General features: G+C 42.7%; 1 protein-coding gene and 14 non-coding genes across 15 annotated transcripts; 11 read left to right on the plus strand and 4 right to left on the minus strand.

Moving 5' to 3' along the window:
• Nucleotides 1-4,356: 4,356 nt before the first annotated feature.
• On the minus strand, nucleotides 4,357-58,673 carry LOC133017921 (contactin-associated protein-like 4). The gene is made up of 23 exons (XM_061084176.1): nucleotides 58,559-58,673; nucleotides 51,452-51,645; nucleotides 49,159-49,306; nucleotides 46,974-47,177; nucleotides 41,830-42,005; nucleotides 41,605-41,751; nucleotides 38,262-38,529; nucleotides 36,258-36,407; nucleotides 34,915-35,089; nucleotides 28,991-29,097; nucleotides 26,496-26,615; nucleotides 25,854-26,054; nucleotides 22,978-23,140; nucleotides 21,044-21,171; nucleotides 20,273-20,443; nucleotides 17,559-17,777; nucleotides 12,960-13,199; nucleotides 11,261-11,485; nucleotides 9,873-10,006; nucleotides 8,912-8,999; nucleotides 6,067-6,282; nucleotides 5,229-5,300; nucleotides 4,357-4,553 (listed from the first exon to the last, which is right to left on the minus strand). The coding sequence occupies exons 2-23, from the start codon at nucleotides 51,506-51,508 to the stop codon at nucleotides 4,357-4,359; spliced, it is 3,606 nt and encodes a 1,201-aa protein (XP_060940159.1). The 5' UTR covers nucleotides 51,509-51,645; nucleotides 58,559-58,673.
• On the plus strand, nucleotides 26,943-27,025 carry trnal-uaa (transfer RNA leucine (anticodon UAA)). The gene has a single exon. It is a non-coding gene; the product is annotated as a tRNA-Leu (tRNA).
• Nucleotides 31,660-31,742, plus strand: trnal-uaa (transfer RNA leucine (anticodon UAA)). Its single transcript has one exon. It is a non-coding gene; the product is annotated as a tRNA-Leu (tRNA).
• On the plus strand, nucleotides 32,005-32,087 carry trnal-uaa (transfer RNA leucine (anticodon UAA)). The gene has a single exon. It is a non-coding gene; the product is annotated as a tRNA-Leu (tRNA).
• Nucleotides 32,344-32,426, plus strand: trnal-uaa (transfer RNA leucine (anticodon UAA)). The gene has a single exon. It is a non-coding gene; the product is annotated as a tRNA-Leu (tRNA).
• Nucleotides 33,903-33,985, plus strand: trnal-caa (transfer RNA leucine (anticodon CAA)). Its single transcript has one exon. It is a non-coding gene; the product is annotated as a tRNA-Leu (tRNA).
• trnal-uaa (transfer RNA leucine (anticodon UAA)) lies at nucleotides 34,305-34,387 on the plus strand. Its single transcript has one exon. It is a non-coding gene; the product is annotated as a tRNA-Leu (tRNA).
• Nucleotides 34,633-34,715, plus strand: trnal-uaa (transfer RNA leucine (anticodon UAA)). Its single transcript has one exon. It is a non-coding gene; the product is annotated as a tRNA-Leu (tRNA).
• trnal-uaa (transfer RNA leucine (anticodon UAA)) lies at nucleotides 36,662-36,744 on the plus strand. Its single transcript has one exon. It is a non-coding gene; the product is annotated as a tRNA-Leu (tRNA).
• trnal-uaa (transfer RNA leucine (anticodon UAA)) lies at nucleotides 36,995-37,077 on the plus strand. The gene has a single exon. It is a non-coding gene; the product is annotated as a tRNA-Leu (tRNA).
• trnal-uaa (transfer RNA leucine (anticodon UAA)) lies at nucleotides 37,338-37,420 on the plus strand. The gene has a single exon. It is a non-coding gene; the product is annotated as a tRNA-Leu (tRNA).
• trnal-uaa (transfer RNA leucine (anticodon UAA)) lies at nucleotides 37,660-37,742 on the plus strand. Its single transcript has one exon. It is a non-coding gene; the product is annotated as a tRNA-Leu (tRNA).
• On the minus strand, nucleotides 39,616-39,698 carry trnal-caa (transfer RNA leucine (anticodon CAA)). The gene has a single exon. It is a non-coding gene; the product is annotated as a tRNA-Leu (tRNA).
• On the minus strand, nucleotides 40,071-40,153 carry trnal-caa (transfer RNA leucine (anticodon CAA)). The gene has a single exon. It is a non-coding gene; the product is annotated as a tRNA-Leu (tRNA).
• On the minus strand, nucleotides 40,522-40,604 carry trnal-caa (transfer RNA leucine (anticodon CAA)). Its single transcript has one exon. It is a non-coding gene; the product is annotated as a tRNA-Leu (tRNA).
• Nucleotides 58,674-71,673: the final 13,000 nt, after the last annotated feature.

The raw sequence follows: 71,673 nt of genomic DNA on the forward strand, positions 1-71,673 counted from the left end.
AATCAGATAGAGGATTTTTTTGTATTTTGTGAATAAAGTCTGAATAACAATACAAAGTCAAAATGTCTAAAACAAAGTAAAACTTGGAGTTTTGTACTTAAAGTAAAATTAAATCAGAGTTGTTTTTTCATATATAGGGAATAAAGTCAGAAGAAGAGGGAAGTCAAATAGTTGAGAACAAAATCAAACAGACTTTTTGTGTTTTGTGAAATAAAAGGACTTGAAGTTGTTTGAGCTTCCAATGCTTCCATCTTTCTGAGCTCCTGTGGTTTCTCTCTGGTCTTTAAACTGTTTATCCAGTAAAAGAGAAATTATTCGTTACTAAAACTGATTCTGAAGAACAAATTCTAGTAGAAGCCGTCACTTTAACATCAGGAGTTAGACTTGTTCTTATAAGTTAAACTTTAAATCACAAATTTATTCTTGATATTCAGACTCTGGATGGTGGGAGGAAGACGTGTCGTCCATCTTTATTTAAAGTCTGTGTCACGTCCCAAATGCAGGAGCTTTATTAGAGTTTTAGTTTGGTCTTAGTATCATTTTTTCCACCATATTTTGTACATTGTTCTTATTGGAGCGAAGGGATCTTTTATCTTTAACTTTATAGATGAGGCTGAATCTTTCATCACATCCAAATTCTACTTGATCCCTGTAATTCTGGTGTTTGAGATTTAACTGAATCCCACAGGGGTCACTGATCTGAAGCGGTCGAATCCTCTCGTGACCTCGGGCGTTTTAAAAGGCAGAAGGGACCAAGTGGCACTTTGCAGAGAATCACTGCACTGTGGTGTGCGGCCTGTTAACAGCAGAGGTGTCAGCGGTGAAGGATGTGTATCCGCCCACGCCGCGGTTTGAAAGAGCAAATATAAAAGATGTAAATGTATGTAAATTGTTCTGGTAGTCGAGGGGGAGTCTCCTTCACGTGTCAGCTTCATTTACCGTAAACAAAGAAGCTAAAGAGCTCAGAGCTTTTTCATTTCTCTTCCTTCAACACATGTTCTTTGATTTTTGTTTGGAGACGGATCGGAGTTCTGACACGGAAACAGATTTACAAACTCCAGAAGTGACTCTGAACTGAGGATTCGTCTTTTAAGTGGAAACAAAAAAACTCTGACGATGAAAAACAGGATCTTTAAGTAAAAAAAAAATCATTTATTTTCTTACAGCATTTCGTTGATAGTCAAACAACCAGCGTATGAATCAAATCTGTATATTTCTACATGGCAGCTCTCATACACACACGTCACTGCACCAACACAACGGTTACACACTTCACCTCTAAACCAATGAATCGTCAGAGAGAAACGACGAATTCTTACTCCTGTCGGAAAACAAGGCTGATGTGGATCCAGGTTTTTCTTCCTGTCAGTTAATTCAAAATAAAACAATGTGTTAAATATCTGACATGTCTAACTTGCCTGGAGCCTCAGTCGAAAGCACATGTAGAAAATATTTAGAAGCAGGTCGGGAATGTAAAGTTTTTTGTTAAATTAACTGAGCAGAAAAAAGACAAAACTCAAATAGCAGGAGTTATGGATTTGTTGGGGTCTATTTTTAACTGTGGTCTTGAGCGTCTACCTTTTCCAAACTTCTCTGTGTTAGCGTCTCTTAAAGTGCGGAGTAGTGTGGACGCCAGAAAGATCTGTAGCAGAGTACATGCTTCTTCAAACCAAAACGTATTTGTGTGGATGCAGCCACATTCTCAGTAGTTTTATATCGATCTGTCTTCTCAGCAGCTGAGCTCAGACTGAAAGTTGAGTTCCTCTCTGCAGGACGGACGACACTTCAGAGAATCAAGTCTCTGGATGAGGCAAAGTCAACGCTGAGATTAACTAAAAAACAACAAAAACAAAGGGGATGAATAATGCACTTTAAAAGTTTTAGCAACTTTTCTCATTAAAACCCCATCAGTGCTCGGGGGGCCTGGCAGAGAGTCGACGGTGTGTATTTGTTTAACAGCTGCTGTCGATCCTCTTTCTGCTTCTCAGCTTCCCCTCCGTCAGCAGCTCCTCTTTACACACCAGCTGAATTCACACACTGCTAATATCACGACGTGTGTTTTTCATTCCATGTCTGCCTGACGCCTCCTGGATTATCTCAGCTCCTCATCCTGATCAGCTCGCTGCTTCTCCATCGAGTCACAGTCCACCTGTCAGAAGCAGATTAGCGTTTGAAAACACATGTCTGTGCAGAGAAGGAGGTGACAGACAGGCCCAGTGTTACAGAGCCTTGTGCTGCTCTCACTGTTAAAAGCTTTGCTGGGGGGGGGGGGAAGAAGGTTCCAGCAGGGAGGAGGAGAGAGAAGAATCACTAAAAAGCCTCCACACAACAGGAAACTGAATAAGCTAAATGCTCGAAGATGTATTTTTGTTCGCTTGCTTTTCTTGTGCTTTCATGTTCCGAACGGGGAGAATTCACCAGAGAGGAGAAAGAACGGCAGCGAGAGGAAGGAGAAAAGAGGTAGAAATGGAAATGAAGTGGAAAAATCAATCCCTGCTTTATTAGAAAGTCTCCGAGTCTCTCGACCGGCAGCAGGCGGCGGCGTGCCGCTCGTCAAACGGAACAAACGCACAATGCGCTCGTGGCGACCGGAGTGAGTGAGACTGTGTCGACTTTGAAGAGGCCGTTTGTTAACAGCACAATTCAGTGGGAGCTAAAATGTTGCTGGAAGAAAAATGGCTTGTGAGGATTGTGTAATTCAGAAGATCTCGATGTAACGTGGACGTACGACGGCCGCAGGGACAATTCTTGCAAAATGAAAATTGCTAAAAATTAGGGCTGTCAGTTTAACGCGTTATTAACGGCGTTAACGCAAACCCATTTTAACGCCGTCAATTTTTTTAACTCGAGTTAAAGCAGAGCTGCAGCTGCAGCTTCAGTATCTGTGTTCGCCTCCAGTCTGACCTGCTCTCGCTTTTTGTTTTAATATTTCGCCACCTAAAATGTATATTTTAAAGCTACTGTAGCGTCCCACAGGACACGGAACTTCTTCGTGGTTTAGTAACTGGTATTTTCCTCTACACGAACATATGCACCTCTCGCTCTTACTCCGTCACTCGCAGACATCAACACTTCACTTCCTCATTGATCCCCGATCCCCCCATGCTATTGGTCCAAACAGTCACATGTCCCACCCAGACCCCTTCACTGACCGTCAGACATCAGAGCGCTCCTTCAACAGTGTTTTACTGAGCATACGTCAAAACCAAACATAAACATAAACCCAGTCCGTTACACTATTAGGCTGCAGCTATATGTTTTTATTTATTTAAAAATAGGGTACTTCTTATTTCATACATTTTCCACAAATAAGGGGAGGACTCAAATAGCCCTACAAAGTTCTGTGTTTCATTTATTTCAAAGTAGGCCGACACCTGCCTGTGTATTTTGTTTGTTTGTTATTTGTTGCTTGTCTGTTTGAGTAGCTGGCTGAAAGCAAAGAAGTAGTAGGCTTACCTTTTATTGGTAACCTAACTGTTACGGTTCATTGTTTCTGAAATAAGAGGCCTGACTGCTATGTTCACAGCAAACTTGAAAAAAAGAAAATATTAAGCCATGGTTTAACTGCACTATAGGCTGAGTCCTTGTTTACCTGAAATGTGCACTTTATAATTTTATTTTGTACCGCCCTGTACAACAATGTTGTTTTTCAATAATATAAAACATTTGCATAAAGCAAGCCAATCCACTTTTCCATGTTGATAAGAGCATTAAAACGAAAGTAAAATTATGGAAAAATGATAAATGAAGGAACATTCAGAATAGATACAAATTTGCGATTAATTGCGATTAATCGCGAGTTAACTATGACAAAATGAGATTAATCGCGATTAAATATTTTAATCGTTTGACAGCTCTACTAAAAATGTGTACGAGCACACACAGTCCTCGTAGAAAAGTGCATCAGCCAAATGAAATAAGGTTGTGTTTGAATATTCTAAAAAAGAGACGGGAGCTGAAACAATGTGTGTTTTTCGACAGAGGCTGAACAGAGGAGCAGCAGCGATGGACAGTCTGAGGACAGTGTTTTCTGAAAATGAGGAGAACCAGAATATGAACATTGATATGTCTCCTTTAAAACGTCCCAACACGACACTGATGTTAGCTAAAGATTGTCGTGGACACGATGCCGACATTTACATTTTGTTTTCAATATTTACAGTCTGTGAAACCAGGAAATCAAACTCCTCAGAAGTCCGGTTTGGATCCGTATGTACACAATATACAGGGAACTGTTTGAATTGTTCTGGTTTTTTTTGCTCTACGTGTTCTTGCGTCTCCCGGTGAAGTCTCCCAGCGGCTCTGAGTTCAGTGAGAGGTTCTGAGGCGTCTCCAGTTCACCGGGCTCGTCTCCGGCTAAATGAAATACTCCTTTCGGTTTTCACCGCAGACGTTCTGGGAGTCGCTCTGGCTGGTGAAGGGGAAATCGGGGCTGTCCTCCCGTTTGACTCCCTTCACCTCCTGGTTCCGATACGTCTCTTTCCTGCGGTAGAGGAATCGGCCCGTTACCGCCAGGACGGCCACGACCACGAAGATCACCACCGCTATCACACCTGCAAGGCAGAGCACATCTTCATCTGAGACACGTTCTTGTTGTTCAGCCAAGAGGAACTCAACAAACATGTCAAATAACTCAACAACATCCGTCAACACATGATTCAGCACATGTGACACTTAGACGTCTGCTCGCTCTGCAGAATCCGGATCCCTGTGGTTTCATGACTGACACGCTGACTCTGCAAAGTGAATCTACCACAGTGGACTTTGGTCACAGAGCTTTGTGATGTCTGTCCGTCCCCCCCCACCCCCCCGAGGTCTGGACGTCTCCTCCTAATCTCATTCAACACAGCGAACAGGATTTCACACGTTTGGACTCTGTGCTGCACAAAGATTTAGTCGGTTTAGTCTAATTGGAATTTACAGAATATAGAGAAGAAATTTAATTTCGCACTATATTACTTTCTTTTTTGATAAGGAAAAGTTTCTCCATCAGCGAGAGGTTTGATTAGCTCAGCTTTGTGAGTCTGAGACACAACGTCACAGAGATTCAATGGAGGGTTTTAAAAAGACGTCTTCCATCTTCACCTTTACACTGAAGGAGCCGTTCAATCTAACTCTGAATCAATCTGACCAGAGGAGACACATCACCTCTGCTGCTTTTCACAGGTTATCTCTCATCAATGGAATAAATGTAACAGACACAAGGAGACGGTGAAGCTGCTCAGTACCTCCGATCAGAGCCGAGTCCGTCCTGATGGCATTGACCAGAGGTTGACCTGAACCCACTGAGCCAGACTGGTCTACAGCAGAGGCAGGAGAAAAAGGCAGAAGAGAAGAAAAGAAGGGAGAGATAGAGGATTAAAATTGCGAAATTTAGACAAGATAAAATAGAGTAAATAAAAGGCTCGGAGAAGACGAATCAATGAGAGAAAAGGACAAACAGCAGGAGAGAGAGATGTTCAGACGCAGTCACAGAATCGTCATTCGGAGAGTTCAGGGACGGAAACATGAAGCTGGAAGGAAACAGTTCTACAGGGAAGAAATGTGACAGGAAATTCAAACCCTCGATGATCCAAATTAATTATCTCATCCGGCACATTGTCGGGAACGTCCTCGACAGGGTGTACATACGTAATGAGCCACACAGAGAGAGAGAGAGAGAGCGAGAGAGGAGAGAGAACAAGATATAACATATGGCTCATGTTCTTATTCTGAATATTTCAATATGTTTGGGTTCCCTTCCTAAATCTCGCCTCCTCGTCTTTAGAAGATCAGAACGAGGACGCCAGGCTTTAAGATTTTTGCTTTTTAGGTCACATATAAAAACACCTAACATTTAAGTGTTTTTCCAATGTGCTGCTTATCCCAGCTAGGTATGTACATCTTATTATTTATTATCTTATTATTATCTTATTATGTCCCTTCTCTCTGTAACTCACCAGTAGATAAGTATGTAATATCACCTCCTCACAGGTTACAGGGTCACAAACTGTAAATGCTTCACAAAATCAAGAACCCAAAACAAAGCTCCTCTCCAACTTCAAACCTTTCTAGAATTCCTCTTACCTGACAGGTGGTGTTTGTTCTCCGCTGCGTAGGGATTGGCCGAAGCCGAGGAGCCGCAGCTGGACCGGAGCAGAGGTCCACTGATGGAGACCGGGCTGGTGTCCGGGTGGAGCAGAGCGGCTTTCAGAGGACTGATGGAGTTGAAGCTGAGCACTGAGAGACAGCCGGAGAAACCCAGAGACGCCAACGTGGACACGTCCGGGTCCAGATCAGAGTCTGAGGAGGAGGAGAGGAGCAAAGTAAATCAATATAATACAGTTTTGTACAGGATCAAAACCATTTCATCTAAACTCCAGACGTTCTCTCGTGCTACATTAAAACAGTTTGAGTATCTCAACTGTAAACAACTTTATTTATGTTGTGAAAACTAAAGGAGGCAAGTGTAACCCATATTAATATCTCCCATATTATAAAGGTAATAATATAGATATACTTGAAATATATAAATATGCATTGCAATGTATACTAAATAAATAAATAGTCCACATTAAATATCAATCATTAAAAAGTTATAATATAGATAAATGTGAAATAAATAAATATAAAAATGTATTGTAAGTGTATGAATATGTAAATAGTTCATTAAATAAATAGATAAGTGAAACTGGTTAAAGTCAGTTAAAACCCATGTTAAAGATAATTTAATGGAGAAATATTAAAAGTCTTCTGACTAAAAACGCTTTCCCTTTAAGAGATTTTCCCTCTGCGGAGGTGACAGGAAGGGGAGGCACATGATAGAGTATAAAAGGAAAGCGATGGTCGATTCAGCCCTTACGACCGGAGTCCGCCGATCTTCTTGCTCGCCATCTTGTCTCGGTTGCATGTGTATATGTTTATTAAGTTTATTATGTTTATAATATATACTTTATTCATTGTGTTTTTTTTGTTAAGTGTGTTTAGTAAAGTACCCGGTCTCTGCCTTATTATTTATGCTTTCACCCCACGTCTTAAAACCCAGAACCTAGAACTAGTCCAGTATTTGGCCCATTAGAGGTAAATGCTACACAAGTGAGCAATTGAATATTTGTAGGAAATGTGAAGAAATCCCCTGAAGCCGAACATACATACACATAAACCCAACATGTGCCTCCAGACTCTAGCATATTCCTGGAGGCATAAAAATGAAGCTTGATTTATCGGCTCTGTAACTTAAACATTTATTTAGAGGCTGCACTCAACCGGTGGGACGATTTGTCCAAATCATGTCAAACACTGACAGGTTCATTGACTCCGCTGCACATTATCCTGCAGAGGACGACAATGGAGGCAGCACATTGATTCTGATGATCTCACACACACACACAGACACACACAGACACACACAGACACACACTGTGACTTTCACCAGGACGTGTTCATGTTGATGAGCAGCAGGAAACATGACGGCAGCCTGTACACTCGGCTCTCAGCTCCTTCCCTCCTCCCTCCATCACCCTCTCTCTCTCTCTGTTCCATTAGTCCGGCTGATGGATGATCGCTTTGTCAGGAAACGACACAAAATCCACTTTCCTGCTGCTTCGCGTTCTGATCCTGATCCGACTCGTCGCTGCTGGTTTGACGGAGGAGACGAGCGGTCGCACGCCGACATGACGGGAGTTCAAAAACACTGAGCTTCACTCACTGAGACTTTACATCCAGTAAAAGACTTAAGGTATTAAGATAATTACTATTAATTACGCCATAAATTAGACGTGTGCAGCCAGGACTAAGATATTGTGTTATAATAAGATTCGTTTTGATTTAACAACCACTAACCAAGATTTTTTAATTAAGCTGACAATAACAATTATGTTCTAAAACAACTTTTACGCAAATCAATTAAATTAAACTGAAGTAATTAACATTTTTCAGCTCTATCTTCATAGAAAGTTCGAAATTTAAATTGACTTGTGGAACCAAATCAAACTCTAACAAAAACTGAAATGATTAAATAAATGTTTGGAAAAATGTAATTTAGAACGACACATGACAAGATGGACGATTACATTGATCGCCCCCTGGTGGCTGGCTGCAGTATAGATCAGAACCCATCCATGTTAGTGGATGGGACATGGATATTTCTTCAATCCATTTGTCAGTGGGACTTCAATCCACCGCTCAGCAGGACGTCAGTGATATCTATACTGCAGCTTCCTCTCTGTGAAGCAGGAGGAGGCGGAGTCTCGTTCAGCTCGTCATGTGACAGCTGCTTCACCGACTCGTGTTTCACAGCCGGTTTGTTTCCTGTTAAACTCTCGCTGTGACTCTCCCTCTTATCAGAAAGCCGTGGCCGCCTCGCAGCCCCTCGTGTTATTAACAGCTTATACCTCCGTCTCTGATGGAGCCGCTCGGAGGGAACATGAATAAGTCATGACAGAGACAATTACTGTCCCTGTCCCGCTGTGATACAGGTCCCTGTCCAGGACTCAGGAACAGCAGCTCCATGACGCCGTGGAATACTTTTCTCCACTCGAGGAACATCCTCCCGGTTTTACTCTAACCGATGCTAAACATATTCATACTCCACCTGAGGCTTTTCAAAGCTGCCAAACATATTTTCTGTTTTTCAATCTCTTGGTTATGCTAGAAAAGCGAAAAGGGGCAAAACACGATGTTCACAGCAACTCATCAATTATGCATCAAGTCCGTCTCGATTTGTTCTGACACGGAACCTGAAAGCAGCGACATCAGAAACACAACATCCACACTGGGGAGGGAGGAAATCAGCATAACTCAAAAAGTCTGATTTAATCTCTGTTTTGTATTATTTGTTTGTGGTTTTCATTTGTGATGTTTGCAGTCACTACAAAAAGGCAGATAAGAATAATGAGGATAATGTCCTGAGACCTTATCCCTGTTCACTGACCTTGAACTCGGCCCAACACCAGAGACTTGATGGCGTTGAATTCTCCGTCAGACGTCAGGTTGAAGTCCTCTCTGGCGTTCTGGTTAATCTGAAAAGAAGAGAATCATTTCCTGCCTTCAATTCCATCAATTTTAGTTTTCCAATATCAAAACCCAAATTTAAAATGTCCCTTAAACTTTGCAGACTCTTTGGGGAAACAGATCCAGTTTAATGTAAATCTCTTATAAAAGTTTGGTGAGATATCTTTGTCCAGAGTTCACCTCACGTCTTCACAACATTCTGCTAAAGATAAGAGGATTTAAAACGAAGTGAAGAAGGATAAGATGAGATGCAGCTCATACTTCAGCTCGGCTCAGTGAACCAGGACGAGGTCACCTTGTTATTTATCTCACCACGTTGATAACCATATGGACATTCAGGCTGCCGGGGCCCTGGTTGGGTGAAGTTCACCTCATGCATCACCTGAGGCTGTTGTTAACAAGATAAGAGTTTCAGTAGATCCACGTCTGATTAGGAGACTTCATGTTTCACGTGGAGATGCATGAATGTGGAGTTTGTCCAGCTGCTGCTGCAGGAGGAGCTGAGAGGAAAGTGCTGACCGAGCTTTAATATCACAATACTGCTCCACAGTAAATAGATGGAAGTGCCTGTGTGTGCATCTCTATGTGTGACCTTGACTTTACCCTTGAGAAAAGTGACTTATATATAAAACATGGGAAAAAAAATTCGCACAAAGCAGTTTTACAGCTGCTTTGGTTCTACACTGAACTTAAATAGGATTCTCATGTTACTCTCATGGATCTTTTCATTAGACACAACAATTTGTTAAACAGATGCTTTATATGAGTCTTTGTCCCCCAGTGGACAAAAACTGCTGAATGCCTCTTAACAGAGTACAGGTTTAGGTGGTAAGGTATTACACAAGTGTGTGTGTGTGTGTGTGTGTGTTGTGTGTTGTTACCTGCACGGACACAGAGTCGCTCAGTCTCCTGACAGTAACTGTGTGTAATTGTCCGTTGGCCAAACTCTTCACTCTGCTCCTCAGAACGTCTGCTTCTCTGCTGCTGTCCAGCTTGTACCTCACCTCCAGCTCATCTGCACACACACACACACACACACACAGACACACACACACACACACAGACACACACACACAGAGTTACATTCAAAGCTGCATTTGCAAACAACAGATGCAGGTCAGCTGTCTAGAAAGTTCTCCGCCTTCCATCCCAACATCAGCTGGTCTCTTTCCAGCCCCGTGCGACCCTCAAAGTGTTAGAGTGGACTGATATGAAATATGAAAGCTTGTGATTACAACTCTATTTTTTCTACAGTTGTACAAAGAGCGACCTGCAGACTCCAGCTGCTCCTCTGGTAACACGTCTCTTCCTGAATGAGTAAAATTTGGTTTTGGAGGCTGAACTGGTAAAAGTGCAGTTGAAGGGTAAAAAAAATTATATATAAATTGGACGCTTCATGTTTAACACCATTTACCTGACAACTCCAGCGTCAACAGAAAAACCTTAATGCTCTGCTGTCCATCAGCTGTGAGTCATTAACAGCAGAGAAATCCATTTACAGCTAATCTAGCAGCAAAGTGCTGTTTTATTAGACTCCTGGAAGCAGAAAATGTGATTTATAAATTCAAAGTGCCTCCTTCTCTTAAAAGCCAAACTCACTCACAACATCATCATCCAGGTCCAAAGTTTATAAAACACTTCAGTGAGTTTTCTGCTGTTTCATTCTGCAGCACACTGACCTGTCGCCCATTAGAAGCTGCAGCAACCCCCCCCCCCCCCCCTCAGCATCACCCATCAGCTCCCACTGATAAAACCACTGAACTCTTTCTGTCCTCTTCCAGCCAGTCCACCCAGCTGGACAGATTAAAAGCCAGCAGAGGCTGACGGGTTGAATCCAGAGAAGAAGAAAGATCGGACAGATCCTGATAGATCTGGGAAAGCTGCGGAGCGAAGGATGAGGAGGAGGAAGGAAAAGGGGGAGGAGATGTGAGGAGAGGAAAGTAATTGGAAAACCTTGGGGGAGGAAAAAGAGGTGTGGCGGAAAAGTAAAGATGGAGAGACTCGTAATTTGATCTTTGAAACCTGAAGATGAAAAGGAAGGAGAGACCAAACACGGGAGAAGAGAGAGAAAATGAAAGAAGGCAAAAAGAAGAGATTAGAGGTAAGAGGACAAGGACGAAAGGATGAGAGGAAAATTGTAAAGCAGGAGGAGAAAGGAGGAGGAGGAGGGATGAGCAGGAAAAAGGAAAGAATCAATCCACTCCCCCCTCAGGTCTGAACATCAACCACACAAACAAGCCCTTCAAAATAAGAGCGTCCTCCTCCTCACCGTGCTTGTTGATGAGCAGGGCCAGGTGCTCTCTGTAGTACGAGGACACGTAGAGCAGCAGAGCCGGACTCTGATTGGTCCTGAAGCTCAGCGAGACGTTCTCTCCTCTCAGCGTCACGTCGGAGTAGATGGAGGACGGGGGGGCGCTGCTGTTCCTCATCAGCTCGTACGGCTCCTTGAAGGTGTAGCTGACGGAGGTGGAGGACTGGAAGGAGGCCGACACCTCTGCAGGAAGAGACACAGACTCACTGTTATAGCTACATCAGAAACTTAGAGAGTATATTTGACTAGGGTTGCAAAGGGGCGGAAAGTTTCCACGGGAATATTAAGCTCGGGAATTTTGTGAATTTTGAAAAAAAAAAACTATGCACATTAAACCCTGAGCAATAAAAACATCATTCAAAACACTATTTTAAAGATGTATGGAATGCAGCACACGCTGCACGTTGAGTTTCAACCCTCCACTGTGCATTCTACCATCACATGCACAGATAATTCCCAGCATGCTTCACTCTACAGCAGGGCTATTGAGGCCTGCTGTAGAGTGCAGGACTAGTCAGGTAAGTTTTGATGATATAAATCGGGAAAATATATTAGCATGCTGATTGAGGATTGTTCATCTGTTCATCTAGTCTATTTCCATTCATTTATCCATCAATTGTAAAATATGTTTACAAACTTTTTTCTCATCTTATTCTACAGAACAATGCCACGTGCACTCTCTCATGTGTGGAGACATTTCAGCCCATCCAATGTAGAAGGAAAGGCTGTGTACATTTGCAAATACTGTGCAAAGACCTATGTTAAGAATGACACAACGATGCAGAAGCATATAGTCAAGTGCCCAAAGTTTCCTCAGGGCTCAAATCAGCCTATGACACAACAAAATGTTTATATTTATGTCTGTATATGACAAGGTAAATACAGTTAGTATAAATTACCCACAACATTTCCTGTTAATTCCCGTTAATTCCTGTTAATTCCCGTTAATTCACAAATATTCCCGTTAATTCCCGTTAATTCCCATGGAAAGTTTCCAACTTTGAATATTCCCGGAATTTTGCAACCCTAGTTATAGCTACATCAGAAACATAGAGAGTATATTTATATATTTGTTGACACGCACACAAATTGATTTATAATATTCATATTTCCTTAGACTTTGTTTTATAATTGTCTGTGTTAATCCTGATCTTATGTGTACATGCTGGTCTATTAGTTCATTTATTTTATGATGAGCTGCTGATTTCAACAGGATGAGAACCTATATTTTCAATCACTTTTCATACCTGTACCTCTTCCTGTTGATGCAGATCTACTCGTCTGTGCAGTTCTCCTGCAGCTGAACTCACTTCAGCTTGTTTAACCCAGATACAAAGTTCAATGTGATGATGTTTTTTTTTTAATGCATTGAATGTAACAGCAAACAAATGGTTTTAAATAGACTGAAATCACTCAGACTCAGTTTCAAAGCTTGAGTTCGATACTTGTCGAGTGATCACTAAAAGGTTCACTGGATTTATAAAGACTCTCAACCTTTAAACTGACAAACACCAACATGTGGATGTTCTGAATAACAGTCTGAAGTCTCCTCTTCTCATGTGTTTATTTCATCTTTAGTGTTTTTTTATACCTCATGATAAACCTGTACATCCTGTCTCTTGGTCCAGTTTGAGGCTCAGTGACACGTGGACGGTACCTGAGTGGCAGAAGACTCCGGTGAACGCCGACAGGCCGCAGTCGCAGTGGAAGCCGGCGGCTCTCTCCACGCAGCGGCCCCGGTTCTGGCAGAGCGAGCCGTAGCTGCTGCAGTGACCCGGGCAGCCGGGTCGAACCCCGGGCGTGATCCTCGCCCGCTCCTCCAGGTCAAGGGTCACGCCGTTCAGCTGCAGCGAGCGGATGCAGCCCCGGAAGCCCTTCTGCCGGGAGGCGGTTCCTCCTGAACACATCGAGAGACACAACACAACCATGAACAGGCTGCAAGTCGAAGTCAGTGACATCAATTTATACATTTAGATTCAGGTTCAGCTCATGAACAAACAGTTACTCTGGGCATCATGGACGTCTGAACCAGATTTTGTTCCAGTTCATTGAGAAGCTGTTGAGATATTTCAGGAGAAGTTGGCGCAAAAGGAAAAGTCCCAAACGTTCATCCTCAAGGGACCAAGAACATTTCTTTACCAAACTCCACAAGATGACGTTTCACACCAAACTAAGATGGTGGCCCTGGAGGTGAAGTCATGTGATCGCCACAGGGATCCAGAGACATCCTCTGGGGACCATGACACACTCCTTCTCTCTTTGTGTCCTGATACTTCCCTCTGGTTTCCTCCTCCTCCTCCTGTCCTCTGCAGCAGATCCAGCCCCCCCTCTCTGCTCCTCCACCAGCTTTAAACTGTCAACTCTCTTCTCTTGAAATGAAACGATGAAAAAACCCATCGCGGTGACAACAAGCTTCTTCACAGCGAAGGTGAAAAACGGTTTTGGGGGCACAGCTTTCATCAGCTGTCGTTCTGCTCGTCTCACAGGAGGCGCGGCCCACTTCCATGTGTCGGCCCCCCCGCTGTGCTCGGCGTCGGGTAATGGTCGACGTTTGTTCGCTGGGATTCAACACGACAGCATCTTATTTCCTCAGTGATCACAGACTGAAGCTCGTTGTGCTCAGAGCAGCGTTCGGCCCTCAGCTGCCTGTTGTGCCTCTGCTCTCCGGTCGGATTCGACTCATTAACTGATGAAACAACTGGAGATGAAACTCGTCTCAACCTTTCCTCCGACAATAAAGAGTCAATTTCATCCTATAAGTCTCCTGATCATCATCACCGTTCAGTATTAAGATAGAATCTCACCTACGCTCTGATAAAATGACCTTTTCTCGTTAGAGCACAGCTTGCACTTTTTATGTAAATGCCTTTTATGTAAATCAGCATCATAATCACAGGGAGTCAAACCCAGTAGTTACACCCTCACTCCGCAGAGTGTAAATAAACCTCATGAATAACAAATCGAACAGCATCTAAACGCTCTCATTACCTCTTTGCACCAGCAGATTGATTCAGAAACGAGAATTATCGAAGGTGACGAAGTAGCAAACGCTCATAACTTGAAGAGATTCCCTGAAAGTAAAGTAGAGAAGAGGCCAAAGACATGTTTCATGAGGCCGACGTGACCTTTGACATCAAAAATCTAACCAGATAATCCGGGAGTCTGAATAAACCTCAGTGCCAAATTTAAAAGGATTAATCTCGAAGGGTTTGTGTGGTCACAGCAACCTTGACCTTGACCTCAGTCCACAAAACGTTCCAAACACATCTCAAGTCTAAAAGTGTCCTTCAAAAACACGATACTACATAAACACTACAAGTATTACTATCATTATCAGTATTATATTATAAGTATATAGAAGTTATGGCCTGATGCACCAAGTTTAAACACATATCAGCTTAAAGAACAACAAAAAGCATCACAGCCTATTAAAGAACATATTTATTACTCATATATAAATATGAATTATAATGATGGTGTAATCAAATGATTATTTTTACAATTATGTAACTGAACTGTGTTTTTGTGGGAAAGCAAACATGAGATTAGAGGCTCAAGCTGCAGAATTGACTGATCAGGATACTTCATATAACACTAGCACTCGGACTAGCCGACATCATCACTGCTGCACGTCCAGGGACACGAGAAGCAAACAAGGGGAATCTTGAAAATCCTTGTACAAGCGAGTGCTTTAGTCCCAGAGACAGAAGAATAAAGTGTCTGAACCGACGGTGACGCAGCACAAACACACAAAGGATTAAACATCCAAACAGGGCAAAACAAAAGATGATAAAGCTTCACAAAGGAAGTCGTTTCTGCTTCATCGCACTGGAAACTGCTGCGTGTGGAGTTTTCTCAGCCTCTCCATAAACAAACAATAACAGGAATCAGAGGATGAACAACGCTGTGGATTATAAATCTATGCAAGGCTAATTAATCTAAACAATGGAGTTCAGTTCCTTGTAAAGCAAGGCAGGATTATCACTCACACACAAACACACTGTAGATTTACGGAGTCTGACTCTAACACAGACCAACACAGCATCTTATGATTCTAACAACGGAGCAGAAGTCTTTACAAATCAAGACTAATAAATACAATGCATGTGTTGAGAGAGGGTTTATGAATTTAAACAAGCCGAGAGCCGTTAATATAAATAAATCAATATTTAGCTTCACATACAGCAGATCTACAGGAAGCGTTGTGTGCTCATGAATTAATGATACGTGAATAATTCTGCAACAACAACATGAAAAGAACACAAACAAAGAAGTGAAAACATTTGCTTAAACACTGTTTTACAAGTAAAAATCATACGCAGCCTGTGAAAAACGCTGCAATTACTTTTTCTCTGGTTCTGCAACGACAGCGGCCGTGAGGCTCCTCTTGGTTTTAAAATTATAATAATAACAAGAAATGTATTCATAAAGCACCTTTAAAAGCATGGTTTCAAAGTGCTTTTTAAGGTAAACATTTAAAACTCGGAGCAATCAATAGGAAAGAGTTAAAAAACGAGAGGATGCAGGTAAAAGAGCAATTGAATTAGAAACTGGGGGAAAGGAGTTTGAAAGATTATTGTTCTCCCAGTTATGAATGAATGTTTGTAGATTTCCAGACTAGCTGAGCCCCAATTCAAACCACTTAATAGAACAAACTAGATCTAAAAACATTCTGGAATAAACTTGATTTTATTTAACTAGCTCTCTTATTGATGCTTCGGACTTTTAGTGATTACTTCCTGCAACTACAGGATCCATTTTCTTTCCAGTGCAGGTTCGTTTAAATATTCATTGGAGCCCTTGTTTGCAATTAAATTACAAATTGGTTTATTCAAGCAAAACCAGGGTCGTCGGAGCTTCTTAATTATCCCCGTGCTCGTGGCAAGTTCACCAGAGTCTCACTCACAGACCCAGAGAAGTGAGGGATACATCCTGGGGATCGAACCTGTGAAGCTCAGTGCTGCTGAAGTCACAGAACCAGTCCATACCAGCACATTTCCATTATATACAATATAAATCCATTAATGCACTGTGCTGATAATTCAGAGGTAGTATATAATATAATATATACAAGGTTTGGGCTGATGGTCACGACCTGCTGGCCACTTACAGCAATCAATATTCACCTCGGTTTCCTGCCCGCTGCCTTCGTCCAATCTCATCACTGTTGTGTTGTTTCCCAGCGCACTATGTTTACTGATATGAAGTGACACACGGACTATTTACAGGACGATAAAACCTGATCAGAACTGATGGATTTTCATTATTTGTTCCTCGCTGCAGATTCACTCAGGTTAGATAGAGAATCACGTGGAGACGAAGGAGCAGCTCTGATGACTGTGGATATTCAGTTTGACTGCTAATGAATCACTTACAGGTTCATCTACAGATCATCTGAAGACACTTTATATATATATAAAACCACTGCTCCCTGTTTATTCATCCAATGTAATCACAAATAATCGACTCAGCGATTTTATATCCAGCCGCGTCGAGCCTACAGCAGTTTGAGAATATCTCTCTTCTTCCGAGTTGGGGTTGTGAGAAGAGGTCTGACCTCCCGGCCTCGAGTGACTTGGATCAGACGACCGGGAGTTTCTGCTGAAGGCTCCACGAGCAGAGTCAGCGGCTTTTATATCCAATACCGCTGAGGAGAGGACGAGATTCAGCCAAGAGGAGATTTAGAGGCAAACAAAGAATATTTTGAGCCCTTTTCTTCTGAGGATTTAATCAGAAACAGAATCATTGAGGATCACTTCCTGATGCAGCTGCTCCTCATCTCTCTACTGTAGTTTATCTGTGTCAAATCCATCACTTTTACAAGGGATCAATATTCTAATATCAACCCGATTAAAACAAAAGTCTGAATAAGACACGTTAAATCTTGAATGTATAATGTTTTTGTCTTATCTTTTATTTTGTGTTTCTGCTTCCACAGCCACGCGGATCCAATGTGAAGTTATTCTCAACAGCTGATAACAAATTCATCCGATTATATTTCCAGTCTTTTCTCTGGTTTCTGTCTGGGAGGTCGAACAGATGCTTGAATAACTCTTCGGCTCGGAGGGAGACTCAGAGTTCTGAACGAGCTCCTACGCAGATGAACCAGCAGCTCTGAGCAGATCAGTGCTTTCCTGCAGAAGCAGATACTGTGAACTGACGTGGGAGGAGAAACTAAATGTACAAGAAGTGTGTGTGTGTGTGTGTGTGTGTGTGTGTGTGTGAGATACAGAGGCCTGGTGTGTCTCCTCCTCACCTATGAACAGCTGGCTGTTGAGCTGCAGGTGGAAGTGTCCGTCGGCCGGCGCCTCCTGCGTGGCGGGGGGGAACTGGTCCAGCCGCAGCGTCGCCTCCTTCACGTTCCTCTCGGCTCGGACCCGATGCCACCGGCTGTCGTTCAGCGGCACGTCGGACTGCACGTGAACCTCCAGCGGCCCGTTGCCCACGTCGAAGGAGAAAACCACCTGAGTGGAGGCTGATGGAGAGAAGATGGAGGAGTGAGAGAGGGATGGAGGGACAAGGAGGACAAGATGGAGTTTTTGATTGATTATTTATTTAAGCCTCGGAAAACACATTGAGGAATAAGACCCTCATTTACAATGGTGCCGAGGGTACAATGAAGAGTTAATAGGTTGAAAGAAAAAATAAATAAATAAGAATGAAATAAATATGCATATATATATATATACAGTAATACAAGGGAAAAGGTCATACAAAATCATTTTTGACGATTCAATAAAATACTATGGTTAAGTCAAATAACAGTTACAATCACTGCAGGAGAAGTCAGTTGTACATAGGGTTGCAAAATTCCGGGAATATTCAAAGTTGGAAACTTTCCATGGGAATTAACAGGAATTAACAGGAATATACGGGAATTAACGGGAATAAACTGGAAATGTTGTGGATAATTTATTTATACGATTTATTTAAATGAAATGTCTCCACACATGAGAGAGTGCACGTGGCATTGTTCTGTAGAGTAAGATGAGAAAAAAGTTTGAAATAGAGTTTTGAATGATGTTTTTATTGCTCAGCGTTTAATTTGCGTATTTTTTTTTTTTTTCAAAATTCCCAAAATTCCCGAGCTTAACTTCCCATGGAAAGTTTTTGGAAAGTTTCCAGAAATTTACCGGAAACTTTCCGCCCCTTTGCAACACCCTAGTTGTACATTAGATAAGATTAGAGAATTCCCTTAATAAAACAAATGAGCACAACCTTAAAGATTTTTGGACCTCATTCCAAATGTAGGGTGCCTTATAGCAGAAAGTTTATCGTTTACCGTAACAAGAAGAAATGTTTGGTTTTGTGAAGTCATGTAGAGAGTTTAGGCAGATATGAGACATATTAGACCATCAACATCTCAGTAACTCTCAGATGTTCCTCTTAAATTCATCAAAAGCACGAAAAGATCTTAAATCTGAAAATCTGCTGTATTTGTTGATTAAGGCTCGATACAGTTGAAGATAGAAAACTGAGGGTGGACAGGATGGAACTAAAATCTTTTATCCTCGTAATTCAAATCGTAATACTAAGTTTCAACAATGTATTTTGCAGAAAATCAATTAAGGAAGTGTTTATGGAAGCAGCTGGGAGCGCTTTAGGTTAATAATACAAACCACGATACAATACAGTGAGCAATTAGGCTCAGTGATCAACATAACTGCTCACAGTGGAACGACCCACACAGTATGGATCATCATATCGCTGAGGCCTGGTGGGACGTGCAGGAGCTGAACTTTCAGAATCTCTCTCTCCTTTCAAAGCGGTTCTGCTCTCTCTCTCCTCTCATGTTCTTTTCAAACGGAGAGAGAGGATCTTGGAGAGTTCGAGTGTCTCTGAAACAAATCCTCTCTCTTCCTGTTTTCTGGAAGCAGACGATGCGTTTCTCCGGGAGCGGAGAGCGAGATGAAACGAACTTCAAGGCTTCCGAACAGTTACTTGGTTTGGAGATTGTTTCTCAGGCCCGGCTGCGGCGTTTACAAGAGCGATCTGAGGCGGCTGCCAGCCGAGCAGCGGTATTCAAAGCTGGGAACAAACCGAGCTGACTGTGATTTCCCCCGAGGACAGAGGCTGTTGCTGCTGCTTTGTCCCCGAGTTACATTCTGTGTCTGTCCCTTCAAATCCCATCTATAAGCAAATGCACGGTGAAGCACAAAAATAGCAAATGGAATTCGATGAAACAGACTCATTGAGCTTTCGGAAAACAACAGATTTCACCAGCAGATTCACGACTCTCTCACACACTTCTGCCTCTAAGTGCTCAGCTCATTGTTCACTGCATCAAAGTCCGAACCATGAACCCAGTGGAGGAGCAGATATTTATTCCATCTTTTAAATGACACCACAGCACAGAGGGATGTGAATGTAAAACAAAACACAAACACCTACGCAGGCACATTGCTGTGGTGCCAATAAAGTAGAAGAACACCCTCTGGGTTACTGATGTCATATTGTAAATGACACACACAGCAAGGGAGAGGAGGGGGGAGCGAAGAGTTTATGGCTCATAATGTTGATAAAAGTTTCCTTGTCTTGTCAGACGTGGTGTCAGTGAGGAGCTGGTGGAACTGGACGTAATAAAAAACTTGCTGAGAGAAGCATCATCATCATCATCGTATTAATCATCGTGACAGAGAGAAGCTGTTTAGTTTCCATAATGAATGAAAGAGAGGAAATGGCCGTGGATATGAAAACAAACCCCCCCTGGTGGATGTTTTTTGACTGAGATATTGCAGATCTGTGCAGTTAAACTTTGTTTGACCCTCAAAGCAGAGACAGGAAGGTCAAGAGAACTTAATTCAACCAAACCTAAATAAACAATCTTCTCCCTCCAGCGCAGATTGAAACAGATTAAGTCTGAAACCTCTGGGTTTTTAACACAGATCCAGATTAAGACTTTCACTTCCAGGTTTCACTGACTCGCCGCTCTAATCCAGATTAAATCTCCACCCTCCAGCGGCTACTTACACCTCAGCTCGATGCGGATGAAGTCTCGGATGCCCAGGTTCTCCAGGAACACGCCCGAGGAGGCCGTGGTTTTAAACAGGAAGGAGATGTCGGCGCTCAGCTCGCCGTGGAAGGTCGGGAAGTGGAGGTACGACGTCTCCTTGTCGAAAAACGCCGCGTTCCAGAAATTCTCTGAAAGACAAAGTGGAGACGTTAACATGTGAATCACGTAGGAAACAAATGAGCCGACGTGTGGAGCTAACGAGGGAACGCCAGGGTTTGATTTCTGTTACAAGCTCTTGTTTGATTAATCATGACAAACATTTATGTATCCATCTACTTGGGGAGAAATAAATGGCTGTAATTACAATTAAATGAAATAAGGAAAAGCAGCATGCAAATTAGATTTTTGTCTGTAACGCATTTAATGAGGAGGCAAGTATTACAGTGTGAAATTTTAAAAAGGAAAAGTGCGTTAGAAACCGTTCTGCTGGTGATAATAAGCCTGGAGATGTGGAGATACTCTCCCCAGAAGCAGCCAATCATCACGTAATTGGCAGGTGGAATAAGAATTAAAACATAATCCTTCATTTCCACATCAACAACAGACCTGAGAGAATTTATTTATCAGAAATAACTCAGTTATTATTCACTTGTTGCTGAGTGTGAATCTACTTTTTGTCAGTTTGGGGCTTTGTTGGCAAAACAGGGAAGAAGCCGGTGACAGTATATTCCATAACTTAAAGGTTCCTCTTTGTTAAGTGTAACCATGGCAACCAGAGCTGGACTTACTGTCTCCATGACAACGGAGAGGTCCCACCCTGTAGTCTGCCTCGGACCCCGGCCGCTGGACGTCACCCAGCACCAGAGACCTGATGGGGAGGCTCTCCTTGTGGGTGATCAGGCCCGAGTCCTCAGTCCTGAGGAGGAGGAGGAGGAGGAGGAGGAGGAGGAGGAGGAGGAGGAGGAGGAGGAGGAGGAGGAGGAGGAGGAGGAGGAGGAGGAGGAGGAGGAGGAGGAGGAGGAGGAGGAGGAGGAGGAGGAGGAGGAAAGGAGAACAACAACGGATGTTATAAGAAGCAAAAGAAAACAAAGCAAACAAAGTAAAAAACAGAAAAAGGTGGAGATGGTAGAGAGGAAAATAAATATAGTCACAGGAGGAAGAGAAGGTGATGAAGAGGTTGAAGATGAAAGAATAGAGATACAACAATGGGTTTAGATTAAGGAGGAGGAGAATAAGGAAGTAGCAAAGAAAAAATAATGAGGAAGAATAGTGGAGAAAGGTGTTGGGAAAGGGAGATGAGATGATGATTAAAAAGGGTGAGAAGTAGAAAGTGGGAAGAGAGAAATAAGGAAAAGGAGAAAGAACATAAGGTAAAGAAATCATGAAGGACAAAAGAGAAGGGATGAAAAAGAGAGGAGGAGAATGAAAGAGAAAGAGAAGGAGAAGGGAGAGGTAAGAAGACAGAAGAGGATGCACAGGCAGAGGAGGAAGAAGCAGAATGGGAAGAAGAGGAGGAAGAGGAGGAGGAGGAAGAGGAGGAGAAGGAATACAAGGACAAGTGGGAGTGAAGGATGGAGAGGTAAGAAAAAGTACAGAGGAGCAAGTGTAAAGAAGGAGAAATATTAAACAAGGGAAATATAGTAAAAGATGAAATGAAAGAAGAGAACATATAAAAGAAGTGACAGAGGTGGGAGGAGGAGAAGGGGATAACTCAGGTTTAGTATAAACAACTTTTTATGGGCTTGACAACCGACATAAATTCTTATAATTAGGTGAGTCTGTCACTGTTACATTCCTCCACAGGTGAATGTGCAAAGAATGTTTTATTAGTTGGTGCATGTGAATATAAAAAGACTGAGGAGGAGCTGCACCTCTCTCTCTCTCTCTCTCTCTCTCTCTCTCTCTCTCTCTCTCTCTCTCTCTGCCACTCACTGTCTCCTTCATATTTGTGTGCGTGAGTAGATTTATTTGACATATTTAATCTACAGCTCCACAGACACAACAACTCTGAGTCAGGAGCTACTTTACAGGTTTGGATAGTTTAGAATTTCAGACCAATCATAGCGAGTCGAGACAGAATAGAATGAAAAGCTCCCGGGATTGTTTGCAGTCAATATTATGTTTTAACAAGGTGGAGGATTGTTTTTCTAGTAGTATATAATATTACAGAGGTGTTATTTTCTCAATTCAAACTGAAAAAATAAATTTCTATGCATTTTATTCAACAATGTCGGACTCTCAGGTGGGAAAACGTCATTAAACACATCTGCTGTTCTCACCACTCAGCAGCGATCGCCTTCTGTTTATTTATCCTCTGTTGCTGCTGCATTTTAATATTCTATTCATCTGTGGCTGTTTCTGTTGCTCTTTTGCATTTTTATACAAAGCACACCGAGTTTAACCGTAACAGCCTCTGAATTACAGTTTCATTTATTCTCTGTGAATACGCTGCTGCTAAGTACAAGTAAACAACAGGTAGGAAACAGAGGAGGAAGGAGGACGCACCTCTGCTGATGATGCAGAGTTCTTCAAATCAAACAAACCCTCCACCCACTGGTTAACAGATGGGGGGGTTCATCAGTGAAGACATGTACACGTTGGAACCTGCTGCTCGAAAGAATCCAACAAAACCCCAGACTACATCCACGTATATTATAAAGACAATGACTGGGAGAGAAAGCAGTTTCTATCTGGTATCCGGTCTTTATTAAAGGTTCTGTACCAGTCCAGGCGGTCGGCGTCACAGTTGCAGTAGTGTTGAGGGTCCACGCAGTCGCCCTGCAGGCCGCAGGCGCACTGCTGGCTGCCAGGCTGTGCCCCCCCCCAGTACGCCTGGAGGCGCCCGGAGCCGGGACCACCGAGCCACCAGCTGAACGGAGAGCCCTCTGAAACACACACACAGGCAAAGAGTCACTTCTCTGGACAAGTTTGACCTCTCATCTTGTTTAAGGCGGCTGCACACGAGACGGGAATCCAGGGCAATGTGAGGCCGTATTGTGTTTTCTCAGGGCAAAACCAGCAGAAGATGCTGCTGTCCACCTCCATGTTTGTTTTTAATCCAAAGTCATGTTTGATAAAAGAAGTTCTGTGAGCTCCTCTTTCGGGAATCGCCTTTCAGAAAATAGTTTGTTAAACGCTAAGTGCGTGTTCCTGCATCTCGACTGGATCGTCTCAGTGTGTTCCTTCTCATGAGTAAAAGATTAGAAACTGTTCACATCTCATATTATATCTCAGGTTGATTTTCAAACAGCAGATATGACCGGAGCTTATTCTAACACTCAGCTTGTTTCCAAGGAGCTCCTACATATATATCTTCATGTATTGTGTTCTGTCATGAAACGTCTGAATATTAGAGTTGAGCCAAAAAGATTCACTTCTCTGGACAAGTCAAACACGTTTTACGTCTGAAATCCTTTAACTTGTTTATGGCGGATGCACACCTGGGGAATCCAGGGCAATGTGGGGCCTTATTATGTTTTCGTCCACCTCCATGTTGGATTTTAATCCAAAGTGATGTCTGATAACTGTTCTGTGAGCTCCTCTTTCAGGAATCGCCTTTTAGAAAGAGTTTGTTAATTGGCGTGGTTCTGAATCTCGACTGGATCGTCTAGTGTGCAACAAACTGTCACTTTTTGCCCCTTTATCACTTTTATCACTTTATTACGTTTACACTTTACTTTACAGAAACTTATGCTGCTGTACGTGCTGTACGTGAATCTGTATGTTTACTTAGTCTTGTCTTGTCTTATCCGTTGTGCCTGTGCACTTTATATGTTTCACCGTGGGAGAGTGGGAAACGCTCTATTGATTCCTTTGTATGTCTGAACATGTGAAGAAATGGACAATAAAGCTACAATTGAACCACTATTGAACTATTGTTCTCATGAGTAAAAGATAAGAAACTGTCATTATGTCTGCGGTTGATTTTAAAACCATCTAGAATGCAACAGATTTAACCGGAGCTTATTATAACACTCGTTTCCAAGAAGCTCCTCCATATAAGTGACCTAAACCACATTTCTGGATTATTAAATATCTTATTCCTGCAGGAGAAATATTCCCAGTTTCTCTGCATCTTTCAACTCAAAGACTTTAGCTCGATAAGTGAAGACGGGGTAACTGCTGAATCTTTGTAACTTTGAGGTTAAGGGAACACAACTGCTCGCTTAACTGGAAAAAAAATATATGAGGATGTAAAAAAAAAGAAAAGCGGAGCAACAAAAAGTTATGATGGATGCAGATCATGTTTTTAATGGTGCACTCTATGTGAGACCACAGAACCACAGCCGCTTGCATCGGCTCATAATCGACTTGGATGCTCACAGAACATAAAGTTGTTAAAGTTGTGTGTCCGTGGTAAAACTTTATGCTGTTTCCCCCCCGAGGGGAAACTGGGTCGGGAAGACAATATCTGAGAGAAAGTCCCCTCAACTCCCAGGGTGAATCCAAGCTCCCACCCCGAACGCTGAATATATTATTTTGGTTGGAGGGCGATGATAGTGTGTGTGTGTGTGTGTGTGTGTGTGTGTGTGTGTGTGTGTGTGTGAGAATGGAGGAAAGGTGATTGGAAAGGTCTCTGTTGACTCAGCGCTTCTTTATTTTCTCACAGAGCAGCAGAGAGTTTATAATGGAAATTCTATTACTCCATCCGCTCTACCTTTCCTGACACTTTCCCCACTTTCATCCATCATTCTATGACCCCCCCCACCCCTCACATGTATCTCTCATATACGCAAGTTAGAATCTCGTACGCTACATTCACTGCAGACCACCAGAAGGATTCAATGCGACTTGTGGATCAGAATGATTTCCACTCTTTTCCTCAACTGCCGTGATTCGATAAACGTTCGATACAAGCACGTGACTAAAGGAAGGAAACACTGATTTAACTCAACAATCGTTCCAGAAAGAGGAGGAATTAAACAAATCCTCAACAATTGATTCGTCAAATTAATTCGTGAGAGTTTGAGCCGCTGAGCGATTTGATTTGATTCTTTCTGAGTAAGAAGAACCGAACTTTCATTAACTCTCACTTCGTCCAACAAGTCAATTAAGAACAGGTTCGAGTATTTTCTTATTTAAGTGGAAACTCGAGGGGCTTTAAGGAACGGGGGTAGAAATGAAATGCTGCAGGTCTGTTTCTCTGAGATAAGATTATAAAAGATTAAAAGATTAATAGGATTTAGATTAGATTAGATTCAAAAGTGAGATCTGCTTTTTGAAATGTTAAGTATAATTACAAACGCAGACTCAAAAAATAAAAAACAAGCGTTGACTCCATCAGGGGAGGATTTAGATTCCTCAGCTCTTCAAGGTGTTTTTTTTATTCTGTGCTTATTTTTCACCGACACTGACAAAATGAATCAATAAAGAATAAAACAACTCATTCTCTGGCCGTGTTTATCTCGTCTGGCAGAGAACGAGCTCGAGCTCAGAAGTGAAGCCAAACATCGACCAACACATTTCACATCGAAAAAAAAAAGCTTAAAGTCGCAGGTTAGAATCCCTGGCTGGGAAGATGAGGCCCGGGAAAGTGTTGTTGTTGTTGTTGTTGTTCTGAGTTGTGCCGACGGACACACAGACAAACACGTCCCTTACCTGGGGTGTTCAGGAGGCGGGACTTCCTGCAGCGGTAGGCCAGCTCCTGTTCGCAGTGCTGTGATTGGCTGAGGACGGCCGACAGCTGCTCCTCGAGTGTGGAGTAGTCGAAGTGAACTAAGATCTGGTTCACGTCTGGAGAGGGTCGGACTCTGGTCAGCTCCGAGTTGTTGTGTTGGATCACCATCCACGTGTCCTCCTCTGGGGAAGAAATAGATATATAGATAAATAGACACCACTGATATGAATTATTAGTACTTTTTATAAATATTGATCCTGTGTGTACGATGTTAACGACACAGTTTCCAGGAGCAGAATGGATAATATAAAATCACCACACACAGGATGAAAGGAGAAGATCAGCAGAAAGAGAACGATGATGTGTGTCATCATAATTCACATTTATATGATTATTCGAGTGACATGAAGAATTGAGACGTGGGAAGACAGAGCCACTGAGGTGGAGAAGAACAGAAGATAAAAAGAAATAAAAGGTGGGTGGAAGATAAGATGGATCAGAGCATCATAATTTACAATTATGTAAATGTTCATCGTACGGAACGTTGAGTGATGATGGGAGGATGAAGGAGAGAGAGAGAGAGAGAGAGAGAGAGAGAGAGAGAGAGAGAGAGAGAGAGTCACCTGTCATGTTGCAGTAGACCAGCTGTGGTCTGATTGGTCCGCTGCCGTCCACGTCGATGTAGAAATGTCCCGACGTGTTTCCGTTGTGTTTGTACGCTTCACACGACTGCTCGTACACGGCTGTGAGGAGAAGAAGGAGACGTGTCACATCGACACATCGAGGGGATGATCGCACTTCCTGGTATTCTGTTTATCTTTAATGGTTCAATTCATGTACACAATGACACTTATAACAACACCTCCTCAATCTTCAGCCCTTCTGGAATAAAAGGACTCTGGAAGGACGTTGCAGTTTTTCTATTCGTTGGATAGTCAACACTTTGGATTTGAGGGAAATATCACGTTCTTTGCAAGCCAAGCAGGACTTCACTAAAGTTCAGGATTTATTTCAGCACACTGTTTTATCATCACTAGAATATGGAATTGAACAACTGTCTGATGTTTCCAACCAGGATGGCCGAGAGGTTAAGGCGTTGGACTTAAGATCCAATGGGCGAATGCCCTCGTGGGTTCGACCCCCACTCCTGGTATTTTGTTTTCTTCACAATCCTGCAGAGATAAGATAATTGTGTCCTTGAACAACAAAAGGATCTCACCAACAACTTCAGTCAACCAAGGAGCAAGTGAAGTAAGAACCATGTTGGACGAGTGGTATGGAGTCAATGATCATTGGGTGGTGTACATGCCAACATGTCAAGTCCTCCAACCATCCTTCTACATCGTCTATACTGAGAGCAACATGAAAATGAGATATGATGATGACACAAAATCATCAGGATGGCTGAGTGGGTTCAAATCCTCGTGGGTTCAAATCCCACTCCTGGTAACCAGTACGATGACCCTTTGGCACCATCAAGATCTGAAGGTCATCAGGTCACAAGCAGCATTTAAAAAGCTCTGTTATACAAATGGGATTCACAATTCAAAACCTATATTCCGACGTGTTTGTACGCTTCACACGACTGCTCGTACACGGGTCACATCGACACATCGAGGGGATGAACATCGCACTGTGGAGGATTATGGGAGTTTCTGTATGTGTCACAACTGAATCACAACCCGAGAGAAGAGTCGCACAAAGATCAGTCCAGCTGAGGGGGACGGCAAAGACTGATGGGAATACAAATACTCAGTAAACCTGGACCTACCCCTCCTCTTCCTCGCTCTCTAACATCAACCATCAATAAAAATGGATGGAAATATGAATGGAACCATGGGCATGTACGTGTGACCAGAGCAAGTACACAACTCTCAGCGGACTCACAACGTTGAAACTGTGGTCAACTCCTTACTGGATGTGACGTAAACCCAAACTAAAGAGTCTAAGTAGAAGATTCATTATTTGATGATATAAAAACAGGCTGAGACTGACTCCTGATTGGTTGAGGAAAACTCTGGTAGTGCGAGCAAGTAAAGAAGTTATTTACATTCTATGCTCGTGACAAATCTTCCTCTTCCTCCTCCTCCTCCACCTCCTCCTCCTCCTCCTCCTCCTCCAGTCACAAACACACACCAGTGCTTCCTCTGCAGTCACATAAGTCAAATCCATATCTAAAGGTTCCCACTCTCCACCTGTTTATCTCCTCCTCTCCTCAGCCAAAGGCCTTTCATTCACCACGTGGCCTCAGGTTGGTTGGAGCAATAGGAACGAGACGGGAGCAGAGGTGAAGTGTGCAGGTCTGAAGGTTTCAGCTTGAAGGCGACTGGAACAGAGCGAGTGAATCTCACCCATTATCTCACCTTCTGTTATGCTTCCTTTCGTTTACTCCATATTACTACACAACTTATACACAGCCACAGACTCATTAACCTCCATCACATCACTCAGGTGTAACAAACAGATTGCAAACACTGTAACCAGCTGCACCGGAGCGAGAAAGCATGAGCTGATATTAAATACAGGCATATTTAAAGGATATTATTAAAGTGTGAGTCTTGTTCTGTATAGATTTGGCCGCCTCGTGCCGTCCCAAGAAGATTGAAGAGATAATAAATATATTTTTTTTAATTCTCTGTTGGTACCACTGCACCACTATAGGGCTCTGGGGATGTAAACAGGAAACAACAGCTAATGGCTGCAACTTTAACCTGTATTCATTTGCATTTTAGTAAATAGGCTCCATTAAAAGAATGCTGAATTGGCTGTTGGCAGTTTATTTATGGGCTGCTTTGGTAATGAAGGAAGTTCTGGAGTTTTACTGAATGACTTTTTATGATTTCTAGTGAGTTGCTCATTGAGATAAACCACACGTACAACTTTCTTTCTTTGTTTAAAGGGAAAATGTCTTAATGAGTTTTAAACAGTTTGTAGAAACGATTGAATCTGATCTCACGTTATCAGATGGGTTTGAATCCTGCAGGAACTATACAGTGTCACTTATTCTGACTCGTGGACTCGCTCTCCATCTGTTTTTTTCATGCATTTCACTTCTCTCTCTCTAAGGTTTTCCTGTACTTGTTTCCCGTGGTCATGTGGTGATAGCAGTTGGACTTACAGCTGTGGCAGGTCGCTCCATTGTAGCCGCTGTCCGAGCAGTTGCAGTGGAAGATCGTCCAGGACTGAGTGCAGCGGCCGCCATGTTCACAGCGACTGGGAGAACACCTGAGAGAGAGACAGGGAGAGAGAGAGAGAAAGAGAGTGAGAGAGAAATGGTGAAATTCTCATAAAACTTGAGTGTTTAGTTGCTTTATTAAATTTGATTGAAGCATTTGTTGTTCTTTGCCATGACACTAGAATATGAGAAAGCATAGTGTCTGATAAGGAGAAACAACATTGGAGAGTCACTGTTTCCGCTGTTGATCCGTTTCCAAAGAATCCCAAAGTTAATTAAAGTGTTCATCTATTCGCCGTTGCCTCAGTTACACAGAGGAAACTTTTCACCTTTTAAACTCTCACAACCCTTCAAAGAGAGAAAATCAGCTTCATTAAACTAAACAGACTCTTACGAAACGCAGCTTTTAATTTTCACCCGACACTTTCATCTCGTCTGGATTATTGTAATTTTCTGTGTTCAGCTCTCGGCCAAAAGGTCGTCTCCCGTCCTCGGCTTGTTAAAACCTCCGCTGCCAGACTTGTTACACGTTTTACGAGACAGAATTACATCAGTCACATCCTTGACGCCGCGTTGACCGGCTCTACCTGTCGGGTTTTAAACTTTCACTAATTACTTTAAAGTCCCTACATGGACTTGCTCTGACTTACATCATAGATTCACTTGAACCCTACGATCCTCACCGCTCTTCCCACAGGCTGCCTTACCACACACACACACACACACACACACACACACACACACACACACACACACACACACACACACACACACACACACACACACACACACAAACACACAGACACACACACACGCTGTGGACGTTGTGTTGTCACCCCCCTCCATCTGTTAGTTTTTTGTTTGTCAGCTGGATTGAGATTTACGATGATCATTATCACAACCTCCTCCAAAGTGGCCGTGTTCGCTGTTGCCCTCTAGTGGACATATTGCTCCAATATCAATCAACCAGAGTCAATGACGCTTGTATTTGAACAGTGACGGTGACATAAATGATCCTTAATGCAAAAAACGACTTAAAGGACGGCTTTTAATGTTGACTGAATTTCAAGGGGACTGTCGGTGCCAGTTATCTTGTGTAATACTTCAAAGCTTTGTGCAGCTTTGTTATGTATTATCTATGTAATATTGTTAATACGATAATGTAAAAGCCTTTTAGCTGAGGTGCTTAAAGGTTTAATAAGCACCATTAGGACTAAATATGCTGCTAAATACAAGATATATGGATAAATAACGTTGCGGTAGGTTGATGGTTTGAGGAGAAAATACATTTTTTGCCGCCTTTCAAAGGAAAGATGACATCTTCAGAATACCTTTCTCCCTTCCACACAGAGATGAAAAGAATAATTTCATTACTTCACAGATTCGTCTCTTTAGATTTTTCTTTCATTGCACATAAAAGGGGAAGTTTCCGTCTGAGCACAGAGGATCCTCACTTCTGTTTGAAGAAGTTCTTTAAATGAACCCGGCTCACAATGAATATCTCTCCGTGTGAATCGATGGTTAAATATCTCACTGCTGTGACCGTCGTGACATCAGGAGGCAGAAGGTAGGGGGGGAGAGGGGGGGGGGTGGAGGGGTTATGAAAACACATGAGACATTATGTTGACCGTGAAAATGAAATCAGCAAACTGTGACGTGAGACATTGAGTTCTAATGTGTTTGCATAATGCACATGCATGGAGCAGAAGAGTGGATGTCAGGGTCGGAGGGTATCAAGGGAACACGCCTGTGAAATGAAAAATTAATGGGGAATATGCATTCAAATTCACGAGCATCTATTTATCCGCCTCAGCGTGCTCACACGTCTCTCACGCCGCCGCCGCTGTCAGAAACACGTGTACGACTCTGACTCCAATCCCCGACAGGTCCACGGCCCGGCCGCTGTGGGAGATTCATGGAAGCCAATAAAAAAAAGTGATTTCTTTTTCAATAAATACTGAGTGGTTTATTAGAGAGCAGGCATGTGCAGCAGGAAGAGGAAGACAATCTCCTCACTTTGGAGGCAGTCGGAGAATACGGACAACAAACTGAGTTGTAAAATTAATTATCCCACAAACCAAAGCTCCAAAATGCCATAAACAATCCGATCGTATAAGATGAAGCTCTGCTCCAATGGGACCGGAGGTAACTATACATCTTTACTGTAATAAACTGACTACTACACACACAGACACAATGTGTGCTCGGCCATTTAAACACATGTGACAGTGAGTGAGTGCATGTTTTTGCCCAAACTCCGGCAGCAACACTGAGCGGGAAACAGATGACTGCTCAGAATCTGCTGTCGTCCTTTTATTGAGATAAAAGCCATGACTCAGCAGCTTGTCAGCCTGCGACAGTGTGAGTTCACCCTCGATATCTCTGCTCGGCTTTAATCTAAGAGTGAGAGGGAGCCGAGCACATAAAGCACCGAACTTCACATTCACACCACCACACCGCTCTGTTGTCTCCTGTATTTAGGGTTTGTGTGAGTCGGCTGTAGACACACAATCAAACTCTGTGTCAGTGGTTTTATATATTACATGTTTAATGTCTGTCGATCTGTCTTCACCGTGGATTGATTAATTATAAAAGAAGAAGCCACATTCAGCACCAGGATGGCCGAGAGGTTAAGGCGTTGGACTTAAGATCCAATGGGCGAATGCCCGCGTGGGTTCGACCCCCACTCCTGGTATTCTCTTCATCTTTAATGGTTAAATTCATGTAGATGGAACTTATAACAACAACACCTCCTCAATCTTCAGCCCTTCTGGAGTAAAAGGACTCTGCAAGGATGTTGCAGTTTTTCTATCCTGTATTTGTACTCGTTGGATAGTTGCCACTTTGGCTTTGAGGGAAATATCACCGTCATGGCTTTACCAAAGGTCAGGATTTCTTTCAGCACATTGTTTTATCATCACTACGATTTTAACTGAAACAACTCTCCACTATTTCCAACCAGGATGGCCGAGAGGTTAAGGCGTTGGACTTAAGATCCAATGGGCGAATGCCCGCGTGGGTTCGACCCCCACTCCTGGTATTCTGTTTATCATTAATGGTTAAATTCATGTAGATGACACTTACAACAACTTCTCAATCTTCAGCCCTTCTGGAATAAAAGGTCTCTGCAAGGACGTTGCAGTTTTTCTATTCGTTGGATAGTCAACACTTTGGATTTGAGGGAAATATCACGTTCTTTGAAAGCAAAGCAGGACTTTACCAAAGTTCAGGATTTATTTCAGCACATTGTTTTATCATCACTCAATTCTGAAATTGAAAATTGTATGATATTTCCAACCAGGATGGCCGAGAGGTTAAGGCGTTGGACTTAAGATCCAATGGGCGAGTGCCCGCGTGGGTTCGACCCCCACTCCTGGTATTTTGTTCTCTTCACAATCTTGAAGAGATAAGATAATTGTGTCCTTGAACAACAACAGGGTCTCACCAACAACTTCAGTCAACCAAGGAGCAGGTAAAGTAAGAACCATGGTGGACGAGTGAAATAGACTCAAGGATCATTGGGTGGTGTACCTGCCAACATATCAAATCCTACAACCATCCTTCTGCATCGTCTATACTGAGAGAAAGATGAAAATGAGATATTATGACTGCATGAAATCATCAGGATGGCCGAGTGGTTAAGGCGTTGCACTCAAGATGCAATGGATTCAAATCCTCCTCCTGGTAACCAGTTAATGTATAGTGACCCTTTGGCACCATCAAGATCTGAAGGGTTATCAGGTCACAAGCAAAACCTCTGTTATAAAAGTAGGGTTCACATGAAATCAAAACCTATATTGCAAGTTTTGTGGAAATTGATCCAGCAGATTTTCTTTAATCCTCCTAACACCTCTAAAACTGGGTCTGCATGAACATGATATAACTCGTTCTGTCGGTAAAACTTCTCCAAAATCCGTCCAACCAATCCATCCTGTTATTCCAAGGCGTTCAGATTGTCCCTGGAAGGTTTTGAGTTCGGTTGTGGTGATTTGACACTTCTCTCTCCTCAACCTCTTTGGTTCCTGTGACAGTTTTGCTGTTTGACAAACTGAGTTGAGCTGTCAGGCAGTACGAGAAAAAATAATAAGGGCTCAGATGTTTCTGTCTGTCAATGCAGAGGAAACAAAATGTTCTGGAAATGGATCGAGTTGACTTTCTGACCCAAGTGCTTCCACTCTGAATGCAGACTGAAGTTCGGTCTCCATGCGCTCGGCCTGCACACCCACACAGATGTTAAAAACTACTCAAAGGAAAGAGAAGCATATGGAAGCTAAGACTATAACTCCATCTTCCTTTAAACTTTATATCCCATGATCCCTAAATCTAATTACAGCACAGGGAAAGCTGGGATTTCTTTCTCACTCTGCTCCTGTGAGTCATCAGATCTGTGCAGGAGCTGAATTCTGCTGAATAATAATCTGATAAAAGTTGAACCAGGAAGATATTTAATTAAACCCACTGAGGCAAATTCTGCCTCTCTGGTGAGTCTGTGTGGCAGCTGTGTTCATGTGTAAGTGTACAAGTGTCTGACTGCTGCTTTTTGCCGAGAGGAGAGTTCATAACTGTTGTAAATGTTCCTGTATTTGTAATATTACAACCTTTTCACCAGGATGGACCAATGTTAAGCAGAACATTTGTCCCTAAAAGCTTCAGTCAACCCTGATTTACAACCAATGGGAGTTCACAACCCCAACAAGAATTCCTGACAGCAGCAAAACAGGAACTTGTCACATGTCCGACCATCAACCCAACTCCACCTACATCATTTGACAGCAGCGTAACAATAACACACTCGTGAACGTGTGAATGATAACAAGCACAGGAATAAAAAAAGATATTTTGATTGGATAAAATCACCAGGATGGCCGAGTGGTTAAGGCGTTGCACTCAAGATGCAATGGACTCAAGTCCTCGTGGGTTCAAATCCCACTCCTGGTATTCTTCATCGACTTTAAAGGAGCTGATATACTACGAGGTCTTGTACAATAGATTACAGAAGAGCATCTAGAAAGTTTATCAGAAAGTGGATATGTCCGTCAAGGTGTTCAACTTCACCATGACAAAGACAGTGAATCTTATCTGGTTTTTCCTCTGATCATCCCCAACCATTCCACAACATATCATGGTAATCGGATGAGTAGTTTTTGTGTAACACACCCAAACAAATGCTTGGACAGTAGTTTTATATATAACATGTTTAATATCCTTCTATCTGTATCTCTTCAGTGCAGATTGATGAATTCAAGCCTCATGCAGCACCAGGATGGCCGAGAGGTTAAGGCGTTGGACTTAAGATCCAATGGGCAATTGCCCGCGTGGGTTCGACCCCCACTCCTGGTATTGATAACCTTAGTATTTTATGGTTACACTCATGTAGATGAAATTTATATCAACAACAACTTCTCAATCCTAAACCCTTCTGGAATGAAAGGACTCTGGAAGGAAGTTCTGCTTCGTGGGATAGTTTCCTCTTTGGCTTTGAGGGAAATATCAGTGTCATGGTTTTACCAAAGTTCAGGATTTCTTTCAGCACCTTGTTTTATCATCAATAAGTTCTGAAATTAAACAATTTAGTGAGATTTCCAACCAGGATGGCCGAGAGGTTAAGGCGTTGGACTTAAGATCCAATGGACGAATGTCCTCGTGGGTTCGAACCCCACTCCTGGTATTTCATTTACTTTACAGACCTCGTGTTTGATCCATTAAACTTAGCAGGATGCATCCTATCATCTTCTGACCTTGGGAGGTCAGATGTTTGACCTTTAACCTTTTACCAGGCCTTTAATGAAAATGATTAGCAGAGGAATTTGCCTCAAGATCACATCAGCAGAGAGGGAAGTTGTTTTAATAGTTTCTGTGATTCCGACCTGTCGATGATTCCACACATGTCGATCTGCAAGTGGCTGTAGTTTCCCAGAAGTCTTTGCTGCACCAGGATCAGGTCCACTGGCTGGTGGTCCACAGAGAGGAGGCGCATGCAGCCCTGGAAAATGTCGAAGGGGTTTGTACACTCCTGGTTATTGTCTTGGTCAGCGGGACAACCTGGATGAGGAAGGATGAAGAGCAGAAGGACAACAGGACAACAGTGAGGATCCAATCAAACAGAAGCCAATAGATTAGGGTTAGGGTTAAATACAATGCAATACATTTTGGGCTGATTTCTTGATAGAGGACGGAAGTGGAGACGCGTCCTTAATCTTTATTCAGTGTCTATGGTTAATAAATAAAAGAGTAGTATGGATGTGAAACCGTAGTAAATGGGTTTCACCGCACAGAGAGCTGAGCTGTGGTGGATTGTGTTTTTTCAAGTGTCTGGAATCATGAAAATGTGGGTCAGACCTTGATCAAATTCCTTTGTAGTGGATTTAATGGTGTAGAAGAGACGGTGAGAGTGCGTTTGTGTAACGTGTGAGTGTGAACGTGCAGAATGATGAAGAGCCTCCAGCAATATAAAGAACAGACCGGGACTGAAAAACTGCAGAGTGGATCGAAAACAAAAGAGAGGAGAGTCAAGAAGAAGAAGCAGCGAGGAAGTCAGTGGAGAATGAAATAAAGAGAAACAGGGGGAAAGATGAGAGAGAGGAAAAGACACAGGAAGAGAGAGAGAGGAGAGAGATCAGAGGAGGAGAGGAGAGTAATAAACTTTCATTATAAAACAGAAACAAGTTTAATTTGGTTCAGTGCACACACAGTTGTTGAGGAGAGTTCTGTTGACAACAACTGGAAACAGCTGGAAACAACTTCAGGGAAAAACAAAACAACAAGGCTCATATAAACAGTTAGTTTGTTTGTCTGGTGAATTCTACGACAACTACACTGTTTTACTATTATTATTCCACAATAACCAAAGAGACTAAATATAACTCAAACTTGAGGCATCATTTAGTGAAACTTTTTGGACCCTAACTTCAGGAAAAGAGAAATAAAGTAGGATAAAGTGTTTAATTTATAAATGACGGTCATTTAATTCCTCATTTGGTTAAATATTCCTGAAATCTGAATAAAGACACAGAACATCATAATATTCTGAAGCTTAACTATCACTGCTGCTGCCAAATGAGCCCGAACCTCAATTAGGTGAGTCAACACTACATCAGAGCTCTAATTGATCTTATTAAGATAAATTCTGTCCTGTTGTTATTTCATTGGAAATACATCTTTCAATCTTTCTTCATTATAATAACTGATGATACATGTTCGAAGCTCTTACCACCAAAGAAGAGTTGATGTCGAACGCTGACAGGAAACGAGGGGCTGGCGTGAGCGACTCCTCCTCCTCCTTCATCCACAGACACGCTCAGACGTCCTCGATCGGAGGTGAAATCCACTGAGTGCCACTGGCCGTCGTTCAGAGCCGAACCTGAGGAACGTCCAATAACATCACAAAACATTACTGATGTACTTTGAGCTCTTGTCCAATAGATAACAGAAGAGAAACTAGAAAGGTGACTAGAAAAGGGATACGTCCATCAAGGCTATTACACGACTTCACCATTTCAAAGAAAGTCAAACGTATCTGTTTTTTCCTCTGATCATCTCCAACCACTCCTCAACATGTCATGGTAATTGGTTGAGTAGTTTTTGCATAATAACACAAACATTTCTATTCACAGCACCAGGATGGCCGAGAGGTTAAGGCGTTGGACTTAAGATCCAATGGGCAGATGCCCGCGTGGGTTCGACCCCCACTCCTGGTATTGATACTGGTACTCATAGTATTTTATGGTTACACTCTGTAGATGACACTTATATCAACAACAACTTCTCAGCCCTCATCCCTTCTCGAATGAAAGGTCTCTGCAAGGAAGTTCTGCTTCGTGGGATAGTTTCCACTTTGGCTTTGAGGGAAATATCACTGTCATGGCTTGAGCAAAGTTCAGGATTTCTTTCAGGACATTGTTTTATCATCACTACTGTTTGAAATTGATCAATTGTAAGAGATTTCCAACCAGGATGGCCGAGAGGTTAAGGCGTTGGACTTAAGATCCAATGGGCGAATGCCCGCGTGGGTTCGACCCCCACTCCTGGTATTGTGTTTATCTATAATGGTTAAATTCATGTAGATGAAACTTATAACAACAACTTCTCAATCTTCAGCCCTTCTGGAATAAAAGGTCCCTGCAAGGACGTTGCAGTTTTTCTATTAGTTGGAAAGTTGCCACTTTGGATTTGAGGGAAACATTATTGTCTTTGCAAGCCAAGCATGGCTTTACCAAAGTTCAGGATTTCTTTCGGCACATTGTTTTATCATCACTACTGCTTGAAATGTATCAATTGTTTGATATTTCCAACCAGGATGGCCGAGAGGTTAAGGCGTTGGACTTAAGAACCAATGGGCGAGTGCCCTCGTGGGTTCGACCCCCACTCCTGGTATTGTGTTTATCTTTAATGGTTAAATTCACATACATGACACTTATAACAACAACAACTTCTCAATCTTCAGCCCTTCTAGAATAAAAGGTCTCTGCAAGGACGTTGCAGTTTTTCTATCTAGTGTTTCTATTCGTTGGATAGTTACCACTTTGGATTTGAGGGAAATACCACTGATTTCTTGCAGCACATTGTTTTATCATCACTACTGCTTGAAATGTATCAATTGTTTGAGATTTCAAACCAGGATGGCCGAGAGGTTAAGGCGTTGGACTTAAGATCCAATGGGCGATTGCCCTCGTGGGTTCGACCCCCACTCCTGGTATTGTGTTTATCTTTAATGGTTAAATTCATGTAGATGTTATTTATATCAACAAATTCTCAAACCTCAGCCCTTCTCAAATTAAAGGACTCTGCAAGTACGGTGCAGTTCTTCTATCCTGTATTTCTGTTCTTGGGAAAGTTAACACTTTGGATTTGAGGGAAATATTATTGTCTTTGCAAGTCGAGCACGACTTTACCAAAGGAATTATTGATGAAGTATTTTTAAAAATCATATTGATGATGAAAACACTATTAGATGTAGGTTACAGTTGGTGGAATTATCCTGTTCTGTGTTGGATTAAATTCAAGCAAGCAACTAGATTTTGAGACAACAGAACACATCCTCTCATCGATGGATGATCAGGACAAAACTGATTTGAGATGAATAAGTTCATACTGAGTAAATAGGGCGGTGCTTTATTCGGTGGCCTGGGTTGTGAGTAAGATGTTTGGTTTTAAATGTTAGAATTTACTTCTTCGACATTGAGATGAGTTTCAGTTTATAAGTTGTTCGACTGACCTGCCCTGAGCTCCAGCGGCGCCCTGCCAGCCTTCTGGATCTGCAGCCACAGTCTGGCCTCACTCAGGTGCAGCCAGGCCACTCCCCCTTCGTCAGGGAGGTCAAAGGTGAGCAGAAGCCCCGCCTTGTTCCACGTCCTGAACTGGAACCCCACGGACACGCCCCCCGAAGAGGACGCCATCGCCCTCGGCAACTGAAGGAAGCTCTGGGGTCCGGGAAACGTCACGGCGACGGAAACTGGCTCAGCACAAGAAAAGGTCACATTGCCCTGAGATGGAGAGAGAGAGGAGTGAGAGGAGAGAGAGGACGGGCGACAGGAAAAATGATTACTAGAGAGTTAAAGCAACATAAAACATGAATATTAATCAGTTGCAGAGGGCGTGTGGATGTGACCTCGTGTCACCGTGATCTCATCAGCAAGTCTCCTTGAGAATAAAACCCATGAATTCAAACCGAGAAGCCCAATGTCACCGGCTCAGAGCCTTGGAGGGGGGGGGGGGATATTTATGTGAACGGGACTATATAGACGTTTCCGTTGCGGTCCATTGTTTTGAGTGGTGGTAATGACACCGGGTCCACTGCTGAAGCTGCAGCAGTTATATATTACAGTGCCCGGCTCTCTGCTGGGAATATCCGCCTGCTATCTTTATAATGCTCCTGAAACACAGATGACATCTAAAAGCCCTTTGTAGAGCTGTTAAAGTGATATATGAAAGTACATGGTGGAGGATGCAGCCGTACTGTAAAGTATAAAGTAAAAAGTGAGCTATAAAATCCACCCCCCCCCCCCCAAAAGAAACCACTCACTCACGCACACCCAAAGTCCTCCACATGTACACACACCATCAGTTTCTACTTCTTTTAGTTGTCAGGTCTTTATGAATGTTCTCTCTTACAAAGGTAATCCTCTGAAACCCTAGAGCTCTGGTAAAACAGTTTCTATCCGAGCTGCAGACGAGGATGTGACTCTCTGAACATCTCAGCTCTCTGGTTCTTAACTGGGATGACTGATCATTTATTATAAATGGTTCAGAGCCGCCCTGCATCTTCTCTAAAGGTCCTAATGACTTGGAAAAAGGAAGCGTTACTGAAACTCTAACGATCGTCTTCTCTCCTCTGTCCGCTCATGTGACACCGACCTCGTTAAGAGCTGATTAGCTTCATTAACCTCGTTAGCAGCTCGTTAGCAGATGACCACACTCGATTTTCCCAACTGCATATTAGATGGTGATGTGTTACTTATACTTGTGAAGTATTGGTCAGCAGAGAAGAAGCTTTTCTCTTGTGTAACTGAAGCACAGATCTATGATGGAGGTTGTGTCTTGTCTAAGTACAGTGACCTTTTAAAGGAGAATACCAGGAGTGGGATTTGAACCCACGAGGATTTGAATCCATTGCATCTTGAGTGCAACGCCTTAACCACTCGGCCATCCTGGTGATATTAATAACAATTACATCATAAATAAAACACTCGGCCATACTGAGGGGGATGATATTTATGAGGGTGTGAAATCTGGTGCAGATCCAGATAAAGGTGTGAATTTAAAAAGCTGCTTCAGAGCTGCCCTGCACGGAGCTTATTCATGAAGAAACATATGATAACAATCTTCTTATCTCCTCTATCATCTCACACTTTCCTCGCTAACAGCTGATTAGCTTCATTGACCTTGTTAGCAGCTCGTTAGCAGAAGATTTCCCAGTGATAAACCTGCAGGTTGATGTAGACAACGTCATATTCAATGGTTACGTGTTGCTTATGCATGTGAGAGATTGGCCAGTACTGTGACTCATTGATTTTTTAAAGGAGAATACCAGGAGTGGGATTTGAACCCACGAGGACTTGAGTCCATTGCATCTTGAGTGCAACGCCTTAACCACTCGGCCATCCTGGTGATATCAATAAAAATTACATCATAAATAAAACAGTCGGCCATACTGAGGGGGATAATATTTATGAGAGTGTGAAATCTGGTGCAAATCCAGATAAAGTTCTAGACCGAGTGAGTTTAAAAGTGGTTTTAACTGTTGGCCGAGGACTGAACTCTACTTAGTTGAGTTCTAGTTGCACGGAGCTCGTTAATGTACAAACATCTAATAACAATCTTCTTCTTTCCTCTATCCTCGTTAACAGCTGATTAGCTTAATTTACCTTTTTAGCAGCCCACTTAACACAGGTTGATGTAGACAATGTCATATTCAATATGACATGTTATTTATGCATGTGACATATCAGTCAGTGCATTGACTTTTTGAAGGACAATACCAGGAGTGGGATTTGAACCCACGAGGACTTGAGTCCATTGCATCTTGAGTGCAACGCCTTAACCACTCGGCCATCCTGGTGTTATTAAAAACAATTACATCTTACATAAAACAATCAGATGTGGACCCAGATAAAGTTCCAGACCCAGTGAATTTGAAAGTGGTTTTAAAAGCGGACAGTTGGCCGAGGTCTGAACTCTACTCAGGGACATTCTAGTTGGAGCTCATTAATGTACAAACATCTAATAACAGTCGTCTTCTCTCCTCTGTCCTCTCGTCTCACACTGTCCTCGTTAAGATCTGATTAGCTTCATTAACCACGTTAGCAGCTCGTTAGCAGAAGACCACACAGGATTTCCCGGTGGTGGTCCAGGGATGTTAACATGTGAACACGTTGATACAGACAGAACCATAAGCTCTTAGATGGTGACATGTAGTTACTTATGCATGTGGAGCTTCAGTTTCCACTGGAGGAGCTTCAGTGAATGTGTGTCATGGTGTTTGTTAGAACGTCTTGTAATAAGAAACACACCAAACAGAATGTGTTATGAGGCTGGAGTCTCTACTCGAGGTGGAACAGCTCCAGCTACTGATGCTCGATTCTCTCTCAGACATAAAAGCTCAGTCCAGAGAGTCTGAGGAGCCCAACATCAAAGCTCTCTGCTTTTCCCCAAATGATTCACAAGATTTGTCATCATCACTCTGCAAAAGTTCAAAACAACTTTCTGTACCACACAAAGAAAACTTGTGTAGATAAGTATTTCTTCTTTGTTGCAACTCTTTTAAGATAATCACTCATTTCTTCAGTGTGTGTTTCTACTGATGATCATCGAGGCTCCAATCACAAAGTGCAAAGAGGAAACAAAGATAATTTAAGAGTCGTTAAGAAGCTTTACTGCAAAAGAAAGGTTGAATAAACATACTATATAAAATTCAAAATACTAGAATGCACCACTACACCAAGGTCCAACATTACAGAGCTGCAAAATGCAAACATTCATGAAATCATATCTCATATCGCCTGATTGTAGTTGTTCTTGTCCATTACAGTAGCTGTGTGTCCACGGCTGAATGATCTCACCATGAGAGTCACCTGCTGGTCGTTGTGTTTCGCTCGTTCTATCAGGTTCATGCTGTTGTAGAGCAGGTTCTCCAGGCAGCCCTGGAAGTTCCTCTTGGGGACGAGAGGTTTCTGAGAGTCGAGGCTCAGCGCCGCTCCGACGCTCAGCTGCACGGAGAGAAAAAGATAAGAATTAAACATATCTGCAGTGTAAATATCTGTTTCTATAGGTGTGTTTCATCCCACCTGTTCCATGTTCCAGTGGCTGAACTCTGCAGGGATGTGAACCCTCTCGCTGTGTTTGTCCACAGTGAGGTTGAGGTGAGCACTTTGCCTTTCCACTGCCACATGATGCCAGTGCTGGTCGTCCAACAGGCTGCCGAGGGAGGCAAGAGGCCGGGGAGAGGGAGAGGAAGTCCCACCTGGGAGGATGGATGGATGGCAGAAGAAGAAGAAGAAGAAGAGGAGGCAGGAGAGGATGAAGCAGTTTATTGAAAACTAATCACACAGTGAGAAATGGAAATTACAGAGACAGACTCCGACGGTTTTAATCAACACATCAGCGCCGTTTAATTTGCAAAAGTCTGAACTCGACGTGAATGAAATGAGACCGAAGCTCATTGGGAAACTGGACGGAAGAAACCCATTTAACTTTTTATTAATTATTTTTCAGTTTGTTATTTGAAATGCAGGTTTCTCATCATTATGTATAACAGCAGGTAAACCTTGTGAAGATGATTCCTCAGTAACACGCTGAGATCATTTCTTCATCGTTGGTAAATACGTTCACTTCATCAAATGATTAGAATCTGTTTTTTAAAGCTAAAAGTGCATTTAAATCATTGTTTTTTGCCTTGTGAACACAACAAATCAGAATTGTAAACACAGATGGACGACATGACGAGAAGCCTCCTGGTCTCTGACTGCACAACAGGTCATGAAACCTTCCTTCTCCATGTGATTTCTATAACTTCATTCCTAACTTGAGGCGTGCATGTTGATTTTAGTTGGTTCTATACTTTGTTTGGTGTGTTTTCCACTTTTTCTATCTCGCGTTATGGAAGCAGACAGTTTGTTGTTTGTTGTCTCCTCGTTGTCTGACCTGCGCCTCCTCCTCCTCCTCACAGAGCGACCCTGGTGTCGAGGGAGCGACAGCAGAGTAACAGCAGCGACTCGCACCAGCCTCCATGCTGCGTCTAAATATCTCACTTACTCTCCGGCTCCCACAGAGAGGAGCACAGCCGGGTCACGCTCGCTCGTCTCATTAGCAGCTACCGCCTATATCTGCATACACTCGCACCGAGAGCCGGAGACAAATATGTGACGAAGCCTAAACTGAAGAAGTGCAGAAGAAACCCAGCGAGACGTTATTAATGATAGATGAGCGCCGGTCGGGTCCAAATATGTGGATCTATTCCCCCAAAGTACTCGGGAGAGAAACTTTGTGTTTGTGCTGAGAGAGAGAGAGAGAGAGAGAGAGAGGAGAACGAGTCAGTCATTAAAAATGTATCAGAGATTCTTCAGGGAGAAACAATGTGAGCTCCAGAGAGACAGACGGAGACAGCCAAGGAAGATGATGGACAAATGCATCTTTGATATGTCCGCCAAGTTTGTGAGAGGATGTTCAGTGTGTTCAAAGATAATTCACAGAGAGAGAGAGAGAGAGTTAAGAAGTGGACCTCAGGAAACACTTGATTATGAAGAGGGATTTGATCACAGTCTGGACGAATGGAAAGAGACGGTGGAATCGATACGAGAGGAGAAGACGTAAAAACACAAAGCATCACTTTGCTGACATTGATTAATGGAAGAGGTTTTGTGTTGGTGGAGGAGGACGAGACGGAGACGACTCTGTGAGTGAGCGTCACGTTGGATGGAGGATTTCATTACTGCTTGACTGGAAAGAGAAAGTAGGAATCGATACGAGCGGTTCCGAGGGTAAACAAATAGAAAATATCTTTATTGATATTAATACATAGAACCATCACTGTTTTTCTGTGTGTGACGGTTTCCTCTCTTCTTGGCAGTGAAGTCGTTTTTCAGATCTACATCTACTACACGTGTCCAGAGTCATTTAATAAACACAGTTCGAAGGAATTTAACTAAAGGTCTTCAGTGGGATTTGTCGCGGTTTGAAATGAAATTCTCTCTTTTCTTCACTGATGTTTATTCATGAATATATTTCTTCCTAATGTCTGACACATTTCTGAGCTTCATAACTTTGTTTGTGTTTAATTGTCTCAGCACGGCTCAGACTTTGTTGAGACGTCTCTTGATATTTCATTATTCTGACAAACAAATAAAAAACAGGATTGTTATGAATACAATTTTTTATTTAGTAGAATAAAAGCACCTCTTTAGACTTTTTTATTAAATTTGCATCTGTCATCAGTGCCTCTGTTATTATTTCATGTGAAATCTTTGTGTTTTTCTCACATTCTGCACAAGAGTGTGTTACATTCTGCTCACGTCCTCCACGCAGCATCACCTCATCATATCTCGTCTGCCGCTCTATTACGTCTGCTCTGAATCGGATGATGGAGAGAGTCGCTCACAGGTCGAATCAGAAACAGTTTGTTTGAGTCGCTCTCCTGAAGCTCTGAGTCCTTCTCAGAGTTTCTCAGATCCAAGCAGGAGCTCTGGAACGATTCCAAACCTCGGCCGCAGAGTGAAGAGCTGGTTTGAAGTGCTGCTGCCTCACAAGTTTCCTTTTGTGTTTTCACATCACTCGCTTTCTACCACACACTAGTTGGTGTAACACTGAGTTCAGGCACAAGCTGATTACATTACCAGCCTCACTGTCTATTTCGAATCCTTAATAGACTCAAACCCATTTTTGTTTATCAGTGGCGGGGGAACATATTCTGCATTTAAAAAACGCTCATTTGTAATTTGAAAAATAGTAGTTATCTACAGTGGCTACGATTAGAGTGTCTGCTCCATGCAGAGAGGACGGTGACTGACCGAACACTGGAGAAGATTCAGAGTCAAACGGGGAAAGCAAAAGCTAAAAATACTCAAAGGAGATCTGGAAACATGCTGTCAGATGAAGGAGCAGGATCTGGAGGCAACGTTACTCATCCACACTCTCACACCTTCAAGGATGAGGCTGAATCTAACATTAACGATCAACTGACACATTATCTTCTTGTAAAACTTACTTGGTAACAAGTTAATTAGCAGACAGAAGCATTTCCATGTCTATTTTACACTGATGCATCAAACTGAAGAAACAAGATGAAATAAAGACCAGAGTTCTGTTTGCAGACTGGTGTCAAACACACAGTCCAAGGAATATTCAAACTAAAACAAAGACATGTAGAATAATAATGTAATGTAGGCTTCTCCCTACAGGGAGACACTGAATGGAATTATGTTAACGAGTAGAAACCTTTCTTCAAACATGGCCTCTTCATCAAATCTATTCACCAGAGTCACAACTTCCGCAGTTGAAGTCACTGAGGATGTAATTACCTCAAAGTGATCTGACTGTCTGCTGCAGAACTACTCAGACGATTTCCATGAAATGCTGTGGAAGGATGGAGCCCGACCCAAAAGAAGAACCTAATCAATTTCAGAGGGGATCCATACAAACAGGAGGATCCCACAATTTGTTTTCACGAGTTAGGGTGTTAGCTTTCACTCTCAGTGCCCTAGTTTCATATTAAATCCTTTAAAATCTTCTCCTGTCTCTGTCTATGTATAATCATTATTCTCAAAACAAATAATAACGTCTGAGAAGTTTCACCAAATTCAACTTTCCATCGAAAAATAGAGTTCAGCCTCATTGAGATACGAGTGAATATAACGTCTATTTTCTAGTGTTTCAGTGTTTACTTTCCAGGTCATTGTTGCAGCTCTGTTACTCAGAGTTGCCTCATATAGAGAACTGGCTCAGCCCTGGAAAGGAGCGGGGGGGTTAGACCTGGATCTGATGGTGTTAGCAGAGCAGAGTCGACCATGTGAGAGCTCAGGGTCGACCCACACAGCAGACGACCTCGATAACACAATCTGTGACCTACAAAACTACACACAGGAAGAGACCGAGCAGAAAATAGGAAAAAGGAGATGAAGGACACCGGAGAAAAAACAGAGGATCATGGCCGAGAGACATATGAAGTTATATGTCTATTAAAAGGGTCTGTGTGTCAGGGACAGAGAGATTGTTAAGAGAGGAGACAGAAATATGAAGAAATGAAAATAAATCTCCTGTTCTGATGAGTAAGAAAACAAAGGAATAAAAGATCTGAGGAGACAAACCAAGACAAACAACACTAATTAGAACAGAACGGGTGAAGAAGAGCAGAGCAACCAGTCGTGGGGGGGGAACAAAGAGGGGGTTGAGAGGAAGAGGAGCAGCTGAAGATAAAAGCGAAGAGGAGGACATGGTGCTTGTTGTTTTCCAGTTGCAGCTCCTCTCAGTCTCTCCTGCTTCACTTCAATGGATGGCTTTAATTTCCTCTCTCTCTCTCTCTCTCTCTCTCTCTCTCTCTCTCTCTCTCTCTCTCTCTCTCTCTCTCTCTCTCTCTCTCTCTCTCTCTCTCTCTGACGACTGACGCTTTGCTCTTTTAAAAGTTGATGCAGCCTTTAAGGTGGAAATGTCTTCCCATCAGTTCTCACTTGGAGCACAGGGGCTGAATGTGTTGTATTAAGACAGTTTGTCGACTGGAGGAGACGGTTCGTGGAGGTGATGAAGGTAATCACCGTGATGCAGACATTCCAGAGGTGTAGCAGTTCTTTTTAAAGGTGAGGCCCAAGTGACTGTGTTCAAGGGAATGGACTTGAAACGTCAAAACATCTCTTTAAACAATTTATTTCTTTTGAGGAATGCTGCCATTCAGTTGAGAGGTGAAGCAATTTTGCGTGAGAAGAGATGGGGGGAGAAAGAGAAGACATAGAGGGAAACAGGATGATGGATAGAAAATAAGAAAGATGTATTAAAGACGAACAAATGATGGGCGATGAAGGATGTTAAGTTGAAGAGAAGGTTTTTCAGTCCTGGTTTTAACGTCCTGAGTGATCCCATCACGAGAAGACTGGTATTTCTACACCGTTTTTGGGTGTTTTAGACAATTTTAGACAATTGTTATACTGTGTATTATATCTAAAAGTCTTCAGATAACTACGATTTGTGTGAAACATCCGGTTGAGGATCTTGATCTTAAACTAATCTTCATTAGTTTGCACATAATCTTGGTACAATATATTTCAGGAGTCTGTTTCTGTGTCTCCTTTAAAAGTTGGTAATGAGAGTTTTCTTCTATCATATATATATATATATACATATATATATATATATATATATATATATATATATATATATATATATGTCAGTACTTTCAGTATCAGCTTTGTCAGAGTAAGTATAGTGTGTATCTGGTGTGTTGTACCTGGTCTGAGCAGCAGCTGCAGTTTCCCTCTCTCTAACTCCAGACTGAGTCCGAGTCCTCCTTCTCCCGCCGCCTGCAGCAATGTCCCAGAATTCCTCAGGGTCTTGAACTTCAGAGAGACGACCTCCTTGGATGAGCGCCTCGCTCCGGGACTCCACCTGAACACGAGGCCGCTGCCGCCGTCCAACGCCACCACATCAGAGGCTGAAGAGAACAGACAGGAAGACGATCAGGTCACGGTGACCTTCAGGCAGATTTAAAGTCCTTCACAACAGTGTTCCTGGGATAAAAACATTCACCAAGAAGGGACGGACGCATAACTCCTGCTCCTCTGCATCTGGACAGAGATGGTTTTGCTTAGTGTGGAGTTGTGGTTGCAGACTCTTATTCTGTTTATCACCTTTCAACAATAAACTTCCCTTTAGGTGTCGGCTGCTTCCCGGGGATTTGGGCTGAGGATCCAGGGCTGAGGTGATCTGAGGTAAACACTGTGTGTGTGTGTGGAGTGTATAGAATGGACTGCTTACACAGAGCTGTTTAGAAAGAGCAGCAGCAGCAGCAGGAGCTCGGCGTCAATTTCCCTTTTCGGCCCGAACAGCTAATTTCTGACTGAATGTTTTTTAATGAACTTGGCAAGTCTTTGACTCGCTCACGTCAAGACTCGCACACTTCGCTCGCACTAATGCTCTTATTGGATGGAACAGCACATTTCCTGCTGATTACAGAGCATCGGGCTGAAGCTCCAGAGCGCTGAGTCATGCTCTGTGTGTGTAAAGCTGAGAACCTCCTCTGCTCCACTGATTTAACTCGTGATGTCATTCTAGAATATGATGTTTTATCTCTTTATAATTATCCTAAAACAAGACGGGTCTGCGCTGCTGCAATAGAATGATCTGTACTTTTGTATCATTGTCAGAAAAATATCATCACATCACTTTGTTTTCAGTCCAGTAGCTCAGACGTTATTAACCTCTCATGGTTTCTGTTATTTTCTGGAGCATTTTGAATTCCCTGATATGAAAGTGGAGGATTGGAACAAGCAGAGAGAACAGGGGGGGAGACGTTCAACACAGGGACGGGTCGGAATCGAACCCACGGCCTCACGCTTAACATTTAACTTTTAAATGATTGTTAACTCCAGTGTTGGTGCTGTTATGGTCTTAATGGTGTGTTGTTCTTTTACGGGACAAACTCAAAATGACTTCAAAGCTCAGAGTCTCCTGATTCTATCTGAGCAAAGCATTTTAAGATTATTGTATCACTGTGTGTGTGTGTGTGTGTGTGTGTGTGTGTGTGTGTGTGTGTGTGTGCGTGTGTGTGTGCTGTTTATGTCCTTAAATATCAACACAGGCTATTTAATAAAATCCATCTTTTAAATGTTTCTCTTTTTCCAGAGGCAGCAAACACAGCAAGAAACACCACACACACCTTCTCTTTCAGTAAAATATGCCAATCAGGTAATTCCACCTTCTGGGAATCAAGAAGAGTTTCTAAATCCTGTAAACTTCTTTCACATAAAACTTTCCAAACTCCACGAGAAGCCACAGCACGAGAAGCAGTGACAGGTTTGATCTCTGCTGCTCAGAAACCTGTAGTATTTGTGTTTGTCCTCCACAGCGATGGAGTCAGTGTTGATGTGAATAGCTGCTGTGCACAGTGTGAATCAATCCTCTGATGTCTGCTTTGTTTCACACGGACGATGTGTCTGGACTCGTCCTGCCAACGTGCTGAGTGAGAGGAGAAATTAAAACAGAACAAAAGGCGACACAATATGTTTTGTGTGGAAGATAAACACTGGGATCCGTGTTGTTGTTTTTTGTTATGTTAACACAATGAGGTGAGAGTGTGAACTGATTGTGAAACATGGAATTATTTCCAAGAGAAGGCCTCTGTGGTTTCCTGTGTCCCTGGGAAATCACACAACATATAAGTGGTAAACATCCTTTCACTTTCATTTGACCCAAATTAAATCTATGGTTGAATATTAAACGTTGACTCCCTCTCTTTGTTGTTTGTTCTTTCAGATGGTTCCTGTTCCGGTAAATATTCCCTGCAAACTAAATTTCCCTGGATACCGGCATCCAGGCTGAGCTGGTTGTTTGGATGAAATTGGTCAAACCAGCGCCCTGAGATTTGTCCCCAGTTAAACCAGAGCATCCAAACCAGTGAGGAAGAGGAGACTCACTGTAAGGACACCCTTGGGTCTCCAGCCGCAGCCCGATGCGTCCGTTGGGATTCCAGCTCAGAGGGATGAGGCGCAGGAAGCGAGCGATGGCCGGCTGCTGCAGCTTGTACTGAACCACACTGTCGGCGTTACTGTTCCCTGGAAAAGACTGGAAACAAACACACAACTCTTAACAAACGTGCACAACAACACAACCGGAGTTGAGTGTAAGCAGGGCAACTATTTCAGTTTGAAGCTCAGGCACCGATATCAAAATCAAATCAAATCAAATCAAAGTTTATTGTCACATGCACCAATGACAGCGTCTTGGTACATGGCAGGCAGCATCTATGCAGTAGACGGGCTTTACAAAAATTTATAAAAAAAAAAAATAAAAAAAAAGAATTGACATACCATATAACATATAACGTATAACATATTAAAATATTAAAATGAAGCAGAAAAATATTAAAATGAAGCAGATGTTTACCGGGTGGAGTGGGGAATATTAAATTAAAACAAACAAAAATATGAATATATATGTAGTAAGTACGTAGTCAGTGGGACCTGTGATCTATTGACCTGGCAGGCAAGGGCTTTACAAAATAAAAATAACATAACATATAACATATAACATATAACATATAACATATAACATATAACATATAACATATAACATATAACATATAACATATAACATATAACATAGACATATAACATAAAACATATAACATATAACATAGCAGAGCAAAAAGAAGCAGCAGTTTACCAACAGTTGAGGGAATATTAAATTAAATAATATGAATATATGTGTAGAAAGTGTATTTGTATGGGTGGTGGAGCAGAATGTACATTGTAACTGTTCAGAGGGTCAGTGTTGCTGATTAAGAAGCCTTACGATAAACGCTGCACATGATCTCAGTCTTTGGGGGAAAGGAGGTAAAAGCATAAAGCTGAACACCTGCTCTCCACACCCCCCCCCCCCCCCCCCCAGGTAAGAAGCTCTGCTCTCTCCACAAACAAGTTCCAAGCTCCAAGCTGCTCTGTATTCCAGCGTGTGGACACTGAACCATGTATCATCAGCTCAACAGCTCAGAAACAAGTCCAGCAACGCGGCCCATGACTCAGGGAAGTGCAGCTACTAGTTCTCCATCATGCAGTGTTTCAGAGGACGTGTTTGTCCTCATGATCCGAGTTGGAGACAGAACTTAAACGACCAATAAACCAGACGCACTATTACGGTGTTTGATGTGAATGTCCCAGAGCAGCCGAAACAGACAGAGGTCAAACGAGGCCGTGGCAGGAATCAATAGTTTACTCTACAGGGAGGATTAAATACAGAATGACAGGTTTTTACTGGGGAATAAATAGAGCCGGACAGATATGGACTTATACCCATATCAAAATATATATACAGCTTGCAATAAGAAAAATAATCTATATATATATTTTCGGCAACTTTCGGCCGAATGATAAATTGATAAATCACTGACATTTTAATTGAATCTACAATTTTTTACAATATGGTTTAATTGGTTACATTTTACACGACTGTCTGTCCCATAATCTGAGACTTTTTCCGTCTGTGTAATATCTTTTATGTTCACATATCACACATCCTGTTAGCACATATTCTCTTTATAGGATATATAGTATTTCTTTTTTCATATTAATATTATTTAGAATTTTATTACTGATGTTCTTATTTTTACTTTTATCACCCTGCTGATTTCACAGCTGATTTCCCCGCAGTGGGCGAACCTATGATCTTATCTTAATAAAACTTAACAAATAAGCCATATTAAAATCATCCCATATTATAGCACTTTAATGACCGTGTTATTAGTGGCCATGGTAATAAAGTTAATACCATCCATGCAGCAGTGGGTGAATACATTACACAGCTACTGTTTTGTATTCCCTCCTGCTCCTCAGCTCCTTCCAGCTGTAGCTACACGACAGAGACGATAAAAACTGAGTTTACCTTCTGTTCAAAAATCAAACCATAAAGACGCCGGAACAGAACAATAAGACAGAGTCACAGGAAAAGAAAAACCACCAAGGAGCAGAATCTCCTCAGCCTCCGTGTCAGCAGCTTTAGAGTCTGGCAACAAGTCTGCACATTCAGCAGAGCTGCTGCTTCATCGTTTATAGATGAACCTGTAAACTCGTGATGACTGAGTTTATCTGAACAATGTGCACAGAGCCGCTGCTGCTCCACTCTTCATCATCTTACACGAGTTAAACAAAACAAGGTGTGACGCTGCTTATCGATCCCTGAGGGGAAGTAAACACTAAGTGAGAGTCCACTCACCCCGATGCTGTCCTCCTGTCGGTACTGCTTCCAGTTGTGTCCCGTGTCGCTGAACATCAGCAGGTAGGACGTCAGCCAATCAGAGCTGCCGTATCGGCCCTGGGTGGCGACGGCGGTGATCCTGGTTCGCTCCCCCAGGTCGACCTCCAGCCACTGGTACCTGTCTGAGGTGAGAGGAGACCAACCTCCAGCTCCTGTTGAGAGAGAGAGGAGAGGAAACAGCTCACAATAAGGGATCTATTAGAAATTCATCCATCTGGGAGGAAATGAAATGAGCTCTGAGAGACGCTAAGCATGAATTGCATTGTTTGACCTTTCATCTTCAACTAGAAACGTTCAGTCAGGAACATGATTGAACGAGGGAAGCATCTTTAAATCCATTTGGAAATTGTAATCAGATGTAAATCTTACATCAGGAACTTTCCTAAATCTGAATCAATAGAGGAATGTTGGTCTTTTTATACCCATTCAAAAAAATGTATTTTTGTATTTGTGAAATGCAATATTAAGAAATAAGTTAAAATGTAAGACCCAGGTCAAGTATCACAGATATGTAGAGTCCAATAATCACTTAATTAAAGATGAGTGAAGTAGCCGTGTAGAGAATAAACCGTTAAACACCAAGTTCTCTGTCAAACTACAGGAAGAAGAAAAAATGCAAACTCTTCAGTTTGTTTTTTTATTACCGTGTGTGTGTGTGTGTGTGTGTGTGTGTGTGTGTGTGTGTGTGTGTGTGTGTGTGTGTGTGTGTGTGTGTGTGTGTGTGTGTGTTGGGGGGGGGGGTTGTGTGTGAGGTTGCGAGACATTTGCCTGCACAATTAAATTTCAGTCGACTGAATGGGCTGCTGCACAATAAAGACACTTTAAACCCTGAAAAGTACACACCATTTGCATATATGTGTGTGTGTGTGTGTGTGTGTGTGTGTGTGTGTGTGTGTGTGTGTGTGTGTGTGTGTGTGTGTGTTAGAGCAGGTCCATGTAGGAAAATGCTTTGTCAGGCCAAAAACAAGACGCAAAGCTAAAACACCAGATGGACGGATTCAGAGGGAGGAGGCTGCTGCTGACCAGAGTCCCACTGAGCACACACACAGACACACACACACACACACACACACACACACACACACACACACACACACACACACACACACACAGACACACACACACACAGAGCTTAAAAGCCACCTGACTGCATATAAACACACAACAATCGCAGATGACAACATAACGTCCTTGGTGAAGGTAGTAATCTGAAATTTGACTGAGGCATTTTCATGCTCCTCAGATGATGAACTCCTTTAACTTGGTCCCACAAACACACACAAACATTTAGCTTCTTTCCTTGTCTTCTCACATTGACGCCCTGGTTGATGACGTCTCTCCGAACCCTCAGTGTTGTGTTGACAGGTTCGAGGAAGAAAAGCTCTGCAGTGAAAACGAATCAGTGTCGGTCTGGTGGCGGCTGGAACATGATCTTAAAAGAGCTAAAGGCCAAAGCTAATAAGCACTTGACTAACAGACGTGTCCGGTGACAGGCGAACAGAGGAGCAGACACTCTGACATTTAGCCGTGGAGGAGAGGAGGAGAAGAGAGAGAGATCAGAGGGAAACGATTCAGAGCTTTGGAGGCGTTACAGAGATTTACTGTGTCCACGCTGTCAGAGGAACTGAAGCTCATATAACTGAGGGGGACTGATGGCTGACGGTCCCAATACCTTTTGTCACGGCTGTCACTTTGAATCACGGAGATCGTCCCATTTGTCTCCTGAGTGTCTGTGGCGCGACCGGACCGAACCACCCACACAGGGGGGGGGGGACAGGTTAATGGAGGTCAGGAGTGTGACATCACTGCTTCCAGTGCCGAGAAGAGGATGAAATGATGGTTGTGGCCAAATTAATCATGGAACAATGAGAGCGTCCCAGTGGGGATGTAAAACCAACTCACCAGGGACGACCTCAGAAACAGGACTGAGGCAGAAATGGTTCTGCTTTGGTAAGGATGTTTAGAGAAGTAATAAAAAACTATATTTTTCTTAGAGATTTTTTCACTATGATCGGATGCAGGGTGTCTCACAGGTCTGGGGATTGAACCAGCAACCTTCCAATCCCAAGTCTGTTTCTCTAAACTTCAGGTTATTGGTTTGCAAGGTTTCTGTCATTTAAAGTTGTTCTTATCACAAGGATGTTTGTTAAAGTCTTTTATGATATTTCGGCTTAACACCACAATCTGAACTGAACAGAGTCAAAGCCCATGATCATGGGATCTGGGATATTTGAGAATAAGAGAAGATGCATCATCCATCTTTATATACAGTTCATGGTGAAGAAGAAGGGACAAAAGAAAGAGATAAACCTGTTTTTTAAAAAGCTGGTTTATGTCTTTAACTGTGAAATAACACAAGGTGAAGTCGGGCCAAGCCTGGCTGCTTCTGGACACTTCACAATGAACAGCGGATGGATGGATAACCAAACAAACGACTATTTCTTCATCAATTATGCACTGATATTCCAGCAGACAGCTAGAGAGAGACAGACAGGTTGACTGAGAGACAGGTGGAAAGAAACGGCCGAGGAGGTAAAAAGAAATTGAAAAGCCGACAGGACGAGTCAGGCAGCTTACGCAGCCCTAAAGACGTGTAACAGGCAGACTGCTATAAGTGCTGTGCACCGAAACGAGCGCTGGTCATTTGCATGAGAATGCAAAGTGTGGAGGGTAATTTCAGGAGGCTGATAACATGTCAGTGGGACAGAGCAGCCGACAGGAGGCTAATGGGCTCGGAGCAGCTCTGACAGCCGGGTGGAAAGCTGCAGGAAGGATTTCCATTCTGCTAAACGTTACACCACAAAACCAGCACTTTGAGAAATATATCTTATTTAAAGTTGAGTACATCTCATTTCATCAAATCCAAGATATATCATCCTGTCAAGATCAAATTGTATTATAGATGATACAACCTTTTTTCAGTGTCACTGTTCTCTGGGAAATGAACCGACCGAGCAACGAACTGGGGTGAAAACATTATCTCAATGTTATTTGGAGCATTTGGTTCTTTTTAAGAAACAGTTAGGGGTTCAGAACATTACATTTGGGTTTATTTATTGCATTAAATCATGTGACCAGGACAAGATAGTGAAACTTCCTGAAAGAAAACTATTGAAAGTGACACTGATGCTATCTGAAACTGAACTGTTGAAAGAGTAGAACATTTTCGGGAAGATTCTTGATTAACAAGCAGTTCTTACACTCTGTTCAAATTACAGAACTCCAGCTAAACTTTAATTCCACCTTCAAAGCTCCGTCCTAATAATGTGGCACAATTATTCCTTTTATGTTCATTTCAATGTAATTGCAGCGGTCTCCCTGATAACGGTCAGCGCACAAAGAAAAGGTTTAAACACGGAGGCTGCTCTTAACGTTTTGTGAGAAGAGCGAACTCACCGGATTAGTTCTCAACGACGAAAAGGGAAATTGCACGGCAGAGTGAAACTAATGATTATAACCAAAGTCAGATTGTACAGAGGACAGGTGGACGGATGGAGACAGATACAGGACGAGAGGAAGTGGAGAAATAAGTTGAGAGAGAGCGAGAGGTGGAATTCAATAGAGGAAGTTAAAAAGTGAGAGGGTTAATATGAGCAGAAGAAAAGAAGGGGCCATTGAGGAGAATAAAAGAGTTGAGTCATTCATCCTCCAGCTTCCTGATAAAAGGCCTTTCATCTCCAACCACTAGACTATCAGGGCTTTTCATTGGCTTCTATTGTCGTGACTGGAGCAGTCAGAGCTGCACGGGGATCGGCTTCGTCAGGTTAAAGGCTGAAGAACAGAGTCACACACGTTACACAACTCCTGCTGGGTTCTGTCAAATGTCAGGCTGTTGAGAGAATAAGAGACAATGTGGTTTCCCTCAAAATGGTACCTGGAACTTTACGCTGCTGGTTTTCTGGAAGGCAAAGTCAGGATGTCTGTCCACCACTTTAATCCAGATTGTAAATTCTCATCAGCTTTTTGTTTGTTTTCGATGAAATGTTGACATTAATGGCTCCATCGATACACGCTACAATTCAGTTTCAAAGAATTCCTTTAGTCAAAACTACTCCTGAAGTTTCCAGCCCCTAAAACGAAGGACTTTGGAAACTGTCACACCGCGGTGAGGTTTGTCTTGTCTTGGGGTTTTTGTCTCGTAACTTCCTGTTTTATTTTGAAATCCTAACTCTCCTCTCCTTTCAGGTCACTTGCCCTTCCTCATGTGTCACCGGTCTGATTGTCTCTGATTGTTTCCACCTGTTCCCTTCACCCTCATGTGCTTATAGTCTGCGTCTCCCCTTTGTCTTGTGCTGAAGTGTTTCGTTCTTGTTCGTGCACCTAAGCCTTACCCACAGTCATTGTTGTTTTTGCCAAAGAGTTTCTTGCTACGCCACGTAAGTTGTTTTCTGTTTCCTCCTTGAGAGTGATTTTTTTGTTTGTTAAAGTTTTCCAGTTTAGCTTTGTTTTGTGTTGTTTGTAAACTGTTTTTCTTCCTCCCTTTTGGAGCGATTTATGTTAAGAGAGATTTAGTTAGTTTGTTGAGCCTCCTGTTTAGGTGAGCCTTTTCTTTTGCCCCATTTATTAGTAGTTTGGTTTTCCTCCTTCGGGAGCGCTTTTGATTTCTTGCTCTTGCCATTTGTTTGTCCTCCTTCGGGAGTGGTTTATATTTAAAAGCTTTTTCTTTTTCTAGTGTATGTTTTGTATTTATTAGGAAGTTCTTTTTCCCCAGTTATTGCTTGCCAAGTATTATATAGATATAGTTAGTGAGATTTTCATAGCCTTCTTGTTTGTCACTCTGCATTGAGGTTCTGAAATCGTTAAAGTGTGCTGGTACGTGATATTCTCTGCTTCTGAGTCCTCATTCCAGTCCAGGCCTGACAGAAACACTATTTTATTTTGAAAAGTACGAAAGAAATCAGACGTATTTTCTGCAACTAAGCAACCGACTGCAGAGTAAACAATCTGCTTCCTATTTACACCAACACAAACATGTCAAGTGAACAAGGACAAAGTTTTTATCTCAAAATATACTTATTAAATTCTCCTCCAGATGAAGCCGGGATATGCATGGTTTCCAGAGGATAAATCTAAATCACGTTACTGATCCCCTGGCTTCTCTTCTGCTGTGGATATTGGTAAATTAGATTGAAATGAGTCAACAATTGTTTTCATTATAAACTTCTTTTCTTGAAGGCATGCCCCTCTAAGGATGAGCTGTAAACACCGGGAAGGTTTCATCTCCACCATCATCCAGAACGTTATTACCTTGTTGAGATGATTAATGTCCACAACAGTCTCCTCCATTATCCAGTTCCACAAGCACATCACTGTTTTATATCCTGAATTACAGTTCTATGATGTATCGCTGCACCAATCTGAAGTGAATAACATGTTAACGTTCACAGCACCTGGATGATTCTTTAGATTTCAATAAGCACCGGGTCTGAACATGTGTAGAGTTACAGGAGATCCCAGCTACAAGCCCGGCTCATTGAACCCTGTGTAAAAGACGCTGTGTAGGTGGAATTCCCAGACTCTGATAAGCTTTGTTCACTCGGTGTGTAAGTGAATTGAGAGCAAAGTTGATCCTCAGAGAACCAGAGGAGGCAGAGTGATACAAGCAGCAGCAGCCAGAGATGGAAATGAGCGGCAGACGTTCATTTATTCATCGATTTCCTCAGCGAAGCAGCTGCGATCGCTCGCTGGGATCCTGCACCGCCAACGCTGCAGAGGTGGAAATGTGACACACGCACCTTTTCCTAATCTGCAGACCAGGAGATTAGGAGAATATATGAATATTGCAGATGTGCGGTGAATGTTAAGCCACGATCATGTGCTGACGAATCAAAGAAATGTAGTTATCGACCATTGTCTATCACATTGAAATTATGTTCTTATCAATGAATCCTCTGTATTTTATTAATCCTTTAACCTCAGCTCTTCTGGAGACAGCAAAGTCGAAGCCAGTGAGCTCTTACATTCTCTAATCTTCTCGTATCACTCCGACCTCTCACCCCGTCACTTCTCAGTACTGACAGAGTCTCATGTTGGTCATGGTCATGCGGAGAGGCGTTGGACTAGTGGCAGAAACTTGGACTATGGGCAGAAAAGGTCTCTGGTTCGACTCCACGGAGAAACAACAAAAAGACGAACCTGGATTGATCTATCAAAAAATACTATTCTCCCTACCCTGTCTAGTGCCCCTGAGCAAGGCACCTTACTCCCCCAACATCTGCTCCCCGGGCGCCGGACATGGCTGCTCACTGCTCTGTGTATCTGGTACCAGATGGGTTAAAAGCAGAGGTTAAATTTCCCTCCTTGCATGAGTGTGCTTGTGCATGTCTGTGCATGTGTTTGGGACAAATAAATGTATCTTAATCTTAATCTCTGTTTCAGGTAAATGGAATAATTCTACTACACCTAAAGATGATTTTAAGTCAGCAAACTGCATCTTCAAAAGTATGATTCATGCTGTTTGAGTCCTGTGTAAGCAAAGAGTCAGATCTGCAAACGAAGGGAGAGACGCCCGGCAGCAGAAAGACGGGAGCTTTAAACTGCAGCGTCCTCCCGGCTCATCTCTGCTTTAGTTTCCCAGGTGGTGCAAATCACTCCCGTCTCTGCCTCCCAGCGGATTCTGGGTTTAGATGTCAGGATGAAGCAGCGGAGCCTGTTCTCTGCAGGAAGCTCAACAACAAAACATGCTCTTCATTTAGTCAGAGCCTCTCATCAGCATCCAGCACAGGACTCCCTGCTGAGCTCTCATGCTGGACCAGGAAACAAATTCACATTTATCTTTCTGGCATAAACTCTCATTACAAATAGCAGCCAAAGAGAATAAGGGCTGTCTCGTCTCGGGGAAATTATTTTTGATCCTCTGTCTCCTCTGTTTCCGTCTAATCGAGTCACCAGCGAGTTTCCTGTCAGGGAAAAACTTTCCTGTATGTTGTGTTTTGTGTTTTTTGTTCAAACAAAGTTCCTCCTCCACTGGCAGAGGAGCGATCTGGCTCTGCTTCCTCTCTGTTGTGTCTTTCTCACAAACACGTCAACATCATCACGTCTCTGTGAGTCAAACCTGCTCCTCACCTTCTCTCCTGTTGAGTTTGGCGAAGCCGGGTGCGTGGCTGCTGGACAGGTGGGAGGAGCTTCTGAAGGAGGACGGCGGCAGGTTGGACACCAGCGCGCTGTCACACACGTCTGTCGACCAATAAGAAAGGAGAAAAGAAATCAAACTTAGTTACAGAATCAATTCACAGCTGCTCAGATATGATGAAGTTACCGTTGTCGGCCCTTGTCTTGAACTGTAAAGTGTGTTGAGTCGATATGACTATAAATGTGGTATTTAAATACATTTAAACCATCAAAATCATTTGTTTCCTTAGTGAAATGACAAACACAACTTTTCTCAATCCCTTATGACATTTCCATTGTTTTATCTTTAAGTCAAATCACAATCAGACAATTTAGCTGCAATGTTTCCAGGACTTTATCGTTAAATAAGCCTCCAGAGCTTCACTGCAGGGGTAAACTCTTCTGCAGCCAAATAAGAAACTTGGCTTGCAGAGATTGCATTCCAACAATTGAGAACGAACACAAACACACACATGCACGCACACACACACACACACACACACACACACACACACGCACACAAACACTTTAGTATCCACAGATAACCTCACAGGAACACCCATTCAGAGTGAAAGAAACTAATTTAAGTGCCACAGAAGTGCAGAAGTGCCACAAAACTAATTCAGAGCGCGGCAGCACCTTGAGGGTCAGAGGAGCAGAACCACAGGAGGAGACTCAGGAGTTATCAGGCTGGAGCATCCTATTCCTTTAGCTTCAGTAAACCGGGTGGTGCATTTTGTAGAGTCACATTAGTGAAAACAAGTGGGTTGATACGGAAAAGTATCTGTCTACAGTACGAGAGACGTTCATGAATCATAGAAGCAAACGGATGGAAGCCTCCAGCCTCTTCTGCAGGGTGGAGGCTTCCAAGATCAATAGTAAAAACCAAACTGAGGATATCAGACGCTGCAGGAGATTATTCTCCGTCTCTTTTACCCTCGGTGAAAAACTGTTGAATTGTTAAAAAAAACACTCGGACTAGAGATCAGTGATGCTGCCAGATGAAAGTCTCTTATCTCCAAATCATCAGAACTCTGCAGGACCGAAGTTTCAGAGTCTTTCAAGTCCGGTTCTCACAGATTCATGAGACCAAAAGGCTGCGATTTATTGAAAACCCCTTAAGTGAAATTCAAGCTGCAGTCGGCGGTGTTTTTTAAAAATAGAGTAAAGAGAGAAAGAGAATGTGAGAATTTGTATTTGTAATTGTGGCTGAGCACCAAAACCCCTCATCTCGTCCATGATGAAAGAAACAACTTGGACATTTTAAGCAACTGTTTTAATAGCATCAAATAACATGATAAGTAATGTACCTACTAGAAATGACAGAAACCATCTTTCAGAAAAAAGTGTATTTTGACTTCGATCTATTGAGATAGAGGAAGGTAGATATATGACCTATGCAGCAGCCGGCCAGCAGGGGGTGACTGTTATGTTCTGGCTTCACTTTTCGAGAGCTGTCCCTTTGTCCACTTTAAATACAGACTTAAACCAAATGTTTCCTGCTGCACCTGTTATGACATAAACCAGTTTCTGACAATTATTAAAACACAAGCGTCAGAGCGGAGCCTGGTCTCTGAGAAGAAGGTTTAATGTTCCCCGGGTGGAATCCGGTCTCTGAGCTGTAACGGCACCGTATTAAAATGACTGAACAGTGTAATAATGTCCAGTTTGATGAATGAACAGTGTGATTCTGTCTGGATGGATGAATGGAAGCTGTGATCGTGTGGAGTTGTGGAGATGAACGGTGTTTAGACCGGTTCCTACCGGCTGGATACTGACGGATCGGAGGAAACCTTCACGTGTTAACACACTTTAATGGTTTATGGATGATCGACTGCAATAAAAGCTTCATATATTACACATGCTGCAATAATTAACAGTGATGGAGCTGGTTTTAATCGGCTTCTCCTCCACGTTCTCCCAGAGACATAAAACATCACAACACTCTTTACTCTTTCTGCAGATATTTCACTTGTTTGTTGTCATTTGTTCAGTGAGAAGCTCTGTGGTCGGCACAGTGTTATTACATCTCACACAGAAACACACAGAGATTCATGAACATCAGCTCGGTAAATATGCATAATTTTCCTCCGGAGCTGCTAAACTTTAAAGTCTGAAGCGTCTCTGTTAATGGATGTTGTTCTCCGCCGCAGAGACAAGAGCCAATTACTGGGATTCACGCGGCGGCCCGATCCCGACCCACAGCTCTGACAACCAGGCTCCGGCTTCGATTACTCTGTCAACACTAATGTTCTTCATCTCAACAACACCAGGTCTTCATCTGCCAAACTTGAGCATTTTAACCCGGGTCTTTAACCAGCTGATTAGACGGATTCCACAACAGCAGGGTTATTTATCTTCAGCCAAATTAACTGGCATGAAATTAAAAATTAAGCATTTCAGATTTTAATCATTAATAAGGCTTCACAAGCTGAAGTGGGCTATCTCGGTATAATTACAGTGTTCAAAGGAGTGTGAAATTCTGTCCCCATTTAGAGACCAAGCAGCTGGTTTCCTGCCAAATATGGAGGCAACTAAATACAATATATAGACCAGAGGTTGCAGCCTGCCCTCAGAATAATGTTCTCATGTATTTACGCTGCTTTCACTAATGTCTCAGTATTGATTGGCTGAAGTGAACATGAAACAGACAATTTAAAGGTATAAATCCTCCTCTTTCACACTGCATTGATTTATGAAAGTGAACATCCGGAGAATGTAAATGTGGCGACTGTTGCTCAAGCGGTGGAGCTCGTTAACCAGAAGGTCGGAGGTTCGATCCCAGCCTCCACCGTTCTGCATGCCAAAGTGTCCTTGGGCAAGACACTGAACCCCAAATTGCCCCCCCGACGGCCTCTCAGGCAGTGTGTGATCGGGAAGGAGTTGCACAGAGATACAGTGTATAAATGGGAATGGGTGAAAATAAAAATGTACTGAAAAGCACATGAAAAACACCATATGAATACAGAATATTTACCATTTAAACCTTTTTCCAGTCATAACCCAACTTATAATGATGAACCTGAATAGGAGCAGAATGTGTCGAATCTCAGAGGTTCTTGAGCAGGTATCATTAAAAAATCTCTTATAGTCAAACTTTAAGTATGCTTATAATTAGGAAGTGGTTTTGAGCTTCATACATATTTAATTTTCCCGTTTAAAATGCGTTCTGGCAACTTGACAATCAGCAGGAAGGCTCCAGCTCGTGGCTCCTGTGAAACTCCTCCTGGTCGTATTCCTCCCTGCAGGCCTCGGACTGACAGACACTTGCTACTGTGGATGTTGAGTGAGCCCTCAGCATGAGAAGCAGGTGAATTACAGTTGTCTGAAGAGGAGGAATGAGAGGCTCGGCTCTCCAGTGCAGAGTGCTGTAATTCCCCGAGGTGATAATGTGCGGTGAGAGCGCAACCTCGCCGTGGTAACACTCGACTCAGAGCGGGAGAGAGAGAGGGAGCGGCAGGAGTTTAAAAAACAATTTTTTAAAAAGTGGACGTCGCTGCCAGTGTGACCAGTGGAGCACAAACAGACGGCTCCAAGCAAAATGGAGCCAAATGTTGAAATAGCTGCCGGACGCTGCGAGCGCTGAACCTCGACTCTGACCCTGACTGGGTGGGACCTCTCCTGAATATTTAAACCATTGAAGCGTCCTCCAGCACAGACGGCTAAAAACTCACTTTATTACCTGACTTTTACATTTGAATCATTAATTAATCCTCAAACTGCAATTCCCAAATAACCGGCACTAATTTTGACTTCAATTCAAGGTCACCTCTGAAAAGTTGGTGTCACACTAGGAAGAGATTAGAGAAAATAATGAAAGCGTCTTTTTTCTGCATTAACTGGTCTAATACTGGCCCAGGAATAAATACACGTTTCCACCTGAGGTGAAAGAATAATTGATGGGAAGTGGCACAAACCTCAGCAGGGCCGGGAAACCGTTATGTGACAAGAAATATCTTTTCATTTCAACTCAAACCTCCTTGTGGACGGCCATTCATCACCTTCCGGCCAATCCATCCATCCATGAAGCACCGGGTGACAAATGGTGAGTTTGACAGCATCGAAAAAACACCACACACACACACACCATCAAATGCATTTAATCACCGGTGTCACGGCAGACTAATGCCAGAGACAGGGAGGGAGGCCACGGCTCATTCACCTGCATTGTCCACTTCTTTACTGTTCTGCTGAATAACAAAGTGCCCACACCGGAGAGCCTGAATACCGATGAGCTCCATCCATCACCTCAACAAACAGCAGCGCACGGGAGGTCCCGCACTTCAGAGCTCTGTAAGCCACACAAACCCCCGAGTTCAGTGCTTCAGAGAAGGAGCCCGGCAGAATCATTTCTCCATTCGCAGCACATCGCAGGAGGCCGGATAATGAGGCTGCAGCGCTGGTTGTTTTTGCTCCGGAGCACGAACAATCATCCTCAAGCAGAAAAAATGTAAATTTCCATTCTACTAATGTGCAGAACAGCTGCCTCCAGGTTTGACCCCGAGAGTTTAGAGCTTGGTCCTGACACACAGAGGGAGCATTCAAAATAGAACGATTAAACTTTCACGTCTTCATTAGATCAACATGGTTGGTTTTCAGACAGTCAGAGAGAAAAGATGTGAAACGTTTCATTCTGATCCTTCATCATCAATTCTAAAAAACTGTGAACCGAGTATTTCTTTGATAAAGTTTACTTCATGAAGTCTAATAGGTCGGTTTAGTAAAACTGAGATAAAGTCCAGTCTGCAGCTGTGATCGATAAAACAACAACAAAAGAAAAATACAGAAGATGAAACTCAAACGCTGGTGTAAACACACAAACCGGTCGATACAGGTGATGTGTTTATATACTTGAATCTTGTGTTTGATTATTTTAATAGTTTTAATTTAATTGTTGATTGTTTTCTGTGTGTTTGGATGTTCAAAAGAAAAATAAGTGGATGGAAGATAATCTGTATTTGTAGTGTTTTTCTTTACAAAGTGACAAAGTGCTATCGTCTCTGCTTCAGCTGCACGTCTCTCCAGCTTGTGAAGACTCTGCTCAGTGAGAGCACGAGCAGTTAGTGACAGCCACTCATTACATTCATTACTGCAATCCTTATGTTGTTTTTTCTTTCAGACAACTTCATTTATTGATGTCTATCGTGTGTCGTGAGGAGGATTTCAACAAGCAGCAGCTTATCGACCGTCCCTCTGACCACAATGAACCCCAGACCAGAAAGTCCTCATGTCCACTTGCTATGTCTTCACTCTTACACTCAATTCATACGTCCCACGTTTCTCCTTTGAGGGTCACAGCTAGGGTTGCAAAATTCCGGGAATATTCAAAGTTGGAAACTTTCCATGGGAATTAACGGGAATTAACGGGAATATACGGGAATTAACAGGAAATAACGGGAATAAACTGGAAATGTTGTTGGTAATTTATACTAACTGTATTTACCTTGTCATATACAGACATAAATATAAACATTTTGTTGTGTCATAGGCTGATTTGAGCCCTGAGGAAACTTTGGGCACTTGACTATATGCTTCTGCATCGTTGTGTCATTCTTGACATAGGTCTTTGCACAGTATTTGCAAATGTACTCAGCCTTTCCTTCTACATTGGATGGGGTGAAATGTCTCCACAGATGAGAGAGTGCACGTGGCATTGTTCTGTAGAATAAGATGAGAAAAAAGTTTGTAAAAAAACACTAATGCAATGCCAGAGATATAAATAGTTAGCCAAACAATTGCAATAGTCTGTAAAAATATTTTACAATTGATGGATAAATGAATGGAAATAGGCTAGATGAACAGATGAACAATCCTCAATCAGGATGCTAATATATTTTCCCGAGTAATATCATTGAAACTTACCTGACTAGTCCTGCACACTACAGCAGGCCTCAATAGCCCTGCTGTAGAGTGAAGGATGCTGGGAATTATCTGTGCATGTGATGGAAGAATGCACAGTGGAGGGTTGAAACTCAACGTTCCATACATCTTTAAAATAGAGTTTTGAATGATGTTTTTGTTGCTCAGCGTTTAATTTGCATAGTTTTTTTTTTTTCAAAATTCCCCAAATTCCCGAGCTTAATATTCCCTTGGAAAGTAACCCTAGTCACAGCCGGCCCGGAGGCCATGGCAGAGAGAGGCAGGTCACCAGGTCTGTCACATGGCTGATGCTCACACTCACACCTACAAGGAATCATAAAACTCTCATTAATCTGAGCTAAGTGTCTTTGGACTGTGGGAGAAAGAGGAGAACATGCAAATTCCACACTGAACAAGGGAAGAGGTACAAACTCAGAACCTTCTTCCTGTTCAAGCCCGACTTCCTCAGTCACTACACAGTGTAACAGCTGCTAAAAGTGAAATGCTCAGCTTGTTGTTTATCCATCAAACACACTCCTGCTTGATTTTATTTCATTCTGGCCTTTTAGACATTATCCAAGTAGAAAAAAAACACATAATCAGCTCATTATGTTCTGCACAATCCATGCATGCAAGAATTCAGCCCACACACAAATCCATACAAGCAGCATCTTAATGCACCCGGCGCTCTGCAGCACTAATGTAGCGCCGGCTCTGAGAGGCGAGAACAGTCGTCCTCCTCGCCGAGGCTCGTCACGCCGAGCAGCGGCGTGGGCGGCTGAGTGGGAGACGGGCACCGACCAGATGAAGTGATCAAAACAGCCACGAGCCAAATCATCACAGCAGCATTTAGAATCTCTACATCTTCTAAGTGTCAGGTTTGAACACAGACAGGAGATGAAACGAGTTTCATCAGGATTCAGTTCAAACGCTGCTGAGGCACCAAAACATTCCCTTTGAATCACAAAGCCAGAATTATGCAGATTCACAGGCTTCATCAATCCCACCAATGGCTCCAGAGGGAGATCTGCATCATGGAATATCTACTAATCCACCAGCTGCACTAAGTAAATAACCTGAATACATTTGCCTGTAAATGTCTCTTAATAAAGAGCAGCAGGCCACTAAGTCTTTCCGTAGAATAAAAACTGCGAAAAAGTATAATTCTGTTCCATCATTCAAATAAAATTGGAGGCACAAGGACATTTGCATCATCGGCGCAACTCTGCAAATCTAATTTATTTCAAAAAATGAAAAACTGAATTGGACACAGGGGATTCATAAAACTCCAAACTCTGCATTGCACCAGGAGAGGAGCTTTTACCACAAACTGTTTTTATCGTACAGCAGCCGGAGCATCACAGTGCACCTTCTGCTGGTTGTGGTTCTTTGTAAAGGGGCAGTGGGCGATTGGAAGTGGGAGTCGAGTAATTTATCAACACAATATCTGCTGAATGTGTTGGTGTAAGACCATATGTCCTCTGGGAGTTGTTTGTGTTTTTATGATACAGTATCAGTTTGATCTGTTATTGTTCTTAAGATGTTTTCACACTCGAGCTCTTCAGTTCTGTTCCAAACAGACTCTGATGTCATTTGTTTGGCTGACTTGGAAGCTGTCAATCAAAGTCTGCTGCGAGACAAGAAGCTGCACCTCCAGGCTGCGGCTCAGGAGGCAGAACGGATCGGCCATTAATCAGATGGTTGGTGGTTCGATCCCCAGCTCCTCTAGGCTGTGTTTCAAAGTTTACTTGGGCAAGAAACTAAACCTTAAATCACCTGTGACGGCTCTGTTGCTGGAATGTGATGTAATGTATAGAAGTGCTGTGTGACTGGGAATGGGTCAGTGTGAGTTGTTGAGTGGTCACTAACAGCAGCACATAAATAATGTTCATTTACCTCCTACACCTCCTGAAAACAGGGTTTCAGAGCGTTTGTGGTGTAAAAGCAAAACAGAACACAGGATGGGGATTTTGGCCAAAATCCAACTGCCATTAAATGTATCTGCTGATAGATATTACACAGATGTATGTGTCTACTCTATACAGTATAGAATACCCCAGACAGAAGTATGGTTGGCAGAAGTTTCTTTCTTATAAAGGAACTACCGCCTCCATAACAAAGTATCCTCTACAGAGGATTTAAGATAAATTACACCTTTGGTAAAAGTCAGATTTAGGATGGAGTGTTTCTGCAGTAACACAAACCTGACTGCTAGCTTAGTAAAGTATTATTATTTGGAGGGACCCCAGGAACGCTCCCTGCAAGTCGAAGTTTGATGAATCAGCAGTTGTGGACCCTTCAGGTGACTGAGATTGTTCAAGTCAGTGTTTCCTGCAGAATTAGATCAATCTTTGGTGGGAGCTGTGATGACAATGATGCATCAACGTCACAGCAACATAAACACCTGCAGCTAAAGCTATGACAAAGTCTAGCTGCTATGATGACAGTAAAAACTTTATGGATGTTTTAATTGCCTAACGAACATAGGTCTTACCAATAAAATTAGTTAAAGCTCTTTCTTAATAGTGCACAACCTTAATTAATGTGATCAGTAACACGTGTTCACTGGGAACACTGGGAGTCAAGCATGTGTCAGTGTCGTACAGTGGGGTCGGGGGAACATCGCAACAAACCACTAAATAAAATCTATTGCAAATAAACTTGTCCTCACATTTTAAAACGCTAGTCGATGAGAACCTGTCTCTGGCTGACTAGGAAGAAGAGATCTACCTGGGAGATATTGTTCAAGTGAAGGGAAACGTGTGTCGTGTGAAATGAGGCCAGATGCAGCCACTGGAACAGCAAAGCCGTGAAGATCACACCCGACCAAAGAGAGACACCTTCACTGTAACAGCCGGTCTACAGAGACCACAAATCCTCCCTGCACACACACACACACACACACACACACACACACACACACACACACACACACACACACACACACACACACACACACACACACACACACACACACACACACACACACACACACACACACACACACACACAGAAGCTCGAACACACGCAGCACCAAAGAAAGAAACTAGAGGTTGTGACAAAAGACAATCTCTCTTTCAAAGTGTGTGTGTGTTTGTGTGTGTGTGTGTGTGTGTGTGTGTGTGTGTGTGTGTGTGTGTGTGTGTGTGTGTGTGTGTGTGTGCAGCTCAATAAACCACACCAGAAGCCGCAGTCACAGCATCTACTTAGTTTGACTTTACAGCCGTCCTCCCTCAGGAGACATTAGAAGATAAATGCTCCTTTAGAAAAATCTTCTCTGCAGTGGATTTGATGTTCTCCATCTTCCTCTGCCGCTCACACACTCACAGCTCAGCTTTTTCCTGAGGCTGGAAACACAAACGCTGCTGAGGTTTCTTTAAAAAGCCCAAGAGAAGAGTTTACGTCGTAGAAAAGTTGTCGAGACAAGAACTGACACTGAACTTCTGACCTGAGCTGCTGAACCTTTGTAAGCTCTGAATAATTGGGGGTTAAACCCAGAAGAGACCTCAGGTAATGCACAGCTCAGGTGGTTGGTCACCTTCTTCTCAGCACACACTGAACCTCAAACACTGACCCTGGTAAAGATAGACCGAAGCCCACTCGGTTTACATGGGGTAAAAAAGAGAGAGATATCATCCTTCACACCAGATATCACATAAAACTGATAAACCCTCCTCTCCACTGCACCTCCTCCTCAGAAAGCTGCTGGTTCTGGAGATAGTGCGGGTATGGGAGCCGAGGACTGGAGGTAGCAATGTTCCAGACCAGTATTACACACATTTGTTCCCTGCCTGTCTCAAATTTAATCTTTCTCCGGAGCCTCGAGTGTTTTTTATCTCTGCAGCGATAATGCACTTCACAGAAATTCCATTTTTTTGTTGTCAGGTTACGGGGGGTTATAATTTATCACAGTGCCAGGATGTGACCGCAAAGATATGACTCCACCCAACCACAACCAACCACCATCATAACAGATACGTAGGGAAAAGTTTGAAGGGATTTATTGAACAGTTTCAAGTGTATTTTGACATAATTAGTATATTAATAATATAGTCATCACCTCATCAAAATTAAACAAATATTTTTCATGAAATAAAAAGCATCAGAGCATCCAACGCAAATCCAGCCCATGTCAGTGGTCTGTTAAAACATCAGAGAGGTTTTTACAATCCTCTGCAGGCCGGCAGGATTCTGCATGAAATCTGGAGCTACAGCCTTTGCTGTGTGCCGGATATAATCACATCAAGATTGTTAAGTGTAGAGCAGCCTTTTGTGATAATGGTGTTGATGTATATTCTGGGCATCCGAGAGGTCGCTGTGTTGTAGAAGTTTGATGATGAAGGAAAGGAATGCGGACCTAGTACTTACAAGTATAATAATGTTTATTACACAAAGTAGTACAGGTCAAGACGAGCTCTAGAACTCGGAGAAATAACCCAGGCCAAATAGTGAAGTCTGACTAGACGTGGTCTCACACAAAATATATAGAGAGGTTAGTTCCGCCCACGACTTTGGGTAACATGCCATCCCACCTAAGGCCTTCTGCCTAAATAAGGAGGTGTTTTGTACATGAAGATGAAAATGCAATGGTCAAGGACCTTCCCTTTACCCCCATCCATTTGCTGGTCAGAGGTCATTCCCTAGGTCAAAGGTCCTTCCAAAGGGAGAGAGACCTTCTTGAATAAACATCTGGAGGACTCTCTGGGAATGTCTGAGAGGCACGAAGATAAGCATCATATATATCAGCCTGGCATTGTATTTAAACACATGCTAAAATCATTAACTCTAGTGAATACACGACAGTTTGAAACAATCAATGGTGTGTTTACCCTCATATTTCATCAAATCAAGAACTTAAAATAAAATAATCAAACCCTTTAACCTCTCTAATTGTTTTACCTGGTAATTAAATCGCAAAATGTGCTTTATTAACCTATATTTTTATCCTGATATGACAGGTTTACATTGGGATGTAACACTTTCGACTAAGCTTGTTCAAACCACTCTGAAACTACGCAGGTCTTTGTGTTGACCAGTATGATGCAGTGTCCTCAGCGTCCCTTCATTCCAGTGAACTGGTCCCACTGCATCTGGGCTGCAACATGGAAACAAGCCCCAGGCTTCTCCTGGCAGCTCTGACACAAGAGAAGACGGCTCCAGCCAATAGAGAAAAGATGTTTCTTAAACTTTTAAGGGGAGAAAGACATTAATATTTATACCAGTGCTGTCTTGTAGAAACCCAGAACTATAGGACTCCACAAAGCTGAACAAGAACTCTCACACTTCCTTTTATAGCCAGCGGGGGTGAAATCGTAGAGGCAGTTGAGAATGTCACAGCAGGGGAAACTATTAGCGAGACACACTTTCTTATCATCTGTCTCTCCTCCTCTTCCTCGTTCCTCCTCTCACTCTAATCCTCATCTTCCACCTGTCGGTTTCTTTCCCTCGATTCCTTCCTCCCCCCCCTCCCCCTTATTTCTGTCCCTGGTCTGCGTTTCATCAAACCTGTCGTCCCCCGGTGTCATCTTCCTCCACCTCCTCCTCTGTCTCCTGCAGACGCTGGCCCGTGCACAGACAGCAGAGGCAGTGAGGGATAAAATGGGAAGGGAAGTTGAAAATGTCACTGCAGTTGTGAGGAACACAGAGGGAATACTACCAGACAGCCTCCAGACTCCTGACCCCTAAAACTTTTTCCCCTCATACTTTATATTCCTCCTCCCTCTCCTCTCCCTCCCTCACTGTCCAACCTCCTCCTCCTCCTCGGTTTCACCTCAGAGTGCTTAGCTCTGATTTAGCTCTTTCTTGTTGTGTTGAAATACAGCCTTACCCTTCCGCCTTTAATGGCCACCGACTCGGCTCCGTCCTCCTCTCTAATACAAACCGACCGGCCCTGCTTCTTCTCATCAGCAGCGGCTGTGGAACACCGGAGCACCGGGCGGCACAGCTGTGGTCACCAGGTTCATAAAGAACACACCGCGGAGGTAACATTAAACTGTGATCAGCATATATCTCAGTGTGTGGAGTGGACACCTTAAGAGTCTGGGCTGGACTTCTAGTGATGCAGTAGTTACAGTTTTATTCACTGATAACCGGCAGTAAGACGGAGAACGGGGTGGAACAGTGAATTCTAAGGTTTTCATTCATGCTAAATGTCTGATGGGGAAGACATGTCATAATAAGCCATTAATCTCAATATATTCCAGACACCCCCTGGTTCTGGAAGTAAAAATCCAGTTAATATTTCATGACTCTCAGCTGGAGAACTTAGATTGGAACGAAACTCTCCCATTTGAGTCATCAGTGGAAACGATTGAGAAGTGTGTCAGAAAATATCTTTGCAAAGTATATTCCTGGGGAAACGAAAAAACTTTTAGGAAGAAGTCAGCTGAAGCCACTGCGGCAGGAGACATCCAATCAGGGAGCTTGGGGTTCTGTAACGAGAGCTGCTAATGTCGAAAGCTTAAGATAACTGTTCATAAAATGGAATCATGGGATGTCACAAGAAGAATCTGAATGATAAGAGGTCAGAGTTTCAACCAAGGAGGCACACTATGAACCACTTTTCTCACCGATAAACCCTCAAGAATAAAATCTACTATTTAGAATGGACGTGTTTCATACATACAAAAAATACAAGGGGCATTTTTATAAGGAGAGGTTCACTTGTACGTGTGCAAACTGCAGCATGAACAACAAAACATGAGAATTCACAACTCCTCACATTCAGTAGCTGCAGCTCCTGTGAACGGAGAGAAATCCCATCACATTGGTTGCAGGCGTGGTCTGTTAAAACATCCATAAAGTTTTGACCCTCCTCAGCAAGCAGGCAGAAGTTGCTGTAACTCTAATTGTCCCTCCTGAGATTGAACTGTGTTCATGTTCAGAGGAGAATCACAATAATCAACCCTCATTAACAGAGCAGGTCCAAATCAGTCGTCAGAAGAGAGGACACCTGGTCTTTTCTTCGTTCTGGTGGGTTAATGTGGAGTTTTGATAAAGGACAGAATTAGGAAGCGTAACTCATTAATAAGTAAATACTATCGAATGTTTTACTGATTCAATTGTCTTGTATTTATTGCCAGTTAAGGGTCAAACAGATGATTATGTGCATCCCTAGTTGCAACTCTTGATACAAACTGTGCAACAGACAGTTTGACATTCAAGATCCCCATGTTTCATCCATGTTTCCTTTTTACAACGTGTATTTAAGT

This window comes from Limanda limanda, chromosome 13 (assembly GCF_963576545.1).
Source record: "Limanda limanda chromosome 13, fLimLim1.1, whole genome shotgun sequence".
Lineage (NCBI taxonomy): Eukaryota > Metazoa > Chordata > Actinopteri > Pleuronectiformes > Pleuronectidae > Limanda > Limanda limanda.

Excerpts from the sequence above, each read along its gene's own strand:
- LOC133017921 (XM_061084176.1), bottom strand. The coding sequence starts at position 51,508 with ATGTTCAGCGACACGGGACACAACTGGAAGCAGTACCGACAGGAGGAC. Across the intron at positions 38,530-41,604 it reads ACCAGCAGGTGACTCTCATG|GGCAATGTGACCTTTTCTTG; the intron begins GTGAGATCATTC and ends TCTCCATCTCAG. Across the intron at positions 13,200-17,558 it reads CAACAGCCAGCTGTTCATAG|GAGGAACCGCCTCCCGGCAG; the intron begins GTGAGGAGGAGA and ends CGATGTGTTCAG.